Genomic DNA, 71,428 nt, shown 5'->3' with positions numbered 1-71,428 from the left:
CCCTCATCACCGCACTAATTACGGGCACTTTGAACCAATGTCCAGAATTCTTCGTCACTGCAACGCTACTATGGTAGTTTTCGATTTCAACATTTCCAAATCCCATCTGAAAGATGCCCTTTACTTTTTCATTTTTTTAGTCCGAATTCCCCGTCCCTTATAATTTTAAGTCAAATAAAATCAAAATTCTTAGTTCTTGTACATTAAAGAGCTTTTATGTGGGCCTTAGGGAACACATGAATTAAAGTTGAAAACTGATAACAAGAACGGCAAAAAAAAAAAATTTTAAGCTAGTGTTAAGTTAAGTTATGATAGCTTGTATTAAGCTAAATAAATAAATAAATAAAAAGTGGTGTTGTACTATGATAAGTGAACCACTCCATGTTTTGAATTGAAATGTCAATGGTTACTTGCAGAATATATTTTCGGCTTTCAAACACAAAAAAACATATTTTCTAGACACTAACACAATAAATCAAAAGAGAAAATGTTTGCGTCCACTGATTGATTTGTTTCCAGGGACTACAAGATAAAACAATTAATCTCAAGTAAAACGTTTTTGACACTAACTAAAAACTTATCTTAAATAAAGACAAGCATCAAAGTGAAATTATCCTTGAGGACGTCGTCGTAGACTTCCGTATAAAATCGAAATGTTAAATAGATTTTTTGTTCCAATTTACGCATCTCAAGTTTTATAAACATAATAGAAATATGTATATTTTATTTCAATATTTGTTCCTGACCTTGTGTACATTGGAAAATGAAATGGAATTTATTCCAGAGTCTTAAAAAAAATTCTTAAAATAACTCTGCATAAAATGATTAACATTGTATTAAAATTCAAAGCAGGATTATTTTATCATAGGAGCATACTGCCTACTAAGCTTGATAAAAAATAAACATTGATGTATAAGGATTATCCTTGCGGGTTGGGATATACACACACACACACTCATGTAGCGATAAACAAACAAATACTCATACTCATTCATATTGACACCCTACTCGTTACCAAAGATTCTCGTCCTTGTTCTTGTTCTTGTACTCCTCAACTGATTGTGATTGACGTAATATGTAAATTCGTTGAACTTAAAATACCTATGACTAACAGTGTGTAAGAAATCAAAGTAACGCCCTAAGCTAATATTTACCAATCTCAGTTGAAGAGAGACAAGTGATTTGATCTGATATCCGCTTGATGAAAAATTTTGACATAAAGTACCACTTCCTTCATATTCCTGATTTTCAATAGGTATGTACATTTCTTTTTATCCCAGATCCAAGATAGAACAGTATACACTCATAATTCTGAATTGGATTTCATTACGAACCTGCATTACGATATACATTGTAATGAGAGTACGTGATATTTATTTTAAGTTTAGTTCGGTAGACTTATAAATATATTGGCCATGTACAAAAACTTTTTATAATAAAATGTTTATTTTTTTGAAGAAAATGAAAAAAAAAGTTAAACGCAATGTTTATGTTTGATAATAATAAATACCCAAGTCAATAGGGCAGCAGAGAAGAGGTGTATGTGTATAAAATTGTTTCTTTTATTATTTTGGTCTTCCTGCATAATAATGAACCTGGTCCAAAAATGGACGTTCTAAATATAAACATAAAAAAATCGATTGAACGATATGAAATTGATTCCTCGCATTGTTATATTATAAGGTTAAAGCAGTTAAACATAGAGTTTTTAATGTTAGTTACAAATTTAGCCAAATCACCAATGGCTTATTAAAAAAAATTCTTCGAAATTCGGTGTCGATCCCAAAAACAAACTACAATTACTTTTAAAGTAACCTTGTAGAGGTGGTAACTTTGAGGTGTGAGTGTTTAATCATTTAATGGTACATGCTTACAAACTTTTGTAGACCTCGAAAATATTAGTCTTTTTGCAACATTGGCTGAAGTTTTGTTTTCTCTGATATTAGAATTGTTTTAACCTTAAAATGTCCTCTTTAAAATGTACTTCTTACAACAACTCCCAAAATTAAGTATAATATGTATCGCTTAAATAAAATATGTTTTAATTTTTTTGAATGTATCTTGAATTTTGGTATTCTTCTTGTGCTGTTATCACATTTATCAAAATCGGACAGAAATTGTTAAAGTTATAATTTTGTAGGACCTTTCCAAAAGTGCTACATAAAGTCCGTAACATTGGAATAGTCTCACACATTACTTACATTACAGTACTGTGTAAAATAGGGCCTCACCAAACGAGCTTCACCATCTAGATCGGTCCCTAGTATAGATGTCCCCATTTTGACATATGTTAGTAATTGGACAGACTTTTGAAGGATATTGCCTCTAGTGTTGACGTGGGAGCTCTGTACTGTTCTTTCAAGGGCGATGTTAAAGTAATATCATGACAGCGCATAACCTTGTCTAAATCCTTTTTTTGCCATTGAAAGGTTCTGTTAATTTGTTTCCAAAATGTATGAAGCTGCGCGAATTCTCTTTTGGCCATCCTGGACATGGCTCTATACAGTTCGTCTTGTAAATGCTGTCATATGCAGCCTTGAATTCGATGAAAAGATGGTATGTGTCGATTTGATTTGATATTTTATCGAATGTGGATTTTTCTGGTCTAAAACCACACTGATAAGGACCTATTAAGGTGTTGACGATGGGCTTTAGACGTTCACGTATTACAGCAGAGAAGAATTTGTAAGCGATGTTAAGTAGACTGACGGCTCTACAGTGGTGCAGTTTAGAGGGTCTCTTTTTATCAAAAGGCTCACACATACTTCATCTTACAATAACATGTGTTTTCTTGTAATCTAAAACTTAATTTCTGAGACTATGTCACATTAGAATAGCGTCACCGTATTTATATAGCCTAAATAAAATACATTTATAGTTGTTGGTGGAAGTGACCTTTTCCAAAGTGATGAGCATATTGATGGCGGGTTTTAGGTCAATGAAAAAACAATTATGTATATTGTCACGACGTTTCGTTAATGTTTTTTCATTGACCTAAAGCCTGTTATCAATATTTTTAAAATTCAGTTATCTTTTTTAATTTTATTTTGATTTTGTGTTTATTTTGTGGTCTTAATCAAATTATTTTAATACTTTGTAAGACCTCCTTTATTTTGAATTACCTTAAAAACCCTTTAAGGAATCGTTCAACAAATTAATATGTCTAAGGAAATAGAAGCCCAGGCCAATTTTATACCTTTAATTAGCCCCTTTTTACTTCTGTACTGCTTCAACCTTCATAAACCTTGAGTGACAGCCAAGCCCATACATGTTTGATGATACTCGCATGGGGAGATTATAGTGTTCACTTAAACTGCTGGGGCTTGATTATAAGGTTCGCAGCGGATAGTTTTCAATTCGGCCTTTAAATTTCGATTCGCATCGTATTTCCTTATTATCGAATTCGCGGCGAAAAGAAAATAGGTCTTCCTGTTTTTCAGTGATTTGACACCAGTTCACTTGTTTTAGCCCGATATTCAGGACCGACAATGTTCCCGTTGCAATGCCCTTATTTTTCTTCATAAACTACCAGAGCCAAACATTTATGTCGATTTGTTTACTTAGTTTTTATCATTTCTTGAATGAATTTTAAAATTTTATTTTTTATTGTGGATAAATTATAAAAAAATTAAAAGAAAGCTTACTCGCATTTGTATATAATTACAATGAAGAAAGAATCCACGAAATCGAACAGTGAATAATAAAAAAACACTTTTGTCTGTGAATCCGTCCAAAAAAGCTATTCTCCAATTGTTTGATAAGATACTATCCTACCATCAGTATTCAAATATTTAAAAATTTAAATACATATTTCCTCATGTACAGATACAAGAAATATCAAAAATAATTAACTGTAAGAAAGTTTAATTTTGACTATATTCGAATGTAACAGACTGCATGTACATACACTAATTACATTTTTTATTCGAGCAACGAACTTTGTAAAAATCGTATTTTTTATCCTTAACGGTGACAATGTACACCCTGTATATTAAGTTTATATCAAGGAATCAACCTTTCACTTTCATACTTTCCAATTAATTAATTTATGCAAATAAACTTAACCGCAGTTATACCTTCTACCTTCGCGTAGTTTTTACTCGGTGTTCTGATAGAGATTTTCAAACTTTTTCCATAAGTTGCATTTTCAAATTAAAGAATGGCAATGCGATGTATAGAACATCAGAAGTGATGCAAACTCGTTTCGTTATTGCCACTTCTACTTGAATGAACCTTTTCTGGAAATTTTTATTGTAAAAGTTCAAAATGAATGAGAGTATACCAACCAACGCGGGTTTCATGTGACATCATATCCCAATTAAAACATACACACATAAATGTTCGTATGTACTGTACATGCATACTAACATCTACATACTTACGTATCTCGAATATACTACACAAAAAATAAAACAACCTGGAAACCTGGTTCAAACCACTTTCCTTCATCATAAGAAGAAAACTAAAGCAAACCAATTGGTTCCACAACTACCCAGAAAAACGAGTAAGGAAATTGTTCCTTGTAAAAAGTTACTAACCCCCGAACGTGACGTGACTGCATCAAATCATTTTAACATGGAAATGAGCATGGAGCTTATTCATCTTCATTTCCTTTTTTATGCGTAGTGGGTAGTGATGATGCTTAAGGGTGCTTTTAAGTTTGGGAATAAGTAAAATTAGGTACAATGGTGTGGGATCTTCAAATTAATGCTTATAAATTTTCATTATGTACTACTTATTTAGGAAAGTCCTTATACTAGAGACTATAATAATAATAATGTCTGCGAACGAGAATATGTTCCCCCGCCGCCTTCCCTTTATTCTTTCGTAACATAAGATCTTAAAGCTCCCATCAAAACCAATGTCAGTAAAAATAGACTCACACTTTGGTGAAGACTTCGTATAAGCCACTTAAACCAAACTATTAATGACAGAGTTAAAAAAAATAAATGTACACACAGCAAATTTTTAGATTTATGAAATGAAATTATCGGTTATTGCTATCGTTGGTTTTTATCATTGAACATTCTGTTTCGGGATTCAAAAAAGTAATTTAGAAAGTTGAATTTATTATGTTTGGTATTTAAATCAAGCTACAGAATTATTCATTTTTAATCCGAAATTTTTGTCTCAGTTAATTTTTAATTTTCGATACCGAAATTACTTTTAATAAACAGCTGAATGTTTACTCCGTAATTTGGAACAAAATCGTTCCACATAAGGCGTTGATTTGCATTGACAGATATTTAAAAAAAATTAAAATGATTGGTTTCAATGCTTAAATTTTAAGGACCGATTTTGATTTTGAATAAAACACAATTATTTAGGATATTACTGTCATTTGTATTTATTATGAAAATATTGATATGGTTATGGAACAAAATATCGGCCACGACTTCGGCGACACACCTCTATTCGATGGTCCAAACTTTTGATTACGCTGATACATAATTGAGGTTCTAAGCCGTTAATGTGCCGAATTATCTCATCCTCTTGCTCTTTAATTGTTGATAGCTTATTGGCGTACACCCTTTCTTTCAAATAAACCCAAAGAAAGAAGTCCATAGGTGTAAAAGCACATAATATTGGCGGCCAATTGACATCACCGCTACGTGAGATAACAGGGCCATTGAACTTGTCGCGCCTAAGAACCATTATTTCGTTAGCTGTGTGGTAACTGGCACCGTCCTTTTGGAACCACATATCGTCTACATCCATATCTTCCAATTAGGGACATACAAAATTCGTTATCATTTTACAATAGCGAAAACCATTCATAGTAACTCCCTGACCTGCCGCTAGCCGATAAACCGCACAAAACAATCACTCATTGTGGGTGCATTCGATTATCATTCGTCTAAATGCAACAATTCAGCTTATAGACGAATCCACTTGTGTGGAAATGTGCCTCTAAAGATAATTTTCTTCGATCAGCCACTGTTGCCATTTCTTGCCACCATTCTGACCATTGACCATTGTTTACATTCAACATTCAACCCTTTTTTGCTGTTGATGATAAAAGGTTTTCTAAACGTTTCTCGTCGCACGTTATGTACTTACTCATGCACATCGTCTCTAAAACCGATTAATTTATATTCAAGGGCCTTAATACTAGAGAAATACCAATATTATTTAAAATAATTTTCAATAGGAATTTTAAGAAAAAAACATTTCAAAAACAATATTTGACACAAGTCCCTAATTAAAAACTGTTATCCTATAGGCATACAAAAAACAGATGCTATGACTACGAAGGCCAACATCAAGCAAAATGCATTTGGAGAAATAAAAAAGCTTATTCAACTGAATACTGAACTGAACTTCTGTTCCAGTGTCAATTAATTTCACAAAAAAAACACAAAATAGTTTCAAATGTAAATTGCATACACAAAAAGTTCTTAAGGGCACGAAAGTTTATTTTCGCAAACCCATTTCATTTATCTGGATTTTTATTTCGTTATTTTCTTTTTTTCTTTTTTCATTTCCAATATTAGAAAAGTTTTAATTCAAATAAATGGTTTTGTTTAGTTTAAGTTTAGCAAACACTTATAGATCTACTTTTTAACTGAATGAAAGTAGAATGTTATCCATAATATCCTCTTTATGCAGGTACCTAATGCTTATTGAATTGTGAACTTTTCCGGATCTGAAATAAATAATAAAAAAAAATCTTTTTTCCATAAGGAAACAAATTTTATTTTTTAAATTACAGCGTTTTTTGTTTCTTACTTTGAAAGGTATTATCTACATTGTGAGTGTTTAAGAGCTTGTGGTTAAAATTACCCTTAAAATTATGTTAAGCATTTAAAAATTAACTATAACATTTAATAACCTAAAAAATTATACTAGGTGATTCCTAACTTTAATATTAAGTTTCTTTTTTCTTAAAACAATATTTTCTAGTGGACTTCGATATCACAACACCCTTCGTAGAAACTCATTGAGTATCGTTATGCTTATCACCACCAACCAGGATCTCGTAACAGTTTCTTCAGAACTACTAGTTGAAACAAGGTACTCATCTTCGGGTAAGAACTCTCTTACATGACGAGTCTTATTCATCATCCAGTAAAACGCCTGCATGTTACCCTGTCGTTTAAGCTCATCGCCTACAAGCTGTCGAATTTTTCCATTATATTCATTCAACCAACGTTTCTGGACAAAAAAAAAAAAACAAAAAAACATGAATCTTATATTTGAAAGAAAACAAAAATGTAATTCTAAAGTGTATCTACTTCCTGAGCGCTGAGTATAGTTCGGTCAATCAATTTTGGTTCATAAGGCACCAATGTTACTTCGCTGAAAGCCAAAAATTTTGATCCTGATGGGTGTGTTCGTCCGGTATCTAAAACCTCTAATACGTTCTCCAAACGAATACCAAACGAGCCACGCCGATAGTAACCGGGCTCTGAAAAAGACTGATTGCACTCCAACTCCATACATGAAATTAAATGCTACAAGAATGCAATTACCATTCGAAAAATAGTATCCTTCCCTAAAATGAAATGTACTATTGTCCGCATATGAAACAGCTATTGGAGCTGTAGAACACGCCTGTTAAGTCTGTTTTCAAAATACTAAATGAGATTCTACTTACGTTCTTCTACAGATAAATGAGATCCAATTCCATGACCCGTAGCATGTGGATAATCGCTCATTGCATCCCACACAGCACTACGGGAAAGAGCATCAATCTCCGATGGTCGCAAATCTGCTGGGAACTTCAAATGTGATAACCGCAGAATTCCTGATAGCACATTTGTATATGCCTGTCGCTGTTCTTTTGTTGGCTGACCGAAATGGAAAGTTCTCGAGACATCTGTTGTACCATCAAAATATTGTCCACCAGATTCAATTACTAATGTACTCTGATCAGTGACATCGATGTCCGTTACATTGCTGGATATATAAAATGGCAAAGCGGAATGTTTTCCGAAGGCAACAACAGTGCGTAAGGATAGTCCCTTGGAATGTGGCTGTGATAGGCGACTGCGTTCGACTTCAAACTTAATTTTCTCTTCTGTCCATTTTTCGGTATGAAACTAATCATAATAAAAATTGATTAGCCTTCGAGTAAAATTAGGGGTTGCATTCTTGTAATAGATTGAAGAATTGAAATGTAAATATATCCGCATGCATAGATAATTATGTATGATGAGTGCCTAGCCTATATTGTGTTAACGTTTCTATTGAAAACTTTGCTGCTTTCTGCAGGTTACTTACGATATTGATGGTAAAAATAAATAAATTGTCCGATATTCATGACAAAGGACTCATTTTACAGGTTGTTAAGAGGAATAAAAGGATATGAGCATTTATATGAAGCAAATTACTTTGAAACGTTTTAAACTAAAATGTCATTTTGCAGATAATTTTAGTCTACAAGTTTTTTCTAGTATTAAGTAAAGAATTGAAATTCTCCGAATAAATAAGACATCATTAAATAAAAAAGTATTTGAAGAATGTAGATATTTTTGCTGTAAAGCTTGGTTTTATAAAAGAAAATATTTGTCTGAACTTCACCAAAAAATTCAAATGTATGCCTTTTCCTTTGATAATAAGTATTCTACATTCTAAGGCTTTTGTTTTTCTCCAAATCTCATTTTTATTTAGTGTACAGTTACATATATAAGCTTTCATACGTAACCAAAACTGTTTTCACTGCAAATTTAGGGATTTTTACACTGAAACGCAGATCGGGAAAAACTTTATTTTAAACTTTACAAAAACTTCTAGGACGCACGGACAAAATTTTAAGTTGAAGAGATACATAATAATGTACATCTTCTTTTATTCTCGAATGCTTTCAAGGCGAAAACTGTTTCATTTTGTTATTTTTTATCTTTGGCGTATTTGCGTGTATTTTGGCCCAAACCTTAATAGTATTCATTATGCCACCTGTCAAAATTTTAAAAATGAAGTGGAAATTTTGATCTATTTGGTAACTTGACCTTTTAATTCAAATGGCTCAACTGTTGAAGTTATTTACGCACTGAAAAGTTGTGTGTGATTATATAATTAGTAGTTCTCTAAAGTGAAATGACATACTCGTACTCATATGTAAGTACGTCCCTTCGGTTACAAGCCTAAATAATTATTCTTAAAAATAAGAATCCTATTGATTGAACTGTCACACATTTTTTTCAACTTCGGAACTTACCCTTTGCTCTAAATTACTCATAGCTTCACACATCGCAGCCCCATCACGTATATGAGCTGCTCGCATTCCCAATCGTTCTTCAAAGTTTTTTTGAGCACGCATGAATATTATTGGTGAGACACTTTCGTAAATAAGATTTTGAGGAATTGATGTAAACACAGCTTGAGAAGCACCGTGTTCTAGCGGACAAGGAGCAGGAAGAAGAACTTTTTTCCAGATCTGGTTAAATGTCCGAATATCACTCCAAATTGCATTATACTCCTTTATACTATTAACAAAATTTGTAAGGAAAATCAAACGAAAAATGAAGAACTTACTCAACACAAACAGTGCTATAACATAAATCAGCCTTTAAGTGTAACAATAAACCAAGATGGACTTTAACGCGATCAGTGTATAATATTATTTTGTCTTGTGAAACAATCAAATAAGCCTTCAAAAAAGTTAGTAAAATATTAATATTAATAAATAAAACAAAACAAACAATTTAGGTAAATTCGTATACCTTTACTACTGGTGTGTAGGGTATATCCCTTCCTCTTATGTTCAACAGATAAGAGATTTCTGTTAGTGATGTCACAATCATTGCATCACACATCTGATCCTTGAGAATTCTTCTTAATGTTTCTATTTTGCTTTGCCATTTTTCACCAGCAAATCTTAAGTCTTGAATATTTATGCTTATGTTTTGCGAAGGCGGACGATCCCATCCCCAAATAAGATCTACCAAATTATTGTTTACTTTTACTAAAGTGAAAAACTTATCAATCAATTCTCTTTCCCATTTTAACCACAAATTATGTGGCACCAAATGGGGATCAGCTCCAATTCGCATGTCTGGTTCCAAATAAAACTTTTAAGCAAAATGGATTGAATAATCATCAAACTTAGATATTGAATCTTGAATGTTTTGTACGCACCACTAGCCAATCAGCGATTTGAAATGTTTCATTTAATGGATATATTTTCCAATTACAATCTAATTCACCGTCAGCTTGTTGTAAATAACGGTTTTCTGTCCATAAAGCAGCCCCTTTATGTGTTATTACAACAAATGCATTTCGTCCTGTAAAGCCCGTGAGATACTTCAGTCTTTGATCCCGTACAGCGACTTCTTCATTAAGATGTTCGTCATAAGAAGTAAGTATATAGGCATCAATTTCAGGTCCCTGTAATGAGGCTCGTATCAACATTTGCTCGCGTACAGCTTGAAGTCTCTGTCGATATTCAGTAATCGGTTGAATCTATTCAAGAACACAATTTTATAATAACCATTATTTTCTGAGAGGCTAAAGCTTACCAATCCCATTTTGTTACATGATTCACGTTCAAACCCTTCTGGCATATTTCGAAAAGATTGTGCCGAAGAAGAAATTGCTTTAAATAAAAATGATAAAACCAATATAACTTTTGCTAATAAATTTCAAACGGAGATCTTTTTACTAAGTACGTGTAGTACCCATTTCACACCCGAGTTTAAATAATATAATTAAATTAAGTCTTAACAATGTTGCATTATGTGTATCAGGTCATTCCTTAATCGGGAACATTGCCCAAACTACACCACACAACTGCTGCAGCAGATGACACATTAAGTATTAAACATGTCAATGTATCTAATCAAAATAAACAAGTTTAATAAATTGTGAAAACTTAATCGAAGGACAAAATCAAATTATATTCTCATCATAATTTGTAGCAGTAGCAACGTTATTTCATCCCAACTTTAGACCACACACATCAAAATATATTCCATTTTCCAATCCCTTTTGATGAAAGAACATCTAGCTAGATTATTATTGTAGTATACACACGAATTTAGGCAGCAGCAATAATAATTATGATTTATAAATGCGATAAAAGGTGAATTAATATGCATTGATTCCCTACTAACATACTGATCCGATTTCTGACGTTTATATACCGTATGTGGTAAGCCGATGTTTCAAGTAAATCGAGAAATTTAAGAGAGATAGGTGTTCAGTGTTTTGCACTATCAGTAGAGCATACCTTGAATTTATAACTATTGTGTCGGTTATGCACTTTCAATAAAATATTAAACCTTTTAAAAGATACACATGTGTTTATAATTTACAGCTATGGCCAACATAATGTGTATACTCCTTAATTTTAAGCAATATTTCCCTTGTTTTGGGCCAAATATGTAACATTTAAATAATTTGTAATTGATGATTTTTTTAAATTAATTTTGGTTAGCAAGATTTTGAAATCCGTTTGGTACTGCTTCCATAACAGTCTATTCAAAAATATAGCACCACTTGAATTGACTTTTAAAATTCAAAACATTACAAAACAAATGTATATTGTCATCTTATTTGTTAATAAAATATACTCGTAATTAATATTTAGTTTGTTCTTCAAAACATTGTTGGTTCTTTTTTTCGTAAAAGTACCTGGGACTGATATTGGTTAGGCACACAATTTAGTGACAATTCTCTAGAGATTTGTTTTGTTGGAAGGTTTATGTCTTAACACAATAAATCTTGTGTTTATTTGAAAGGTTTTCAATGAGATTTAGGTACAGCTATTGAGAATACCATTTCAATATAACAATTCTGTTATTATTTATTATCGTGCTGGAATCGTCTTCTAAAAGAACATATCTTAATAGTCAATATGATATTAGATATTATTTGCATTGATAATTGATTTGTATATCGATGGATGTGTTTATGAAGTAGCTTTATTCGTATATTTTCATTTGACAAACAAATCGATCTTTTTGATCTTCTTTGGTCAATTTTTATTTCTTAGATCATAGTGATTTACCTATTTAAAACAAAATATCGTTGATGTAGCATTTAAGTACCGTTTTTTTCTTCTTGTGTTTCTTCGTATTTAAAGTTGCTTTTAAACACTAATCTCAGTGTGAATGGAATAAAATTGAATTAAGTTCCTTAATCCGTTTATGTTAAGCTATGTTTGATGAGCGAATAACGAATTAAAAATAAAATATAAGCGGAAAATAAGTAAACCAACAGCAATTTAATAGGGATACTTCTCAATTCCAACCTATTCTCTCTTTAACTGATGTATCTCAACAATTTTTTATTTTCATTTTCAACAAATAATTAATTTGTTTCGAACAAATACTTGAAGTCTTCAAAAAAAGATAAAGATAAGAAAATTCAAACCTTATTTCTCATTCCGGTTTTCAACGTTACTAAGCATTAAATCAATCTTTGAGAGTTCCTTGCGGGTCATTGTAATCTTTTTTATATGTTCCTTGTCAAACTAAGTTAAAACATAGTTTAGCTTTTATAAGCTGACTCGTATAAGTTGTTTAATTATGCGGAAATAGACATAAGCTATAAGATTTGTTTGTTTATTTGCAAAAAGTTGTTGTCCACAAATAAAGCGCCATCTTTTTTACTCGAAGATCTAAACATAGTAAGAAGATAATCTACGAACTAACACTTCTCATTTAGTTCTTATTTCCGTTAGCTTCAATTTACAAAATGGAATATGAAATTAAATATACGTACATTATTCATGATTCAATTTCTTTAAAATTATCCTAAAAAATTCGTACATTATGTTGATTAATGTTGTTTAGCTAAGGCTACACATTATTTGCCCTGTAGAAAAGCAATTTTAGAGGGACATTTTTTTGGAAAAGCCTTTTGTAGTACAGCAGGAATTTATTTGAAGATCAAATACAACATTTAATGCCGATAAAAGTAAAATATGCTACTCATAGAAATTTAACTTTTAATTGATTAATGAAAGCAATTTTCGAAGTTTTAATTCCTAGACGTTGTTACAATTGATACTTGATGGCCGTGATCGTAAAATACTGTCTAACACGCAAAACACTATGACAAAAGCTGATTTAAGCACCTTGGGTTGTTTCAAGAGAAAAGTTCTCCTCGCAATCTACGGTCATATAAACATAGAATGGAGAAGAAAATGGAACGATTAGCTGTACGGGCTGTACAGCGACGTAGACTTAGCTAGAAGTATAAAAGTCCAACAACTGAGTTACTTCATAAAAGTTTTATTGTTTTTGTCACATAGCTGTAAGTTTATAACCTTGCCGATTTAAGTAAAATATTTTATATAAGTCTAAATACACTAAAAGCAAAATGAAATTTAATATTTATTTGTGCAGGTATTTTTATTTTTATTTATAAAATAAAATTTGTTTAATATTTATTTATTTAATAAACTAATAGTATAAAGACATTCAAATGAAAACCGATGAAGACATTATATTCAAATAAGCTAAAATCAATTGTATGGGTTTATTATTTTTCCAGTTGCACTGTGACCCTATGACATGTGAACATTTTTCTTCTTACTTATATAACAGTAGTTAATTTATATTAAAGAAAATAAATTTAAATTTATGCAAAAGCACAATATTGGAAAAAAATATTTTTTTTTCGTTTTGTGGCTTAAATTATATAACCACAACTGTGTGTATGTGATAGTTCTTTCTAATTGTGAAAAACATGTTTTTGAGGAAATATTAATCGTTAAATAATTTAAATTTTCACAAAACATTTCACACATGTCAATACACTAAAATATCCTATATTTTTTTGATTTGCCAATGGCTACACGTATTTCCGGTTTTTGTGCGTCTGTTTTGTGTCAGTTTAAAAAGTGTAAATTTCTTTTCAAGTACAGATGTTAAAATAAATATACCACTAAGTTTTACTAATGATGATACATTATTTATGTACATAGTTCAAAGAATATTCTTAACCCTGCCATTGACCGAACACTCAATGATTCACATTCTATTTAAAAGAAAAAAGAAAAATTGGCAGCAGCGAAGATGACGTGAATGATTTTTTGTGATTTTAATTTGGGTATTTTTCTTTTGTTTTTGGTGATGTTTTTGAAATGTAAGTGTTGAAAAACATAAACCAATTATTTAACGGCGGCTCTTTTAAATTATAAATTCATTAATTTTCCAATAAATATTGTACATATTTCCATTTAAAAATAAAAACATAGACGTACTTCTAAATGTACAATACATGTCGTCCCCCTTGTGTCAGAAAGATGAATGTGAAAATTAATGTTTTTGGAGGTGATTAGTGAGATTGATACATTTCTCATCGTCGTGGTTGTTTCTTGCCATCAACTTATGATAAGGGTGTGGAAATGAAAATCAAAGAAAAGATAATTCTTTAAATAATACATTGGGTCATTACCTGTTTCAGGATTTCATTCTCATCTTCTATAGAACATTCAAAAATGATTTCGAAAAACCTTATTTTCGGACACTCATATTCTTGGCGTAAGGGCTTAGGGATATAAAATAAAAGTACATGTTTTTTTGTGAAACTATAAACAAAAATTGTAAGGGATAAAAAATTACTTATGTGATGAGAATATGATTCGGCACATATTTTCACTGAAAAACGTATATAGAAGTAATACATAATAAAAACATATTCTTATATAGTTAAAAACACCTTGAAAACTGATTAATTATTACTTTCTTTTTTCAAAATAAATGATATTTTCTTCTTGTGACTTCTCTTTTAATATTATTGTTATTTATTAGAAGTGAACATTATTCAATTGCATGTGCTTACCTAAAATACCGAAAATCAGTTGAATCAATTTGTCTGACATTTTTGAAGTTGTTTGAGTCCTCGATAAACCTTTTTCACTTTGGTTTGCGCAAAAGACACTCAAAACTGATTAGCAGCACAAGATTTTTGTTTTTATCGCGACTGTACCCAATATTAAAGATTCAGGCAAATAAATCTGTGAATAAAATGTACAATTAATAAAAAAAAATTCAAAATTATAAAATAGTCTTTAACACAACAGAAACTAACACATTTCGTTCGGACACTAAAAAAGTTACATTAACTCATTAAAGAAGATAATAAAATAACAAAGGTTTTTGTTTATCAAATGTATGTTTGAAAATCTATGTTTCGTAAAAACGTAACCAAGCATTTGTCATTTGCTTAATTTAAGAAATTTGAAGGTCGTTCTCATGAAACGCAAAAGCAAAAGACACAAATAGATATTTCTGTTTATTATCACAACTGAACAAAATCATTCATACTTTTCAAGACACACCAAAGCACATCAAAATATTTTTGATTTTGAAAAACAATGCACTTCATAAAACGCACACAAAATTAAAATTATTTTTCGCCACACAAAAAAAAACCTACTTCGGACGCAACTATGATAAGACTCATCTCAAAAAATTATAAAAATGAAGCATCAGCCGACCGATTACATTCAATTTACCATCACTGCGGGATTGTTTCGTTAAAAGAAAAATCATTCATTACAACCATTTCTGTTCAATAACATTTATTTCCCCAACGACCTTATTTGAATAATGTGAATTTCAAAATGCCAAACAAATTTCCATGTTCCATGTTTAATCATTGGCTTATTTTTGGAAATTTATAAACAAAATTAAATAGAAATAAAGAAAAACACTTCATAATTCTTTTTTTTTTTGGTTTGCGAGTACGCTACGCACCCAATATTTTTCTTAATTTTTAAAAGTATGTCAAAAATTCATTTTTTTCAAATTATAGATAATCTTTAGTCTTTATTCAGTTCTCACTTTAGCTACACCGTCATGTACCATATTCATTTTTTTCCCGCTTTGACAATCTTACTGCAACCGAATCAACTATGAAACTAAAATGTCGCCGATTATAATTTGCAGCAAGAAAAAGATTGTTTGGCTTTTATTTTCCGCTTGTTAGAGAGTTTCCATTTCCACTTTTATTTTGTTTAAATATTTATAATTTTCTTTTCGTTTTCTTTACAAGATAGACTAATGCGAACATCATTACACATCGGTTTCGAAAATTATCTATTGGAACACATCTCAGTCAGTAGTGTGTTCTTATCCCAATCGGATTTATATTGAGTTACATATGTACATGTGTATACATGTACATAATATTAGATAGAGCTAAACTTTTTGAATTCAATGATTGTTATAAAAATGACGCGAAGACCGCGACAGGCGGCACCCGAGTGCAGGGACGGATTATAATCGACCCGGGAGCCTGGCCTGGCTTTTGTGAGTAGATGAACACACTGAAATGACTAGCACACACAAATGCTTTGAGAGTTCAAGACACTAGCCCCTAGTTTTTAACGGACTGTTACGCCATCTTAATTGTTTATGTATTTGTTTACGATGAATACATTGGAATACCTACAAAAACTTAGTCTTAAATCTTTTAGAATAGTGCTGTGAAATAAAGCCAATTAAAATAACACCAACTTTCAAAACTTGGCCTTATTGAACTTTACAAAAGTGAAATAAGGCCAATTCTATAAATTTGACCTTATTTTTATTCTTTTTAACTCAAACGCTGAATTTCAACAAATTGAAGCAGTGATCGTTCCTGCAGACAAGCATACGGAACACAATACATGGATTGATAAATTTTCGAAAAGTTGGAAAATAAGATTCTTTGATCGTTTAAGATAAAAAAAACATCTTTTAATCTATGTAATTTACTTAAATGTTTTCAGCATTTTATTTATCGTTTAAAATGTTGCACCCTTCTCTAATGGCCATAAAAGGAGTTCTCTATTTCCACATAATTTTCTAAATAAAACAGTTTTAGGCCTTTTAACTAAAGATTTAAGCTTTAAATTGTAAATTAATTATATTATTGATTAAAAGAACAATTAATTCCTTCAAACGGATAGATTACAGCTGGAAATAGTACAAATGTAAATAAAAGTACGACCCGATGATGTCGCCAACCCATAAACCACACAAGACAGTCACCTTTGTGGGTGTATTTATTTTTCGACACTCACTCTTTGATTATCATTTACCTAAATGCTACAATTCAGCTAACTGACAAATTTTGATTTGGAAGCCCATTTTCGTAATTCAAATTGAATTAGTTTAAAAATGAGAAATGCCAAATGAAATATAGAAAAAAATTTACCTTTAAATTTAACCATCCTTTATTAAAAAAATTAAATAGATCAATGACTGCATTAGATAGCATTTTTTTATTGTTAACCATTTACATGGACTTTTTGGTTAAAATCCCAGAAGACCCTTTCACTTGCAGTCCGCCCCTTCCCCAAAGTGATGCATGCTAACCGCCAAGTTTTTGCCGGAAAATGAGCTTGTATGAAACATTAGTGGGAGCAATCGATATAGGATGGTGTCATGCCCTTCCATCCAATTTTTGATACAGATTAACTTTTGTCTTAGTATTTTTTTATAATAATGTAGGTTTTTAGAACTACTTATTAACTTATATGTATAAACTTAATTAGTTTCTCGGGGTCAAGTGCAGAATTATTGCCTATACCTTATTTGATTTCTCAAACGTGGGTGGATTAACATTTTCTATTTTGTTTTCTATTTTTATTAACTGCAAGTTTAATTTAATTTAAGGGAAATTGTTTTTATTTTTCTAGCTTCTAAAATCGCTTACGTCACAACCATTTTATTTATTAAAGTTACATATTTTTGCTTATAAATAGAAAAATAAAATACAAATAATTTGTTCAAGATCTAAAACGATTGCCGTTTGTCTGTTGAACGTTTGTGGGATAGGAAGGTTATTTACAATTTATTTTGCAATGCTGGGCGTATGCCTATATTTTGTTGAAAACATTATAATTGCCTACTTGACTTTAAATATGTACTGAACATTCCTTCTATAATGAATGTGTAGGCAGATGATATGTAGTTTAGTATTGAGTTTAAATGGCCTTTTTTTATAGAATAGTAAAAAATTAAACGAACATGTATCTATAGAATACATCGCACATATTTTGCTAATCATGTACCTACATAAGTTCTATAGTTAACTATTTGCTTTCTGCTTATGCACTCTCGCGTTTTCATATTTCAAACTTTTATATCAACATTTTCTTTCAATTCAATACATTCCTTCCATCATATCCACCCTATGTAACTCCGCATTCCTATCTTATCCATGTCCTGATGCATATTCTTAGCTTGGAACTAATATATGAGAGTATCTAGAATTCTGAAGAGCCGTGCAACAATACGATAAGCTAAATTTAATTGATATTTGTTTTGTTAACATTCGCGCAACTATAGCAAAAACCTTTGTGATAATATGTGTATTATAAAATGCACATGGCAGGCTTAGATGCGTATACAAACCAAGCGATTAAGTCATTCATATACTTATTTGCGATATAGGGCGATAGGTATATGTTTGTATGCATCTAAATCAGTACAGATTGCATTTAAAATGTAAACTGTTACGCACAAACTATCTGTTTTTTATTTGCATAAAGAAAAACAATTTTTATCTTTTAACTACCTATGGAAACCCAAATAATCCTAATACGGCGTCGATTTTAAAATGGTTTTTAAACATCTAAATTTGAATAGGCTTAGTAAAATTATGTAATTTTGGTAGTACCTATGTATTTTTACATTTTAAAAATTATGCAACTGAAATTTCGATTAACAGTTGGAAAGCGATAATTGCAGAGGTTTTGGAAAACATAGTTGTATAAACTTATTTATATTCAAAATGTTAAAACAATTGGTTTTTGGGCCAGTTCTGGTTAGACGATTTTCGGCCACCATACTTTTCATTACGTACACTTTTGAACTTAAAAATAAAATCATGGCTTTTCTACCGTCTTCCTGGGGCCTGATTATGGGATTCGCGGCGAATCGTTTTGTTAGTGAGTTTTCAATTTTTCATTTATTGCTTTTGCTTTCGCCTTCTTCATTTTGAATTCGACCAATTAACGAAATCGAAGGCGAATTTGAAATGTCATAATGTTTGTTGACGAGTTGAAATCCGACAGATTTTTTTTTTTGTGGATTCTTTCTTCATTGTAATTATATAAAAATGTGAGTTAGCTTTATTTTAATTTTCTTATAATTTATCCACAATCCAAAATAAAATATAAAATTTTGAATAAATCACCGCAAATTTCACAAGTTGAATCAAAACAAAACAAAAAAAGCAAAAAAAGTCAAACCAAATGTGCTAAATCACTGAAATATAGGAAGAACTATGTTCGCTTAGCAGTGAATTCGATAAGAAGGAAATACTACGAATGTTGAATTTGAAATATCGAATTGAAAACGATACACCGCTAACCTCATAATCAGTACCTGATATGAAATTTCATAATAGTGTTAAATAAAGAATAAAACAAAAAAATTTACAAAATAAAATTAGCTAAACATAAGTAAGTATAAATATTCAATAATAATAATCAATGGGTTTAATAATTTCTTCTAAATAATTAGTAGCGTTACCAAAATTTGTATTACTAAAAGTTATCAATTTTTAAATTATTTGAAACACAAAAAGATACCGATTGTAAGATGATTTCAATAATAAAAAGTTTTATAGTTTTGCATTATTTTAAATTTAAAGGCGTTTGAAGTACAAAAAAGGGTGTTTTAAAATAAGTAAATAAACTCAAGGAATTAAGGCTCAAAAGTGTTGCGAAAAGAAAATTTATGTTTGCAATACTTACGTATACAAAGTAGATCATCCTATTGGTCCGTTTAATATTCCATAATTCGACTTGAAAAAAGGTTACTTGAATCAAAATACAACCGGCGGATTTTCTGCAGTATACGGAACAATTGGCAATAAAATGAATTAAGTCTTCATTTTCCCGCCTATTGCAAAGTTATAGATTTGAGGTAAATCATCTCATTATGGGGCATAAAGTTTAAGTTGAAACCTTCAACACGCGCTCTAAAAATTATGCTTATATAGTAATAACACAGTATTTGGTGCTTAAATAGGTTCCTGAAGTGATTAAGGTTTCTGTATGTATTCCTGGACGATGTTGAATAGATGCTGAGGGCAAAAGACTTACCATGATACCCTTGTAAAGACTTCTTCCACTTTTTTTCATCACCTTTATCAAATAATTATAATCGGCTTTTAGATTTTGTATGTACTGATGTATTATACTAGATTCCACATAGATGGCATAATTTAGCGTTAAATAAGCGTTTGAAGAAATTTCTTTGCAGCGTTTCAAACACCCCAAAAACATATACATATACATTGACCGTTTCAAGAATACACATAATATTTTGACGGAAGATCAATTAAAACACACAGTTCCTCCAATTCTTGTACAACAACAATATTTCCATTATTCAATAAGCAATATTCGCCGAGCTGCCTCCTCTTTGTACGCGCTTTAAAGATCATTACCTTAGTCTTGATTGTAAAAAGACTAACCCCCATTTATTGCAAAAGGACTTTCAATTGTATATTGGGAAAAGGTTCTCTTCTTGAGAGTACATCACAAATTTAATCAATAAATAAATCAAACAAGTAATGGACTTAAAATGCAGCCTTGGGGAACACCTGTTGGTGTTTCAAACAATTCTGACTGTTGAAAATACATTTACTAATGTCTTGTTTTTATAATAAAGTGAATTTTTGGCAATTTTTCCAATCTAGGATTGATTAAGTTAATTATTCCACATAGAAAGTCAGCTTTGAAATGGTTCTTCGTATCCTACTGGAGTTTGGAACTAACGTCCATGAACTTCCAACTAGAATTCCAGTGCAAACAAAATTGAACTCGAGAGAACATTTATTTCTCAAAAATATAAAACATGAACATTTTGGCTTTTAGGCTTTAGATTTTTAGAAAGAGGCGGAATGCACTTCAAGGCGTCGACAAAGCAAACATTTATTTATAAAGATAGGTGCGGCCGGTACGCAATGTGCTAAGTGGAGATGTCACGTTTTTCAACTAATATCGTAAATCTTTTCCATCTTCAAATAAAATGAATCGAGATTTTGTATCAAAATGCATTATTAACTTCGCATATAAGAAGTTGCGGTAATCCGTCTGATTTGTTGAATTGAAAATTTTAACATTTCTCGGCGTTTCAAGGTCCCTAGAATCTAAATCAAAGATTTTTTAGGGCGTACGTACGTACAGACATATGTCTAAAAATCTTTTATTTAGACTTTAGGGATCTTGAAACATCGAGAAATGTCAACATTTTCAATTCGACCAAGCGGACTGATTACCTCGTAACTTCATATAGGAAGTTTAAAATTGGAACAAAGAATAAGGTTTTAAACATCTGGTAAAAATTTTAGAAAAATGAAACTGACGGTTTCCAATTTCAAATAATAAAAACTTAAAAAAATGACTAATAAAAATTCATAAAAATGATATTCAGCTTGAATGCCTCGAGAATGAGAGTATTAACTTCAAATTTTGTTGGTTCTGAAGAAAATATTGATAACATTTATTTAATTTTTGGGAAAAATTTAATTGACATTTTTGTGTTACAAGAAACCAAAACCTACAGAAAAAAAAACATAGAACTGGTAAAAATAGATTTTCGACTAATTGACTAAAAACATTAAAAAGGACTAAAATCTAAATTTGATATCTTGTAAAGATACTGACTTCCTAATTATTTCATGCCATAGAAATACTATTTTGTTTTATTTGAAAACAGTCTTTTCCTTTAAAAATATATATGGATTTAACTTTATCGCTCGAATACATTACTACAAAAACAACTTAAATTTAAATAATTGCAGATTTATACTTTTTCCATTTCTTTTAATAATAAATTTGACTTGTTTCAAAAAATAACTGGTTATCTATTTTGCGGTTTCAAAAGTATAAGGCTGGAACTCGACATCTGTCATATTAAGTTATTAAGTTCAAAGTCTGACATTTACGAAAATGGATCGCACAACTCATACAAATTGTTAAAACCTTCTACAGAAATGGTGATTCTGCCACAGCCACATATGACGCTTTAAGAGGAGATTATGGTTTACGTAATCTTCCAACTACGAAAGCAATTAGCAAAATTGTGAAGAAATGTGAAGAGTGTAGATTGGTAACAGATATTGTAAGGCCTGTGCATCATCGTTTCACTCGAATGACTGACAATTTCCGCTGCTGTAAGTGATAGTGTTGCCGAAGATCCGAATGTGTCGATTCCTCGTCGTCCACAGGAATTAGACTGTCTTTCAGAACACCCTGACGTATTTTGCTTTTGGATCTACACCTACATTCATATAAAGTCCAGCTCACACAACAACTGAAGGCAGCTGACAACGTCGTCGTAGATAAGTCAAATGGGTGCTTGAACAACAGGCGGTGGACGGCTACTTTTCGAACAAAATTTTCTCACTCGGTGGGTATGTTAATAAACAAAATTGTCGTAGTTAAATTCTGAAAACCCTCAAGTAACTGAAGAGAGGCCATCCACAAAAAGTCATTGTTTGTTGCGCTCATTTTCAAAAATGAAAATTATAAAAAATAGGCTTCAAATCACGATGGGACAAAACGGTCTATCAAAGCTTTCTCTCCTGAGCATTGAAAGTGATTTACTGCGAGAACCGGATTTCAACGATATGATCAACAATTTTTCGGCGAAAAAAGCTCGAAAGTTTCCGATCGTTAACCATAAAACTTAATTTCAGATAATTCTTTTTTCCGTTTATGTGTATATGTGTTTGTTCAATACTAAAGGAATCTACTTGGTTTTACAATAAATTATTTATTAAAAAACTCGAGTGAATAAAATTTGAGGCGAGGGGGCCCCTCTCCCCCGAGGCATCTGGACCTATAAATCCCGCCCTGGGTGTGATTGGATTGGTCATATGATAACCGTGTTTTTATTGCCTGCTTTTGAAGAATATGTGATTTCAACTCGAGCGAATATGACTTTATTACAAGAGATATTCCCGGCAGCGTAATTGTTGTCGTGGCGATATCAACTGGCCACCAAGATCATGCGATTTGACATCGCTAGACCTTTTTTACACGAAAAACCGTATTTACGCAGATTAACCTTTAACTCTTGAGCATTTAAGAAACAACATTCGTCAAGTAATGGCTGAGATACAGCGCAATATGTGTCAAAAAGTGGTCGAAGATTACCTCAAAAGAATAGATGCTTGGTGATCATTAAATTGATGTAGTGTTTCACACGTTGAAACCGCAAAATGGATAACCCTGTCCTATTTAAACATTTATAGTGGGTACAAATGAGAAATTATCAGTGTTGGTTGCATCCCAGCCTATTTTTGTTGTTTTTAAAGGTTCAAATGGTACTCTTTGACTGGCTTATAATGAACGGACTAAATTACAATTTAGGAACCATCACTAATATAATTACCATTCAAATATAAAGTAGCATTCATATTATTTTGCCCTTAGGTGTTTGTTTATTTGCAAAGTTCTTAATTTTGTTATGTATGCCAACATTTTTTCGTTTGTTTTTAAGAATAAAGTTCAAACAGTTTCGAATTTCAAATATCATACTCACTTATTGTTATTACACCGGAATATGTCCTATTTTTTGTTTGCTAAACATTTCTAAATAAAAAGTTAACCCTTCAAAATCAAAAGCATAGGTTTTTTGATAAAATAAAGTTGGATTTCTTGTCCCTCAAAAATAACATTCTTTATTTGCAAAAAAACTCAAATGAAACTCAAACATCAATTTTTCTTAATGGCCTTAAAATGTTTGTATATGTAAATTTGAAAACTAAGGCTTATATTCAATACGAAGCTTCGCTGCTGATATATCCTGACGTTTCAAACTATTTGCATGGTTAAATTTCGCCGCCAGATTGTAAGTTGTAAATATTATATACATGCCATTTGCCAGTGTAAGATGGAAAATTTGTTGCTACTTACATGAAAATGGCGCCAAAGGACATGAGCTTAAATAATCTCACAACAAATTTCATTATGGCTATGCCTGTAACATAACAATGACAGTACCATAATTTTCATCAAGCACAACAACAAAAAATATCCATATCTTTAGGGTGAGGAAAGCTCTATCCATAATCGTTATTCACTCATATTATTGAAATAGGTTTTTTTTAAGTACGCACATAAATGTATACCATTTAATTCTGGCTTTTTCTTATATTTTGCGAAGAGAGTTTCCCTTAATTTAAATATTTGATTAAGTAAGAAAATATTTTACGATACGTGTAAATAAACGTTGCAAATATAATACAAAAAAAATGGCTGCGGTTGAATTATTCAGACGATTGGTGTTCCATTTATAAGTTAGGTGATGATTAGGAAAACTTGAAAAAATGAAATTGTACTTTTTTAACAAATTGATGAATTGAAAATATAAAAGCTTCATATTTGGCAAATCAAAATTGTATCAACAAATTAAAATAAAGAACCAAACTTATAAATAACATCGTGTCTTTAAAGAATTGTTGGAAATAAACTAAATTTTGTATGTTAAAAATGTATAGGTAATCAAAAATTCAAAATATCGGTACCAATACTTACTTACTAAAGGTGGCTTTGCAGCCGTGTGTAAACTAGGGTCTCACATAACAAATTTCTCCATCTAGCTCGGTCCCTAGCTAGATGTCTCCAGTTGCGTCCGCCACCTGATTCGTGGTCTTCCTATACTGCGTTGTACTGTGGGTGACATTATTTTCCAAGCGCTCTTCGTGACCCAGCTATCTTATAGTCATTGGACTTTTACCTTTCTGGATAAGTCTACGTTGCTGTATAGCCCGTACAGTTCGTCGTTCCATCTATGCATACGGGACCTTAGATCACACGAAGAACTTTTGTCTCGAAACGACCTAAAGTGCTTTCTTCCTCTTTTGTCAGTACAGGCTTCTGCACTGATGAGGGTCTTATATAGCGACACCTTGGTCGCTCAAGAGTAATTTAACTGACTTTTGAAAGATAGTGCCTCTAGTGTTGAGCTCTGTACTATTCTTTGAAGGACGTTGTTAAAAATATCGCATGACAACGCACCACCTTGACTAAACCTTTATGGATCAGCGTGAATTCTCCATGGTCATCCTGCACAAACGGACGACTTTGGCAGGGATGCGAAAACAAGACATGGCTCTATACAGCTCGTCTTGTAGATGCTGTCATATGCGTGATTTTTTCCGACCATATCTCATAGATAAGTTGGTGCATGTTCCTAACCAAAACATTCAGTTGATTTGAACAGCTCCGCTAAAGCCATCTGCTCCAGCTGCTTTGTTAGACATCAGCTTAGATATAGCCATCTTTACTTCGTCTATGTGGGGTAGACGGGATTGTTGGCTTTCGTCGACTATGTTGAATGAGGATAATCCATGACAGCGAAATTCGGTTCGTCGTCGCCGTTATACAGTCTTCATAAGTGGCCCTTATTTCAATACCATTACAACGTTCTATTATTATTTCACTTAAAAAATTGGACTTTTTCTTAAGTCAGACAGAATACAAAAACAGAACGCTTTGTTCTTTCATCTAGGAAAAAATATGTCTTACAACAAATATAGAAACACTATGTTCACTTTATTTTATATAAACCTTTGGAATGTCATTATTGAGTGCAGAGTCCTGTCTAGGTACTTCTTAAAAAAAATAGCTTTTGTAGCACTACCATAATAACCGTTTTAATGCAAGGTAGGTAATTATTGTCCCTCTTGAAAATTAGTTATATGGGGCAGAGTTCAAAACTTCCCTCTGCTTGGATAAATCTTGTTTTCAAGATGAAAAAAAACACAAAAGCATTTCGTATGGATAACTATACCTTTTGTGTCATGCCGAAAATACTAATTCTATAGTTTTCATGTTACCTACATTCAATCCTGCTTACTCTAACACTTTTCAGGTCTCAAGTTTAAGGTTCTATTCAGTAGTAGGTACTATAAAATAAAACTAACTATTGGTATTGACAATTGGGCCTGTTGTTTAAAGAAAAGTCGAGTTTCAAGTATGCGCATTTAAGGGTTGCCCAAAATCTTTAACGAGCCTTAATCATTATTAAATCTAGGAGATTCTTTTCTTGCTATCTAAACTTCAATTGTAATTTCAACCTTTAAATATTTAAATTGGACCGTACTTCTTCAAAGATGATGCTAATCGTAACGCAACTGTGAATAGTGAGCGCTACCGTGAGATGATATCCAGCTTTTTTTGCCCAAAACGCAAGAGCTTGAGCATTACATGTGGTTTCAACAAGAGGGTCCCACATGCCACACAGCACGCGCAATAATGGACTTATTGAGAGGTGAGTTCGGTGAACATTTTATTTCACGTTCGGAACCCGTCAATTGGCCGTCTAGATCGTGCGATTTAACGCCCTTAGACTATGTTTTGTGGGGCTATGTTAAAGCTAATGTCTATACAAGCCCCATTCAATTGACGGATTGAAAGACATCATTGAAGCATTTATTCGTGTTATTCGTGAGATACCGGCCGAAATGTTGAAAAGAAGATCCCAAAATTGCACTACAGCGGATGGACTATTTGAGGCACAGTCAAGGTCAACATTTGCATGAAATAATCTTCAAATATTAAATTATATGGACCGTACTATCGATCAAATAAAGATTTTATGAATTTTTGTAAATTGTATGTGTTTTTTTTTTAAACATTCGTAAAACTTTTAAAAAATCAACTTTTATATTTCATTTCTAGGTAAAACCCTTTACGAGACTAACTGGCCTACCTATATAAGGTAAAAAAATTTTAAATTGAACAAACTACTTTTCCTATTAAATTTAATTTTGTACATGACTTAAATAAGCATGTCCCACTCATTATGCCATCATTTTCCGCCTACACTTTTACATACCTACATGCATATGTACTGCATAAGTTCTAAGATACTTACATTCATTGAAATGAAAATTTTGTCAAAGTTTTTCTTCCATCTCGAATTCGAAGTCTATATTTTGTCTTCCGTTTGCTGTCTTCTTTAAGCATCATGTCTCCATACATGTCACACAGTGCATTGATGTGAAATGGATCGTAAAACTTGAAATTGCATTTGATTTTAAATGGCCAATGATTGTATATTTGATGTGGTACATTGGAATTAAAAAGTCTCTTGGATAAAAAAGCTTTCATGATAAGTTACAAAGTTAAAATCCAAATGACAGCAAATAACATGTGTATAGATTGCATTGATAATCATCTTAAGAGAAAAATAATCCTTTTTAAAGCATTTCTTTTACACAACAATTCTAGTAAAATTATACTTAAAGAAGAAAGATTTCCAAAGAACTTAATAATATCAAAGAAACTTGAACAACACAGCTTAGACATTATGATTCACTGCTTATTTCTGCTCACGAGTGTTAGATTTGCTCATTTTAAGAACCGAATCATTGCAATATAGAAAGTGTGTCTCAGGTTTTTCAATAGGGGCTTGACAACTTTTTAAACATACAACGATAACCATATTATCGAATAAAATGAAATCAAAAAAAGAGGCTGGGATGCGACCCACACTGATAACTTCCCATCTCGTCTGTCGATTTGTCTTGCTTAAAAGTTTGTCTTTATGTACTCGTATCAATTTTTACCAAATATGCGTACTCTTTTTGTAGATTTTATTTTTTATATGAAAAAACGGACTGTTGGATTTTTATATAAAAATTACTGAATATCGTTTTAAGCCAATATTTTTAAGTTTTGAAAAGCTATTTGAGTCGAAAGTAAATTTTTACGAAGTTTTAGTATTGTTTTTATTTTAGAGTATTAGTTTTTGTAAAAAAAACTGTCAATTCGATTTTTTAAAAATTTTACCAACAGTATTTCTTATGAGATAAAATTACTTCAAAGCCAATACTTAAAATTTTTAAAGAGATATTTGAGTCGAAAATCAATTTTTATCAACTTTTATACATTTTTTTTAGGTTTTTATTTTTTGTAAAAAAAACTGTCAATTCGATTTTTTTCAAACTTTAATTGAATGTTGACAGCAAGATTTTTTGAAAGAAAAAAGTAAATAAAAGCCATTATCTCAAAGTTTTGAAGAGATATTTGAGTCGAAAATCAATTTTTACCAACTTTTATAAATTATATTTTTAGGTTTTTATTTTTTGTAAAAAAACTGTACATTCGATTTTTTTCAAACTTTAACTGAATGTTGACAACAAGATTTTTTGAAAGAAAAAAGTAAATAAAAGCCAATATCTCAAAGTTTTGAAAAGATATTTGAGTCGAAAATCAATTTTTACCAACTTTTATATATTTTTTTTTAGGTTTTTATTTTATGTAAAAAAAACTGTCAATTCGATTTTTCTCAAACTTTAACTGAATGTTGACAACAAGATTTTTTGAAAGGTAAAAGTAAATTAAAGCCAATATCTCAAAGTTTTGAAAACATATTCGAGTCGAAAATCAATTTTTACCAACTTTTATAAATTATATTTTTAGGTTTTTATTTTTTGTAAAAAAAATGTCAATTCGATTTTTTTCAAACTTTAACTGAATGTTGACAGCAAGATTTTTTGAAAGATAAAAGTAAATTAAAGCCAATATCTCAAAGTTTTGAAAAGATATTCGAGTCGAAAATCAATTTTTACCAACTTTTATACATTTTTTTTTTAGGTTTTTATTTTTTGTAAAAAAAACTGTCAATTCGATTTTTCTCAAAATTTTTCAGAATGTTGAAAACAATATTTCTTATAAGATAAAATAAGTTTGAAGCCTTAATTTCAAGTTTTTGAAAAGATATTTGAATCGATATTCAATTTTTACGAACTTTGAGTAATGTTTTTTTTAGATTTTTATTTTTTATAAAAAAAACTGTCAATTAGATTTTTCTCAAAATTTTATCAGATGTCAAAAACATTATTCTTCGTTGCATAAAATTGTTTTAGAGATAAAATCATATATCATTCGTAAAATTTTGGAGGTGACAAAATTTTTTTTTCAGTTTTATTGATTTAAAAAAAAAAACCGTTATATTGATTTTTTTCAAAAAATATACCTGTTTGGTATCACGTTACAATCTATTATATAAAATTTAATTCAAGTCTCTAGCGGTTTTGGTTCGTAAGATATTTAGGGTTAACCAAAATTTTCACCTTTTTTTTCAAACTGCTATGGTAAAAAAACCACCCACGCAATTTTCTTGAGAGCCCTTTCTGCATCTTTCTGCCTTATTATCTGTATAACAAAATTTATTTGAAGTCGATATCTCTTCTGGTTCTTGAGCTATGGACAACGAAAAAAACGTCGCGAACGTACGGACGTACAAACGTACGTACACACGCACGCACAGACATCTTTCTAAAAATCTTTTATTTCGACTCTAGGGACCTTGAAACGTCGAGAAATGTCAACATTTTCAATTTGACAAATCGGACCCATTACAATAACTTCCTATGGGAAGTTAATATTTATGAATAGAACTCGCCTTCGTTCATAGTGCTACCGCAGGCACATTTGCAGCGATAGATTCATTATACTCAATTTTCGATGACTCGGCTACACATACCTTCAGTATAAGCTCTGAGCTCTTCCAACGTGCGTCGCCGGCTTGTTGGCATAAGTCGATTACTTAACTAAGTCCCAAGGGAAATAGAGGTGTTAAATCTCACAACCGAGGCTGCAATTAAACTGGACCTTATCTTGAGATTTAACGCTCATCAAATCTTCAATAAATCGACTCGTGGGACCATTTTGTTGAAACTACCTGTAGTCCATGTGAAATCATGACGCAATAATGCTGGCCATACCAAGTGACATGACGATTATTATCGCCGCCGAAATCATAAAGCCCAATGCAAACCTCAAGCAAATGTGGATTTTCCCCGTCCGATAACTCATATTTTTCTTATTGACGAACCCATCGAGCAATTAAGGGCGAAAGTTACCAGCGAACATTCGAGTTAACTTTGCGGACATCGACTTCGAATTTCGCTAAGAAACTAAAATAATTTGCAGACTTTATTTGTTCATGTTTTTTATCATGTTGAAAATGTTAAGTTCACGGAATTAATTGACAATGACAGTTCGATGTTTAGTAGGGTACGTTCACATACTAAATAAAAAGTTGTCAAGTCTCCATTGGGAAAGCCTTTAATAAGAGATTAAAAAGAAGTTTAGTTGGATTGAGCTTCGAGTTCTTTCCTGGAATTGGAGGAAAAAATAACATTACAGCCCTAACTTTAAAAGAGTTAACAAGTTTAACATTAACTGTTCATAAATATTATTTCTAAAACAATGTTTAATCAATGTTACCCAAACGTGAAGATAGAGAATTGTAATAAAGGGAAGCCTTCAAATTGGGAATTCGCGATACAAAAACTACATTATTAAACATAAACGCGAAATTGACTCTAAAATAAATGAAAAAAATAGGTGGCGCAACATTCAATAGAGAACCAGGGCCTAGTGGCTTACAATTGCAACTCCCAATCCCAACCATTTATGCGTGAGAGTCCGGTAAGGGATTGAGGGGACCTACACTTTAAATGCCGAATCTGAACAGCTTATTTGAAAGGAAATTTCATGACAAGAATTAATCTAGGAGGATTTGTCAATCCTATACTTAGTAGCCGAGCAAAATCTTTTTTTTTTGTTTTAAGTTGGCACAGGCAGGGATCTCTAGCGGAATGTTATCATTCTAAGGGTAAGCAGATTTTAAACAGTTAAAAAAAAAAAACTAAAATTTCTAGTTTCCAAAACCTTACTTCTGCTGACAATGACAAATGGAGTTTACCTCTTAAACAATAAAGTAAAGATTGTTTTTCCAGCCGAACATCAAGAATTCAAAGCTGTACACAACTCTTCTTTTCCATCTTATTTTGATAAACCTTCCCTTCCTATAATAATTTATAAACATGTATCTTTTTAAGTATGCAAAAATGATAAACAATTTTGTATTTCTCGTAACTAATTTCCTTTTAACTCTTATTGTTTAATTTAGAACGTTTTTAATTTAGCGTCACCAGACCGAAAGCTTTTATTTTGTTGTTTCACTGTTTATTTCAATTTTGTAGAATTGACTCTATAGCTAAATTATTATCCTCTCAAGTATCCTTCTAACTGTCTTTGTAACAATAAATGGCGTAAGTACAATTTTCTTTTCAAGCTATACTTTGCCTTTTTTAATATTTGAAACGAATTGGAGTTTCATAATTTCGTCTGACGAAAATAAATGTGTAAAAAGAATAGAAAAACTAAAAAAAAGTATTTAATTCTATGCGTGCATCCATTTATTTTTGCAGAAAAAAGGAATTAAGAATGAGTACGGATTAAGGTAATTTGTACCTAAGCACTAAGCTAAGCACCCTCATTAATTGCAAATATCATAATGTAGATGAAAAGCTTTTATTTTATCACTCTTTTAGTTTCTCTTCCTAGCTCGTTATATGTACACATAGTCCAAAAAGTCTCCGTACAGCAGCTTTCCTTTTGTTGATTCTGAGATAAAATATTTAGTATAAAAATATATTAAAAACGGTTTTTTTTTCACAACTTTTTTTAAATTTGGTAAAAAGATGAAGGCCAAAACTAACTTTTTTTTCAATATTAACACTGGTACATTTATTCCTAGTAATTTTGTTTAAAAAAAAGGAACACAATTAGCAGCTGTACGGAGACTTTTTGGACTATGCGTATATTAAATACAGCTCTTGCCAAAATAATAAACACATACTGGTGTTGTGTTTAAAAAAAAACTCAAGTTTAATAAGTACTCATTATCATATAGCATTTCGTTGTATTTAGAATATCACTCCAAGACACCCATCCTTACATCTTTACCTTGAAGTTTACTTGGGTTCGCCATCCTGCTGGAATCATATTTGTATGTTAATGCATATGTAATGTCTACTTTTTTCCCGTCATTTTATTAATTATAACTTTTTTTTCGAAATGAGTTCGCTTCTCTGTAGGTGTTTTATTTTCCAATGATACTCACCTTGTTTCAAAAGTAAACGTAAATAAAACACATACCTATAAAATATTTTTTCATGATGTTTCTTTTTCATTATAAAGTTTTAACGTTGACATTACATTACATGACCACCAACGCCTGTTGGTCAAGCACCCATTCGACGTATGTATCTACGACGTAGTGATTGGTCAGCTGGCTTCAGTTGTTGTGTGAGCTGAACTTAATATGGATAAAGGTGTTTATCCAAATGCAAAATACGCCATAATATTCCGTAAGCCAGTCCTAATTTCTGAAAACGACGAGGAATTGACACATTTGGATCTTCGGCAACACTTTCATTTCTATTCACTATTGCTTGCGTAGTTGGATGATTATGCAAACCATAACACCCTCTTAAGGAAATACATTTCCTGTAACTGTAACCAGGGGTGTTTTTATTAACGTCAGCCCAACTTAGACCTGCGTTAGTCGTGTTCATAAAGCCAGATTCGTGATCTGAAAAATGCAGATGAAGTGCAAATGACATGTTTATCAATGATCTCTGCATCGGACAAATTGTACAACTATTTTTTTTAAATGCAGAAACCGCAGTAGACAAAAGAAGAGGAAGTAGATAAAAGTAGATTTGAGAAAGAAGAATCTGCAAAATTGAACTTCTACTTGAAAATGGAAAAAAGAAATGAAAACTCAGTATGGAGGACTGTGCTCTTAGATATTAAGAAAGTTGATCTATTCTTCCTTGGCTATTTTGTATACTAAAACGAAACATTTCTTGCGACAGCAATTTCTAAATTTTTGTCCGAAATTTATAAACATTTATTGAATACTTAAAATTGAATTTAAGCAGGCCTGCAAGCATTTTGCAACAAAGCAGAAAGATTAAATATCTTACTAAAAATTTGACTATCAACCAAAACGAGACTGTTTTGTTCAAGTCAACATATTTACCATTATCTTAATATACTTGATAGTTTAAAACAAATAAAATGTTCCTATTTTACTAGCTAAAGCTGTATTAAGTTATAGTTTACTAAACGCCAATGATATAGTTTTTTAGATAAAAAGTTTAAGTGAATTTTATAGAGTTAAATTCGCATATAATGACTTTGGTTATAACGACGAAATTCAGAGCTAAAAAGTTCAGTTTTACCACTTAATAGTCAATACATAATATTTTGGCTTGCGTTCGGATGTAACGATAATGGGCGCGGAAAATGTGTCTCATGGGTACCTACGGGTTAGTGATTATCTACTATCGAAATTTACATACACTAAAGCTACTTTTGAGAGTTAATTTTGCATGTGTATGTACAGTACACATATCAAATAGTTTTGAATTTATGGTTTGTTTCTTATTGCATTTTTAAATAACAAATAAAACCACAAAAACAATTTTTTTAACATTATTTTTATTTTTACAACATTGGACAAGAATGTAATTTAAATATCTTTAATATGCCTGACATTGGAAAAGAATGTAATTTAAATATCTTTAATATGCCAGAGATTTAAGAGCTATAGGAAAAAGGGAAGGAATAAGACAGGAGGTATTGAACATTACAATGACAGTCAAAGATAGAGCGGGGCTTTACTTCACATCAAAATCGAAGTTGGACTGAAGGGTAACATTCCTAGAAGCAAGAGTGTTGTGATTTTCCTCTACTAACGTATCTGTTTATAGTTTTTTTCGCCATTCGTAAAAGTTTTCGATACGAGGCAATTCGTGATAGGGATGATTCTTCTACAATAAGGCGAAGAACCACTCACATTTCTTACATCATTTTTAAAATACTATTAAAACCATTTAAATATTTAAACTTCTATGAAATATGCGAACTCAATCGTTTTCATTCCGCTGTAAAAGGCGTTTCGGAGCAAAGTGCCATATCAAGCTTTATAACTTTCGTTGTTATTTTATTGCTCAAGAAATCCCCTTGATTTCAAATCAGTATAAATTGGTTTCAAAGCTAACATCCTAACATCCGGAATTCCGTCTATAGGCAGGTTGAGTTGCTTATGGCTGCGAGCACTAGCTCTTTAGAACGCTGCCATTCAAAAAACTACACAAAATACGAGCTTACCGCTCTGACAACAGTATGTTTCTGAAAGTATAAACTATTATCGAATAAACCAAACAAAAAAGTTTATTACTTAATTTTCGAAAAGAAAAATACGACATTGAATTTATTGAAAACGATACATTTTCCAGTGCTTAAAGCAGTGCAAAAAAGTGGCTGCCTATTTTTTTCACAAAAATAGATAAATAGAGTAAAGAAAAAGCCCTCAGATTAGGAAATACATTTCGTTTCGAGAAAACAAAAACATTAACAATAAAGAATGGTAAATCTTTGCTCGTAAAAATGCACGACTTTCATATTATTTTCTCAATTTTCAGCTTGCATGCCATTCAAAATGTGAAAGTGCAATCATCTCGATTATATTCAAATGAAATACACATTTTTCTCAAACATTCATTTGAATGGATAAGTTGGTGTTAGATTTGATATTGGACTTTCCATCCAGTGTAGGGAGTTTAGCTGCAGCTCAGCATAAGCAATATTATATCAGTAAGCAGTGCAACGCTACTATGTAGGTACTTCTGTACGTAAACATACGTTAATGTGACTATTCTGTATGAAAGCCAGTCAGCTCTTACACATTTATGCTTTACAATATACAATACACATTACAGAACAATGGACTTGAAATACCTTTTCATTTTCATTCTATACTAAGCTGGCAAAAAGTTTCTAGTTTTTATAGGTTTTACAACCCATTGACATTCGAAATGCTTTTAAAAGTATATAGAAATTTAAATATGGCAGCGAAAGCGAAATGTTGGCTGCCTGAATGATATTGTCCTTATTTTTTTGCCGTACTTCCAAGTTTTAACTTGAAAAGAAAATGATGAATTCAATTCGGTACAATATTAAGATTCTAAACTGCGTTAATTACCCTTTTTATTACGTAATATGTACGTATATAAACATATTAGGTACCTAATTTTGTTGATAAAAAATGTAATATTTTCATTATTGAATTCATACAAAAATATTAAAAGAAATAATAAAGAAAAATCAATAAAACAATGTGTAATGTTCTACTATAAAAGCTGAAAATACATACATATAACATATATTATAAGAGGCAATGCACCGAGGATGCTGCCTGCATTGCATATGAAACTTTAACCGTCAAAATTCATAATGAAAAAAGTTACTTAACATTGCACATTGCAAATATTCTCATAATGAAAGCCTCAAATATAACAGACTAGCCTTATCGCAACTTCTCCTGAAGATCTTTTTCATTTAAACAAGGCAACGCTTTTAGAAACTAATCAAAATTAAAGACGTAGAGCATAATGATAATGAACGTATGTATGTACATACATACATATGTAAATATATTACACAATAAGCTTGAGATTCGTAAAACTTTCTGATTACAATGGAATCGATAGGACTTAACAATACAATTTAATTTGGCGTTACACTACTGCACTTATTTACTGAAACACCACAATGTTCAAACTTTAAACAAAATTTCAAGCATTTAGAAATACAAATGTGGTTTTGTTCAGTTTTTATTTCAATTCAAAAAAAGATTATTATGTCCTCAAAGAAAATAGTTAAAAGCAATCTTGCTCCTCAATTTAATTAACCTTTTTTTCAAAATAATGTCTTAAAAAAATACATACAAATTGCATAAAAGAAAGAGACCATTGCATCCCACTTGAAAAGCGATCCTTATCCTCGGATCTTTAATGCTCGAGAATGCAATAAGAGTGTCAAGTCAAAATAATTCACAATTTGCGTTTGAAGTGGGCCAAGAATTTGAGAACAAAATCGTCTCATGACGTTTAAAACAATTGAGTTACAAGTCGAAAGACTTGTTTCAAAAGTGTTACAAAAGCGCAAGTTGATCGAATACGAAGACAGGTCGAAAAGTTTCTTTGGTGACGTGGTCTTTTCTGATGAAGGAAGATTCAGTTTTTTTTAATGTATAAGCGCACGAACAAGGGAATATTACTATCCTTATTATGTAGAGACACCGTGTGAGCCCTAGGAAGAGGATAGATGCACATTGGTTTTGAATTCCTGAATATTGCAATGACTAGGAAAGATAGAGTGTGGTAAGGCATTCCACATTCCCTTAGTACGGCTAAAGAACGAATCTCTGTATTTGATAGTACGGCTAAAGTTGGATTCAAGGGTATACTGGTGAGCATTACTAAAACCGCGAGTATTACGGTTGATCTGTTTAAGGCGAGGAATGAACTGGTTATTTCTCTGAGCATAAACCGTTAAAATAACGGTAAAAAAGATTTAGACAACAAACCTTGCGACGATAATCGAATGAAGTAAATAAACTTATGATGATATTATCAGCAATTTATATTATATTATAATAAACGGTGATTTTTTAAGAGCTTGAGAACTTTAAAAAAAAAAACGCATAAAATTTGCAAAATCTCATCGATTCTTTATTTGAAACGTTAGATTGGTCCATGACATTTACTTTTTGAAGATAATTTCATTTAAATGTTGACCGCGGCTGCGTCTTAGGTGGTCCATTCGGAAAGTCCAATTTTGGGTAACTTTTCGAGCATTTCGGCCGGAATAGCCCGAATTTCTTCGGAAATGTTGTCTTCCAAAGCTGGAATAGTTGCTGGCTTATTTGTGTACACTTTAGACTTGACGTAGCCCCGCAAAAATAGTCTAAAGGCGTCAAATCGCATGATCTTGGTGGCCAACTTACCGGTCCATTCCTTGAGATGAATTGTTCTCCGAAGTTTTCCCTCAAAATGGCCATAGAATCGCGAGCTGTGTGGCATGTAGCGCCATCTTGTTGAAACCACATGTCAACCAAGTTCAGTTCTTCCATTTTTGGCAACAAAAAGTTTGTTAGGATTGAACGATAGCGATCGCCATTCACCGTAACGTTGCGTCCAACAGCATCTTTGAAAAAATACGGTCCAATGATTCCACCAGCGTACAAACCACACCAAACAGTCCATTTTTCGGGATGCATGGGCAGTTCTTGAACGGCTTCTGGTTGCTCTTCACTCCAAATGCGGCAATTTTGCTTATTTACGTAGCCATTCAACCAGAAATGAGCCTCATCGCTGAACAAAATTTGTCGATAAAAAAGCGGATTTTCTGCCAACTTTTCTAGGGCCCATTCACTGAAAATTCGACGTTGTGGCAGACAGTTCTTGCACGAGCTGTATTTTATACGGTTTTACATCAAGATCTTTGCGTAAAATCTTCCATGTGGTCGAATAACACAAACCCAATTGCTGCGAACGGCGATGAATCGACATTTCACGGTCTTCAGCAACACTCTCAGAAACAGACGCAATATTCTCTTCTGTACGCACTGTACGCATTCGTGTGGTTGGTTTAATGTCCAATAAAGTAAACTGAGTGCGAAACTTGGTCACAATCGCATTAATTGTTTGCTCACTTGGTCGATTATGTAGACCATAAATCGGACGTAAAGCGCGAAACACATTTCGAACCGAACACTGATTTTGGTAATGAAATTCAATGATTTGCAAGCGTTGCTCGTTAGTAAGTCTATTCATGATGAAATGTCAAAGCATACTGAGCATCTTTCTCTTTGACACCATGTCTGAAATCCCGCGTGATCTGTCAAATACTAATGCATGAAAATCCTAACCTCAAAAAAATCACCCTTTATTATCAGCAATCAGCCCTAAGACGGGATTTATACTCAAGCTTTGAATATGCACAATCTTGCTTTAATGACACAAGAAAGCGTTGGGTTTTCGAAGCATTAAAATCTACGCGAATTTTATTCCCCATAGTACAATGCTGTTTAGATGGGAATCTAATCAGATGGAGAAGAGGGATGTGAATCTGAAAACGAATATGAAAAGATAAGAGTATTATCGTTGGATTAGAAGTTGCAGAGAGATCATTAATACAAATGAAAAAGAGTGTTGGAGATAGAACATCCGAAATGTAATTACTAATCCAATGAAGGAGGTGTCCCTAAAAACCTAAAGAACGCATTTTTGATAAGAGAGCCTGATCAAGTGCTATAATAATCTTTCTTTCTCTGTCGGTCATTAAGGAGCTTTCGATCTCCAAGACATTTCTTGAGCTTGTATAGAAGGGATGTAAATACAATCGGTAGGTTATTAGAGGCTGAGGAAGATTCGCCTTTTTTGGGGATGGGCTGGACAAATACAATTTAACATTCGCTCGGAACGAGGCCTGATGAGTAGGACAGATGAAAAAGCTTACGAAGTGGTTTTGCCAGCGTTGAAAAACCTCTTCAAAACAATAGCGGAGATTTATGTGTGGTTAGATGTCTAAGGACTCTTGCAACAGTACGAGTGCGAAAAAAAGATTTACTAATAGTATCACTAACTCGCTAAGGTACATGCGGAATCATAACACCAACTGGCAGCTTAGAATTGGCAGTGAACAACATTGTTGACAAGATAAACTTGTAGGAAAAGTGAAACACAGCTCTACAAAAAAAAACTGACACCTTAAGTGAAACATGGCAAAGTTATGATGGGCTATGACATGACTGTTGCAACAACGTTATTGACAGAAACATTTATATGGGTTTTTTAAAAGAAAACGTATAAAAAGTGTCAAAAAGGAAAATTTTTCACAAAAAAAGAAGCCTACGATGTATGTATGTATGTTCATATATAGTTAGAATAACATTTCAAACAGGCTTCCACGTCAAACACTTTTTCTGGACCTTAAAAAAGAACAGGGAAAAATTAATAGTTTTTTGTTAAATATTTTTGTTTTAACATAAATCAATTCAAACATTTTTTGAATAAATTAACTGCATTTAAAATGCACCCATAACATGTTTGTAAGGGGTTAAGTTTATAAATAGTTATGTTTCGTCGCGCAGCTACCTGTACATATGTAAGTACATACATATGTAAATGAATTATTTTGAGCAAGCTTGAAAACTTAATATATTAAGGAATTGAATGTGTCGTTGAAGATATCAGATTGTTTCAATGACTTTCTCGGAAAAATAGAAACATACTCGTATTAAGTGTTTGAGTAAAAAAAAACTTTACATTTCTCATACAAAATCTCAACTTTGAATTTGAATTCAATTAAAAAGTTTTTGCAGACACATGAAAAGAAAATGGACAAGCTGTTTCCAAGTTTGTTTTAATTGGACATTTAAATAATGTCTTCAGATCATTATTATTACTTTAATTTAAATCAGGATTGACAAGAATCGAAGCATATCAATTCAAATTGTCAATTGAAAAGATTTTTTCTTCATTGGCTATGGGTTCGATTAATTTCAAATTGATAAGACAGGTACCATGGACAAAGTATTTTTTTTATTACAAATGTATCACGGAATAAATATTCCTTAACTAAATTAGAGAAGCGAAGATTTGTTATTCGTTGGGATACCCAATTAAAGATCTTTGAGGGTAGCTTGTGTTGATGACCATTAACTTTCCAAAATTAAACTATCAAGTTTGTTCACAGTGTGTCATATATACATACATAAGTAGTTATTTAAAGTTTTTGGCAATTAAAATATACTTTTTTAAGTTTTTTTTCATATCCTTTGTTTGTGTCCCACTTCAAAATCAATTTATCGCTTTAGTTTTGAGATTTTATCTCAAACTTCAACTTATAAAAAAACGTCATATATTAGGATTTATGAGACTATGGAAATTCATGAAGTAGTTAGTTTTTTTTAAATAAAACTCAGAACACTTTTTTCAATATTTAGTATCTTAATTACTTTTCAAAACAATCAATATTAGTTGTGCGTCCTTGTCTGCCCTACATAAACATTAAAGGAACAGTGAAGTAATTATTCTAAAACTATTCGGAAAAACGGAAATATGTAGGTATAAAAAAAATCAGTTTGTTGCCTATGTGCATGTGGTGAAATTGGGCGCATTCACAAAGCTAGTGACTACGTAGTCAAAATTCACCTAGCTTTGGAAATGCAAAATTGCACTACAAAGCTAGTCAATCCGGAGCTGTCATTTTAATGACAAATACAAATATATAAAATAAGAAACATTTGTGTTTTCAGAATTTTAAATATTTGTTTTCTCTTTAAGTCTAATAAAACCAAATAGAAGATTTAATATGATTGATTTATATTTGTATTTCAATACCGAAAGATTCATTTTATTTTGAATTCTTGTGTTCTTACCGAAAATCATTCTCCACTAACTTTGTAGTCAAATTTTGTACACTACGTCGGAGGTGAAATTTCAACTACTTTTGTAGTTAGATTTAGCCAATCAGAATCCCTTGACTACGTAGCCACTAGCTTTATGAATTCAATCGTAATCGCAAACTTTTCGAATCCTTTTCCGGTGAGATACCTAAAAGTCTCCGATTACGATGGAATTCATGATAGATCCTTTTGTAATAAGAATATCTTTTAAAAACATATTTTAATAAAATAATTCTTATTGAAATGACACTACGATGATCCATCGTACGATTCATCGTACGCTATGTAACACATGAGCTTTAATTAGAGTTAAGTTAAGTTTAATTAGAGTACTAAGTATTGTTAACGTAGAAGCTTACCTGATAATTTATTTATTCTATTCGTTTTAATTTATTAAGAAACTACTTACCTAATACTTCGCAAGAGACTTTGCAAATATTTTTTTTATTTATTTCAAACAAAACATTTCCTAACTTTTCAATCAGACAAATTTATTTGATACTCAAAAAATAAAATAAAATTAATATTTTGCAGAAAAAAAGTTATCATTATTTTTAAATAATTTTTAATTTATGAGTTCCTAATGTGTGTAAAAGTAAAGAACACAGATGTCGTGCTGATCCACATTCATTGCTTAATACAGACGGCAACCGTTGCAAATTATTTCTTAATTTGAATATATAGTTCAATAAAAAAAAACATCAACTATATTATAATACATAAAAGTATGCAATGATCTAACGACGTTTAGTCAATCTCTCTATGTACTTTGTTTTCGTGAGAGCACCGCTTCCACTTGTAGGATCCATCATACGGTTCCAATCTGTTTGACCAACTACAAAACCAATTGCTCGCATTTTATCTTGAGCGCGCTTTTCTTCTATGTCAGCCCATCGTACCTAAAAATTCCAAATAAAGGTCTATTGTTTTAAATGTACACGTAAAACTCTTTTACTTACTCTTTTCTTTCCATTTGTATTAGAAGATGGAGGCTCCCAACCATCTATCTGAAGATATTCTTCAAGAGTAGCAGTTCCACGTTTGGAAATCGGTTTACTAGTACCATCGAGGCGTGCTATAAGTTAAAGTAACTTAGTTAATTGGTTATTCCGTAGCGCTTGGCACAATAAACTTACCTAAATTTTCTGTAGTCGGGTCGGTGTCCCATTTGCTTTTCAGAAATCTGCCATCCTTGTATATTAAAAATAGAAATAATTATTTTGCATTAAATTTTACCCATAAAGTCCATTTAAAAATGTTATGAACAAGTCACAACTTTCATCCGCAATGAGTAATTATTAATTGAAGACTTATTGGCCGTGTTTTTCTAAAATGCTCTCCATTTAATTATTCGTGCACAAAAATATAAACTTACTTTTGAATGCCACTTCTTAATATTATTTGATTTTAAAGACTTATGTAAGAAATCCTTGTATAGAAAACACGGCTATTGGATTTTGTTGGAAGTAAGTCTTATTTCTAGATAGTAACAGAGTTTAAGGACATATTCTAATATTGTTATTTTCGTTGGTAAATTTCCCCACACATTGCTAACATAAAATTGGAATTAATTCAACACTAAAAACATAAATTCTTTCTTATATTCAGAAAGTATTTTAAGCACGCAGGAACGAAATTGTCTTCGGACCATCGATACTTGCAATTGATTACAAAAATTTAGATTAAAACGAAAAAGCTTGTAGTGGGATTACAGTTTACGCTGTTAACCAAGGACCTCTTAAGTAAAATGATCGAACAATATCGTTTCGACAATTGTTATCGCTTCAGCATTTTTGTAGAAAAACAAAAAAGAAACAGCAATCGTCAAATCAACCTCGTTCGGTGCATTTTTAAAAGTTTTTGTTTTGTTTTTGAAAAAGGGCTTTAGATGAATATACCACTTTTAATAAAGCACAAACAATGATTATAAGTTATCGGTATGCTATTTTAATTGCTATAGAAGATTTTAAAGATCGCATTAAGAATGTGAGCTGTTCAAATTAAAAAAAAAGGAATTTATGAATGCAGGGGCAGGCTTTTGTGCTCTTTTTGTAAAATTTAATAAAAATATTACTTGCAATAAGTTTGCTTATAATATCCTCGAACTTACACAAATAAAAAAAGAACTTACATTATTGTCAGTTGTTTCTTCTTCTGCTTCTATTACTTCTTCTTCATCGTCATCATCGTCTAGCTCAATTACCTCAGAATCGGCAACAAAGTGATCCTCCTGCAAAGAATTTAATTTAAAATTTAGTTTTTATACAAATACACATGTAAATAATTCGAAATTTTGCAAGCAATATGTATACTTGAGTTCGTAGAAAATACATGATGAGGCAAACAAAGTGGTTTGATCAATTTTGACCTTGAGGGTATGATCATGAATTGTCATGCATGGGAAATATTTCTCAAATCGTTTATGAGAGGTTTGAAATATTTGTGCTTAAACAAGGTTGAGTATTTAAAAAAGTGTAATTTCATTTTCACCGAAATAACTATTCACTTTTTGTGACACAAGGTATGACATGAAAGATATTCTTCCCACTCTTTAAGTGTAAGCTTAGTTATCTAATTTGCATATATTATAAACACAGTAGGTTTTTTATTTATAAAAATAACAATTTTATCAGCCTCTGTGTTTAGGAAACTAAACTATGGAATTATAATTGTCCGCAATAACACGGGGAGCGATTGCTAACTGAGTCTTCCAGAACATTTGTATTCCATTGTGTATTTTCCCTGAACACGGAGCTAACAAAAACTATAGTTTTTTTATAAATAAGTGGTAAATATTTTGATTTTAGTTCTTAAAAGACTTCCCTTTTGGTACTGCCTCCTTTTGACTTACATATATTATGTCTTTGAAAAAATAGTGATAACCATATTTTAAACTTTTAATTGCCCTATAATTTAATCTCGTTTATTGAGTAAATAAATACATTTCTAAAAAACAATTTATTTCAAACTACCTCTAAAAAACTTTAGAAATATGTTCTAGAGCAAAATTATTGATTATTTGGCAGTTGCAGGTCGATATATTCTTGTTGTTAATAAATCTAAATCTTTTCTTTGAAAATTCTATAAATAAAAATACTTGTTCAGTGCAATCCAAGAAAACGATGACGTTGTACCAAATTTCTAGTCTTTTTCAACACAATAATGATTTAAGTACTTACCATCGTATTCAAGTTTTATTTATTTCCTAAGAGTAAGAAAAACACTTGAATTTTACTTAAACAAATCTATTTTTTGCCTAAAAAAATAATCAAAATTAAACTTAGATAAAAACTAAATTCTTTTTACCTTACAGTTTGAAACAAATTTCTTTAAATGAAGTATTTATTCAATAAAAAACAATATATTATGGGCCTAGTTAAAGATTAATAAGTTAACATTGCAACCAAAAGATCACCACTTGTCTTTCAAAGGTAATTAGAAACAAAAAAAAAACACCACAAGAAAATATTACCTTTAAGAACTTTCAGAATATAAACCATCCTAAAAAGTACATAATAATGACAAATAATAAAGCTCACACATACAAAGTACAGCAATACCCTTTCAAATTAATTTTTCTATTCGCCTTATATCACAAAATAGGAAAAGTTCCTTTGGGAAAAATATTTTTTTTTATATTTGAAGACTCTGTGCTCAAATATCTCATCAGCAATCTTAGACATATGAAACAAACACACAAGGTTAAAACCCTTTTATTGTATTTCAAATTAATTTTGGTCAAAACTTTCTAACAGTTCAAGCTAAGCAATGCCAAATTCTGTTTATCAGACATTATTTATATATATACATAGGTACAGACATTTTGTACTTATTATTTTATGAATGGAAGTTGAACATTGCCAAATTCAGGTGATTAAATATCAGACATTTGTATGTATATACGTACAGAGACGTTTGGTACTTATTATCAATTGAGTACTTAGTACTTAGCCCAAGAACGACAATAGTCGTTTTTAAATGTGTTCAAAGTTTATACCTAAGCGTTTTTATGATTTTGCTTGGCAAAATGACACATTGTGTTTATTTTTGTGGTATAATTGAATAATTTTATATATATTTTTTAATATAGTTATAAATACCAAATTATTTTTAAAACAGACATTTTTTAATCAACACTTACAAAACTAATATAAAAACTCACCAGATCAGATACATCTTCCATTTCAACAACATTTTCCAATAAGTTAGAAACATCGAGCTTTATATAATGTCGTGGACAATCTTGATAATTCTCAATTATTTGCTTGATGTCTTCTTCCTTTCGATTGTGAATATTTTGTTCGAGACAACGCTCCAATTTGCATTTCAGGTCGATGACAAATGGCTGTTAAGCAATGATTTATAGATTCTCAAAATAAGTGAATGATATTATGTAAGTAACAATTTTAATATTAATTAACTTTGTCTAAAACAGTGACCGCGCAGCAACATAAATTAATACTTAAATATGTTGGGTATAAATTCATTGTATGTTTCTGTGCTTCTTAATAATGCACTCACTCAATACTTTCGTATTTCTATACCAAACATTTTGGCATATTTTAAGTGAACAACTAACGGAAGGCGTTATTTAAATATTAACTTACCGAAAAATTACCATCCCTAGCAGCATTATAAAATTCATTGAATGTACGTAACGACTGATTACAACAGTCAACAATAATAAAGTCAAAAAGATGATCAGTAACTGTTTTTTTAAAGGACTTAATTAAATACTGCATATATGTTGGTTCCATTTCTTTTTCGTATTCATAAAGAATTTCCTTCTTTGGTATCTGCAAACCAATTAAAAAATAAAAAAAAAAGAAGTTATATTATAATTTTATTAAGTCTCAAATAAAATAAGGCATTGGTATTCATGCTGGAGTTTTTTAATCTCACCTTTCGACCAGTTTTAGGGCACTTTTCTTCATAATCATTTTCAACCATGAAGTAATCGTCTACACTAAGCAAGCGTGGAGTCTGTCCACCCATTTCAACTTCTTTCTCTTTTATTAATTTAGCTACGTGTGATTTTCCACTTCCCGGTGGGCCACGTATAATTATTACAATATTTTTTGGTCGCGTCAACCGTCCCGGTTTAAATAAAATCTCATCAATGGGAATAGTGTTGTTATTCTCATTCGAGGGAATGACCATTGATGGGGTTTTATTTGAATCCGATACTGACGGGAACAAGGATACTGTTTTCTTTTTTATTGGAGTGTTTTGAGAAGGAAGGTCGGCAGTTTCTGTAATGCTGCTTTTTTGCAGAGTTTAAATATAAAAATAATACCAAATTTAGTATTTTGTAGGTTTTATTTAGAAATAATTATCTTACCATTCATTATCAGATATTTCTTCAAAATTTTCTTCAATTTCATCATTTTCAAATGACTCTGGGTGTGTATTTTCTGTTAAAGGTTCGGTGTCAAATTGAATAGAATTCCTCTTGCCCCTCTTAGTGGGTGGACCCGGTCTTTGACGGCTTTCTGGGTTTTGCAAGATCCATTTATTTCTTGGATATTCTTGCCCTTTTTCAGATTCCAACTCATTTACGTTATCAGTTTCAGTCTGTATTCATACAAAAGTAAAATGCAAAATATGATATTGAAAAACAAACCAATCGTAGGTATAGAAAATTGTTGTTTTTATTTTTCTTAAATCGGTTTGAAATAAATCTTTGAAAAACAAATAACGTACCGGTGTAGATAATTCGTCGCAGTTAGGATTTTCATTTTCTTCTGGATTGTTTGTCTTTACGTTTGAATTGGTTTCATTTGAATTTCCTCTAAAACCTTGATTCTGATTTCGTTGCTGTTGTTGTTGATGGTCTTGACCTTGATTCCATTTATTAGATTTTTGATTACCACTTTTATCTTGGAATGCATTCTGAGCTTTTGCATGACCATAATCAATCGTTTTAACTGGAACGAACTCACTATTATCACGACCAAAAGAAGTTGGTGGCAAAAGTGCAGATGGCTTGTGACCATAATCAACAACTTTTGCTGCGGGCATCAATGATTCTGGACGTGAACGGTTTTGGTAGTCAAATATTTGTTTTGGACGATAGAAGTCATTATCACCAACACCGCGATCACCAAAATTGTTTGCATTATTCCGGTATCCGAGAGAATTATTGAAATTCGTATCGGGTCTATTGAAATTCAGGTATTCATATCAGTTATTAAATCACTTAAAAAACAAGGACAACAAATTTGAAATGTTCAATACTAGCGTTAAATGTATTTTGTTTCCTTTTTTTTTGCAAAAGAATGAAATTTCTTGTTTTGAAAATAAAAAACATTGTACATACGTTATAGAACAAAAGAAAGATGGTATACAAATTTTTAGGTATAATTTTTGAAAACTATGTCTTAAATTTGTTTAAACCAAAGATTCATACAACTTAAAACAACAAAAAGCAAAAGCACATAAATTCAGTGATTAAAAATGTATATTTATTACATAATCATAAATTATATTTGGGAATAATAATAATAATTAAAGAGTAAGTAATTGTTCAACTTGGTTTCATTAACACTTTAAACTTTTGAAAAGTTGGTTTTTACGGTTATAAATGTGTGTGTGGTAGCATTTTTAGGTCATTGAAACTTCCATTGCCATCAGATTTGATTTAGATGTTCTTATTACGTTTTATCGGACACACCTTTGCAAATGTATATAAACAACATTCCGTATTTCGAAATGTTAAACAGGACTTCTTTTAAAATTTTGTTTTCATCAAAAAGGAGTTGAGAGTTTTATACATTTTTTAACATTGAGAATTTTGACTTTGATAACTGTTAAGGGTCACTGTTTTGAAATTTTAAAACAAGATTTTTTTCAGAGTTTTGTTTTAAAGGGAGGGTAAGATGAGAGAGTTGATAATGTGAACTTCATAATTTGGGTTTACATTTTTGAGGCATGTACATCCTTTGACAATTAGATTTTATTGTGAGATTGACATGTTTCAAAATTCAAGATTATGCAGAGAAGAAAGTTGGAGAGTAGGATTTTTTCAAATAGGGAAAAAAAAGTTGAATTATTTTTTCTTAAAATATTATATAGCCAAAATGTTATGCAGCCCAGCTAAGATAATTGTAATGTTGGGTTAAATTCTTTCAAAATCAAAAAAGAAAAAATCATCTAAAATAAGAGATTTTAATTTGTATACAATTTTGTAACTATTATTTAACTTTCACTTTATAAGCCAACAGCAAATTTTTAAATTAATCTATAACCAAAATGTAAGTTAAGGGTTGAATTTTCTCGCTTCTTGCGGTGATGGCAGGTTGAAAGAACTAATTTTCTCTTTGCTATTCCATATTTTACTATAAAATGGGCTATGATGCACTATTATTTTGCTTTTAGAAAATGGTTAAAATGATTGTGCCATTAAAAACAAGCAAAACAAATAATTTTCAACCACTCATCACAACTAAACCTCGGTGTTCACTTGCGCCTTTTTAACGCGTAGTGACCAAGCGGCACCGCCTTTGCATCTTATAAAAGAAAGCAGCGTCACCTCAAGTGTGTGCGCACTGCTCAATTCGTTTGTGGGTATTGTTAGACGCAGAGGAGATTTCGCTGGATCACTACGCTTTAAAAACTCGCAAGAAGAAGAAAAAAATTCTCATATATTTTCATTTTGATTATAAATTCACTAATAAAATTTACTGTGGGTTTTGGGATTTTAATGTTCACTTTTCGGAGTCGTTCATATTAAAGTTAGCCATTAATATTCCCCAAAAATATAAATATATGCTATTATTTAAGTTGATTTGTCATGTAAAACATGTTTTGTTGCCATATTTTAATTCTTATCATTTAAGAGTTCTATTCGAAAACCTTATATTTTTGAGAAATAAGTGTTTTTTGGCTTCGAGACGAAAATTCTTTGCGAGATTTTTGTTCCATTTTGCAAAGATGGAACTTTGCAACTATACCTGCTGTACAATGACGGCTCAGATGGCTGGGTCATGCAGAGCGACATCAACACTCCAGCCTGAAAAGACTGTCAATCCGATCCCGGGGCAGTTTAGGGTGACTGTTGCTCAGGTGACGCACGCAGATGGGAGAGGACTTTAAACAACTTGGCGAGTGAAATTGGAGACAGCTAGATAGAGACTGAGCGCTAGTTGGTGACGCATGTTAGTTGAGAAACATGTCCATGTAGGGCAATAGCGTTAATTAAAATAAGTGTTTTTTTGGAGATTTTTATTGTACATAAGTATAAATTTTGTTTTGATAAAATTTCATGCAAAATTATTTTTTAAAGTTGCTATATTTTGCTTATGAACTTTTCTATGTTCGTAATCGAAACCTTGTGAAATATTTATTATTTTGGAAAGAGCCACAATTTGATCACTCCACATGATATATCAAGGTCAAAAAAAAAAGTAACAGAGAATTGCTCGATCGGCGAATTTTTGTATAAACTTCGATATTTGAAATCAAAGCAAAAAGTTCGGGTATTTAAATTCAATTATATAAACCAAATTACTTTTTTTTCAATTTGCCATTAGTTACTGCACAACACACAAACACACACACACAGATACTGTCCTCCGTTATAAAAGCTACGTAGATAAAACAATGTCAAGCAACTTTATTTTAAAATGTCAGCCAAATGCAAAGTGAAACTAAAGTTTCCACTACACTTTGTGCAAGTTTCATAATATAGTTGCGTAAATATTTATAAGAGATGGGTAATGGAGTTAATGTTTATTTGTCCATATAAATAATAACTTATAATCTAAATATAACTTATATAATTATGATTGATTTAAATATAATTTATATCATTAACAAAATGTGATTTGTGTTCTCTATAGACATCGGTTGGGCTCATCTGAGTTTATTCAAATGTAATTTAAATAAATATTATGTCAAACTAATGTAGCACATTCATGTTATTGCTTAGCAATACAAGAATTAAAGGTAAATATTGAACGAACTAAGGAAGGTAGAGAAGATTTATGTGGAATCATTTAGCTTGCGAAGGCACATTAACATATTTTACAGATCAGAATAGTCTATTTGGTGTGATTTAGTAAGTTTTTTTAATCTTTGTTACATATCAATACTCAGTTTGTGTAGGGTTTCGTAGAAATTAATAGTGTTGTCCCGTTTAGAAGGCAACATCTTTATTTCAGGGACGCTTTTATAAAGGGTTTTTGAGAACAAAAAAAAAGTTATTTAATCATATTATTAACAAATATTGGTCTCTTGTAATTTAATATTCAATAAATTATATATTTTTTTGTGATAGGCTTCATAAACATTTTAGGGGTAAGAGATGAAGTTAAGTTTAAGGCAGATTAGACAAAAAAAACACTAGAAGCGATTGGCTTCCAGTTACACTGGGTTTCAATAGTTTTTTGCAAATAAAATCCGTACTTAAGTAACAGATGTGTAATTCCTGCTAAGCAAAATTTAACATCTATAATAACAAAATAAGCAAAACAAAAATTGAATGTGAATAATTTGTTACTGACTTGTTTTAAAAACTTTGCTTAGCTGGCTTTTCACACCGACCCAAACACCGACTGTCAAAACAAACTCGAAGTGCATTGTATTTAAAAACGTATTTTTTTTTTAAATTATACGATACATTATATAAGGTTTATATTATAAAATATTTAAAATTTGTGTTTAAAGAAAGCGGTTTTAAACAATAATATCGATAATAAATCAGAATGAAGTTTATAAAACTACAAAATTACCCAACAGAGGTAAATAAATAAACATATGTAAATTGATTCTGCAAGCTACTTGAAATGGAAAATATTTGTTCTTTAACATTTAACAGCATTTATTTGTAAAATTTGTAGATCCTCAATTTTAAAAATTGTTCTTTTAAAAAATATAATATAAAATCATTTATAAAAATAAGGGCATAGAACAAATAAATAGTCATGTTCAACACTACGTACATGAATTAAATATAATTCCTTTATATTTTACATACCTGTTATTGAAGTTTCTTCCTCCGGCAAAGTTTTCTCCATCATAGTTGCTGTCACGAGGATTGTTAAAATTGTCTCCTTCTTTGGAATTGTCTCCTCCTTCAAAATTGTTTCTTCCTTCAAAATTGTCTCTTCCTTCAAAATTGTCTCCTCTTCCAAAATTGTGTCCTCCTCCAAAATTGTTTCCTCCTCCAAAACTGTCTCCTCTTTTAAAATTGTCCCCTCTTCCAAAATTGTCTCCTCCACCTGCTACTCCTCCTCTATTAAAGTTCTCGTCGTCGAAGTTTCTTCCACCGAAATTTCTTCCTCCGAAATTTCCTCTTCCACCACTGAAACCTCTTCCAAAGTTATCGTTTGTAAAGTTACCTCTTCCGAAATTATCATTTTCGAAGTTTCCTTCGAAATTTCCTCCTCTTTGCTGCTGGAGATTTGTCAGACCACCAAATGCGTTATTTGTACTACTCTCAAAAGGACCCCGTCCGCTATTTGTAATGTCAAGATTCTTATTTCCTCCATTGTCTGTATCTTCGGGACCATTACCACGTCGGAATGGATTTCGTGGATTTTTTTGTGGCATATCTCTACCGCCGTCGGATAAATTAGAACTGCCCGGTCGTCGGCTCAGGCGATCGTCGTTATTGAATGAATTATCATCAAATTGATTGCGACTGTCAAACCCACTTGAATTGAACCTGTTGTTTGGGTTTACATTGTGGTTCATATTTGTATTCTGTTGTCTGTTGTCGAAATCTTGATTTCGATTTTGACTTTGATTTTGCCACGATTGCGACTGTTGTGGATGTTGGGACATTTCTGACGACGCATTGTTGTCCCATTGTCGATTATTAGAACGTTCTTGTTGCATTTGAATAAGTGGTTGAAGTTGTTGGAGTTGCTGGAGAAGCTGATTTTGTTGTGCATTTGCTGCTGGATTTAAACAACCACTTTTTTGAGCTTGGGCTAAAGCAACGCTTAGTAGTTGCATTACATTTGGATCTTGTAGAGCTTTTGCAAGATCTGCTGCCTGTGGTGGTAAGTTAGACTGCTGCTGATTAGGAACAGATTGCTGAATGTTCTGTTCTGTAGACATTTGTGATTGTGGTCTCTGAAAAGGGGATGCTAATACATCACGATCTCTTGATATACTTCTCGAATGACAACTCGCGGCATCTCGGGGAATATCTGCTTTTGAAGTTCTACTTCCCGCAGGGGAAGCATTTCGTAGTAGTGGCGACACACAAGCTTCTGGAGAGAGAACTGGTTTTTCGACAACTATGTCAAAAAGTGATGGAATTTTTCGTTGTGCTGGTGGTGGTGGTGGTGGTGTTGCTTGATTTATTTGCGCTTGGGAATTCAAAAACGAGAACTGAGGGTTTGAATCTTTTAATGTCATTTGCTGATGTTGCGGAGTTGTAAGAATATTTCCACTATTGAATGAAGTGGCAGGTATTTTGGGAGGCCTAGTTGGTCCATCAGTATCTGAATCCATTACGTTCTTATTTTTTTCATTTTCATTCATTGGATTATCAACCACTTCACCATCTTTAGAGCCAACCAAATCTAATCCAGGAATTCCTCCTCCTGATTTAAACAATTCAGTCATTTCTTGTTTTTTAAATATGGTTGTTTCAGATTTATTTAAATTTTCGGTTTCTTTTTCTTCTACATTTTTATTTTCACTTTCTTTCTCGGCTTCTGGCGTGGTTTTATCTATTTTTTCACAAGACAAAATAACAACGCAGTCTTCGGATTCACTTTGTTCCATGTCGGAATTTTGAGATTTCTGTATTTCAAGCGATTTATTAGGTTTTTCTGCTTCAATTATTTTTTCATTAGAATTATTAGAAATTTCATTTTGAACATCCTGAGGTGCATCTGGATGAAGAATTGGATTTTGAGGTTGCATAGGTTCTAGTTGTTTTGGATCATTTTGTGGTGGAATTGGTTGATGAGATTGTTGGTTGTTGGTTGGAATTGATTGATGAGATTGTTGGTTTTGCAATGGTTCCCGCGTTTCGGAGTTTTGTAAGTTAGATTTCTGCTGCATTTCCATCATTTTCCTGCGTCTCATCTGTTCTCGACGTTCTAACAATCGGACTCTCGTCTTCTCGAACTCTCTTTCATACTTCATATACATATCGCGATCTGGATGATTGGCGTTCTCTTTTTTCCAGTTTTCAAACTGTTCTTCCCACAATCGAAATTGTTCATCAAATACTTTTTCGTCAACGGACCCACCGGTTGATTGATTTTGAGGTTTTTCATTTGGTGTACTTTGATTCTGTGAAATTTGCCTCTGTCTATTGTCGGGAGTTCCAAAATTGCCACTCTGCATATTGCTTTGCCAATTATTAGAATTTTGTTGATTCTGTCCCAAGTTTCTGTCAAAATTATCATAACTGTTGTCAAATCGGTTTGTAAAGTTTCCCCGATTATTTCTTTCGCCTGAATTGTCTTGTTGCCATGACTGATATTGATTGTTGTTTCTTCCATCAGAGTCATCAAACTGGCGTTCATTCTCATAGTTGTTTCCGCTTCGACTACGATTTCGGCCACCGAAATTGTTGTTCTGTCTGTTTCCTTGACGGTTGTTTCTTCCTTGTTCATTTTCTTGTTGATTACGTGGATAATTATTATTTTGATTTTGTCGCATGTTTTGTTGTTTCCCATTATTAAATTGTTGATCATTTTGAAGTGACCTGTCTTGTTGATTAAATTGTTGATTTTGCTGTCTGTTCTGTTGGTTATATTGATTTTGTTGGTTAAATTGATTTTGTTGGTTATATTGGTTTTGTGGATTATATTGGTTTTGTTGATTTTGTTGGTTGTATTGATTTTGTTGATTAATTGATCCATCATTTGGACCATTCCGCCGATTTCCTAAATTTGGCGTAGAGAACGGTGGTGGCTGACTCCATCGATTTTCTTGGTTTGGCAGGGGTTGTGATGATACCAGATTCTGATTCTGTGAATTAAGTACATTTTCCTGTTGCCCAACGGGGTCATTACTGTTCTGCATAGATGTTTCTTGAGGAAGTGGAGGAGGCGGAGGTGGTTGTTCGTAGATCTGAGCCGGAGCCTTTATTCCTTTCGAATTACTATTATCATCTGGGGGAGGTGGAGGTGGTGCAGTAGTTGGAACTGGTGGTATTGGATAAGGATTAGAGACGGCTGGAGGAGGATAATTATAGGTGTTGGCAACTGCAGTTCCACTGTAAGGAACTACAGCTGGTTGAGCTGGTGTGCTTTGAATTGCAGCCATTTCACGTTTGTACTAAAAGTAAATATTTAAAGTCATTTAGATTGAATGCTACTCCCAACCATTTAAATGCAAACAAAAAAATAGTTAAAACAACAACCTGTTCAAAAACTCTGCAACTCAGTTTTTCAGGAATTGTATAAACTAAACTATACACCAATTGGTATAAAAAAAAGCAGTTTTTTACGATATGTAATGGAGTTGCAATAAAACTTGTCTGCTTCTAGTTAAGTCTCAACTTAATGCAAAAAAATCTCGTCTCACAAAATAATTGAAATACGTATATAAGTTTGCTATGGCTAAACAATAAAATAAGTTTTCATTTCTTGTATTAAATCATTTTTTGTATGGACAAAACAAAATCAATTTTTAATAGAAAAATTCCTATTTTAATAATATTTGGTGTTTAATTTTAAATATTGTTTAGAGAAACGTTTGACAAGTATCAACACTTTTCGTATCATAAGCATACGAAACAGAAAATCCAAAATAATGGGATTTGATAAACGAATGCAATTTGAATTGATTGGGGCAAAAATTCTGTCAATTCCTGCAATATTTTTTTTTTTATCAAGAATTTTCTAGGCCCTCAACATGGTTCAGGCTAAGCAAACTAATTAAAAACCCATCAATATTTTTTACTTGGTACCATGTTTTTTAAACATTACTGAAGTCATTTTGTACGAATTGAATCAATATTTCAGTTTTCTTAAGAATCATACCAACACTTGAATCATTACATCTAGTTCTATAAGGACATTCAACAACAATCAGGTACAATTGACAGTGTGAAGTGAACATTTAACTATTATTTTATTTAATATTCAATCTAATTTAAAAACATCGGAGTAATTCAACGTACCCTACAGCCAAAAATCTAAGGTCTGAATTCTCGATACTGAGAGGCAACTTCAGTGGAAAAATAATGGTTGGGAATTGTTTTGTTTCTATTACGCTTATAAGCAAGGCCATCGTGTTTACTTCAAAATTGTATGGTTTATCTCCTCTTAAAAGAATACTTCAGTGAAGTTTGATCATGTAGCACAACTCAGTAATTAATAAAATATAGTTTCAGGTGAAAAATATTAATGCTATAAAACCACCTGCTGTTGGCGATTCTAAAGCCAAGGAAAATATCAGAAAGTTGCAAAAATAGACATGATTTTTGCCTGTCAATGAAAATTGTAATAGAGGTACAGATTCCATTGTATTGGTTGATTTTCTGGACAGATTTTCTTTGCCTATAAGTGTTCATAGAAATAAGAACAAAAATAAACGAAAATACATTCTTGTATTATTGTTGTTGTGAGTGTATTTGCAAAGAGTTGAACACGATAAGTGTTTTTATAAATCAAAACTTTTATCACATAATCTTTAAAATGAAACACCAAATATTATTACAATACTTTTTTCTCTAAAAAGTTGCTTTGGTTTTACCCTGACAAAAAACGCAAGAGTAAAATAAACGCTTCTTTATTTAGTTGTTCAGCTCAAAAAGGTTAATTTTTCAATTGAATAAATAGTAATAAAAATATATTAAAAAACATTTCAACCAATCGAATTATACACCAAATATTAAAAACAATAAATTAAGATGTTTTAGTTGATTGTGGGCAGCTTGATATTCCCAAAGCAACGTTTACTAGACCATTATGAACATTTGAACAAACCTACAGCAAGTATTATAAAACATTTGTTTTTTTTATGTAGTTACTGTTTTATACATATTTAATGTTTCGAAAGCATTGCAAGCATATTACATATCCACCTACATACTTCACTCATTTTTCAATTCACCTACATTCAGAGAACTTGATATAAACTACCCAGATCCTTGTGAAAACTACACAAGCGACAACTACCATGCAAAACATACATACAAATTATTTTTTAGTTATTTTTGTGTTCAAATGAGACCGCTTTCAGAAAGCTATAGCTTAGGAAGGTTTTTTTCTTGACTTAGATAGGTATATCCTGTTTGTTACCTGCTCGCCGTACTGAGCATGCCATTGAGCGTATTGTTGCTCGTAAGCCTGCCATTGCTGCCAGTGCTGTTGAACAGCGTATTGCTGTTCTGGGGTCATTGCAGCATATTGGGCTGGGGTGTAAGTCGGAGCTCCAGTTTGGTATGGAACTGTTTGCATCGGTGGAACCGCTGGCAAGGCAGCTGGCACTGGTGCTGGTGGTGCTTGCGAAGGTGGCGGTGCCTGTGCTGCAGGCAGAACCGGTCCAATTAAGGGCGATTGTGGATTATTGGAAGTTGGGGGTATTGGTGGTGGCCCCGATGCCCATTGATTCCACATTTTGGACAAGCTTTCTTCACTTTACTTTGATTTAACTTATTAAATAAATTACTATTAGTTTTAACTAATAACATATACAAACTATTTTGTACAGCTTAATAAATTATTTTCTATTTCCCTAGAACCGCTTAGAATTTGTTAAGCAATTTTTTCACTTCCATTGACGAATGAAAAAGGAACCATTTTGAAAAATAACATGGTTGCCGTTGCCTTGCCGGAGTACTTGTCAAATAGATGAGAGAGGTTTGTATAACAGTTATAACAGACAGGGAGTGCATTTAAATTAGAAGAATGAACTCAACTTGGGACGTGTTCGAATTGCTTTGAACAGTTGGTTTAAATGTTGTCGTTTGGTCAAATGGTTACATCAAGAGTTTTGAATAAATCGGATTAAACTCTATCCTGCTTCTGTTAAAATTATTTTTATTATTACTATCGCGAGCCGAAAAAAATTTAAGAAAAATGCGACAAATTTACAAAATGGATACAAAGATGCTATCAAAAAGATGAACATGTTCGTCTTTACTATGATCGGGACTTCTCTATTTTTCTCTCCATCGAACAAACACGAGTTCTGTATTTGGCAGCCCTTTTTGCAGAAATCAAAAGCGGATACATGTCAATCCACCATATCATGTTGACATGGCATGACAATGGCTTCGTCTTCGTGCTTCAAGGTTGAATGATCGATATCTCTCTATTAATTGTAAGGGTATTCATAACAAAGACGATTTGGCCGTAGATTCATAAATCATTTTGACAGTTTTCTTTAATTTTTGCTTCTTAGAAATGATATTTTTTGTAAATTCAATTTTACCTTCTATAACTTTTATTGTTAAATGCCGCATTACAGGCAGAAATTATTTTCTGAGTTTATAGGGTTTACAATTCCAGCTTCTACAGATTTTGACAATTCGTTACGTTTTTAATTTGATTTCTCAAATGCTTTCTATCGCACAATTCACAAAAAAGCCAAAGCTTATAATGATTGCTATTAATATCTCATTTCAGTATGTCAATCCGACTGAGGAAATTCTCAGAAGTCTTAGAAATATGAACTGTGCATATGAACTGTATCTTGGTTAATCAAGTTAGATAAATACTCCTTAAATGTTACAGCAAAATGGTCGTGTTTATTTTAATATGAAAGAAGATACATCAAAAATTGTAACATCAAATGACAGGAAATGTTTTTACATCGTTTTTTCCCTATTTCAATAACAGTGAATGTGAGGATTCCAAACTATCTTACGTTTCATCCTTCAAAAACAGTTTGTTCATTTGTAATGTCCATTTAAAGATGTGAGTGCCAAAAATTATATTTGGCGTATTTTTCTTCATACATCAAATCAACTCCTTAGACATGCGCCCCAAAAACGCACTTAAGTCTCTTAAATAGAATTCAAAAGCGACCTCTAAAAATTATCTCGTTTTTATGTGGCTGGTACCTAGTGACTGCGGTGACATAAGCTACTTCAGTTTCTTTTTTACTTTACTTTTAATATAAAACTTCCAACGATACATCGAGGCTACAGCAAACAGCTAAATGATAATACTATAGATCAAAAACACTCTAGTATATATATAGAGTGTTTTTGCTATAGATTTTACAAACAAAGATGTCAATTGTTTGGTATATTTAGGGCTTAAAATATTTAATGTGTCTAGTTGCATCGTGTAGTAGTAGACTCACTTATACAATTTCTTTTTTCACTGAACGCTTTCAATTTATATGATCTGTCAACTTCATAGATTATATCGTAGGGGTGGTCTGTCATCTGCAGCCGTGCAAGCAAAATGTGTTTTTATTTATGAGAAAACTAAATTTAAGGTTCTGTTTAAATCTCCTTATACTTTATATTGAAATAATATAGTACTTTTAAACTAAAACTCAATAAAAATACAAACTCTTTTTTCGAACTATTGTTAAAGTTCAGATTAACTCGGTGTTGTTGAGTAAATAGCACATGTCACCGAATGAACCGAAATGTCATTTGAACAACATTTTCGTATCGTCGTGGAAAAAGTTTTTAATTATTGGCCAGATTTGAAACTAGCTGTGGAACATGGAATGGGTGGCCGGAATGGCCAACAGGTAAATTATTAATGTTGGATGCAGCAAGTTAAAAATATGTAAAAGGTTCATTGCAGACAGCCATAGAAATAATGGACTACACGTACAATTACTGCATTAAAAACGATAAAATAACCGTCGGCGAGCTTCAAGATGTTATAGAAGACCTTATGGATCAAGAATTCGATACTCTGTGTGATGACAATTCTATTCCAGGCAAATATATTCTCGAAATAATGCCTCATAATTTGTTTTCACAAATCTCATTCCATAGAAATTTGTAGAAATCTCCTCAGGTACTTACAAATGTGTAAGGATGAAAAATATCCAGAAATTGAAGCTGAATTTCAACGGCTCCCACCTGGCAAAGAGTGGCTAAGAGGAGAAGTAAAAATCATGCCAGTTTCTGATAATGATAGCTCTACCGATGAAGACACTTCAGACTGTGAAATGGATGTTGACGAGAATGAAGCAAGTTCAAGTAAGTCGGCTCCATCAAGAGAAAAAAGTCCTTTTGTAGAGCCTGAGCCTGGTTGGACAACTGTCAGGACAAAAAAGAAAAATTGAGTTACTATTTATGGATTATTTTTACGAATAAAGCCCTAAAAATACATAAATTGTTTTCTAAATTTGTCTGAAAATGTCATTTTGTTGACAGTTAAAAAAGGTTTTGAAACAAAAATAAAACAACCCTGTGAGATTGTTTTAAGTTATAAAAATTTGTTGCGATAGCAACTACCTACCTAAAACTATCAAACTATCAATACGACTTTAGTTTTGCCAAAGAAAGTATTTTCATCCGATTAGTTAACTCTTTTCTGAGAGCTATAAAAATATGGCTTTTACATTTAAATCAAACTATCCTCAAATTGCGAGAGAATCAGGCTTTAGACTTCGTCAATATAAAGATGGCCCGCTTGATTGGCGATTGGTAGGTAAGGAAATTTTTGTTATTAGTGTTTTATTCATTTGATTGGGTTAAATCAATTCTTTTTGGAATAAAAGGCACGATGGAAGTGGATAGAATTCTTCGTGAGCAACAATTCGAACACATCGATGCCATTCTTCTTCACCTCTCAGAAGCACCATTGGCATCTATGTTAGACAGCAACGTTTTAGATAGCGGTGTTGCAAAATATTTCACACTTTCACAGCTTGGTCTGCAATACATGATTTTCTGTCGAAAATTTCTTGATGAATCTGTGAGAACTCTTCGCCATGATTTAACTAAGCTAGAAACTCAAAATCTTAGTTTGAGAACAATAAATCAAGAGCAAACAAGTAATATTTTACAACTTCACAAAAAACTAAGTCAAGTAGAAGCTATTCATGAAATTGTGTTTCCCTGCCATGTTTGTACAAAAAATTTCGTCAGCAACGAAGCTTTAAACATTCATCTGAGTAAAAAGCATTTAAAAATACCAAGTCCATCAACTGACGTTCAAGGAAAAAATAAAGATCAAACATTAATCGATACGATAAAATTGGAATTGGAAATTAAGCAGTTGAAAGAGCGTCTTAATGTAGCAGAGAAAAATATTCGACAAACAAGTGAAATTAAGAAAAGCTCTCCAGCTGTAGAAACAACCAAATCGAATTCAGGTACTCAGGTAGATATCAAAATTCGAAGTGTTGGAATTCAAGCAAATATTGAAGAAACAAAAAACGTTTACACGTTAGCGTCAGAGTCAAAAGATGCTGGTATTCAATGCAATTTGATTGAAACAAAAGAATCAGACACTAATGAAGACTACCAAATAAGTTCTAAAGATATGTCTGCTTCAAATCATTATGAAAAACACATCGATGATGATAATAGAGTTGATATTCTTTTTGACATTCGTGAAAAAGTATCAAACTTAGAAACCTTCCAACAAACGTACAGCGATGGTAATCAACAATCAATAAATGATATAAAGTTAAAACTAAGTGAGATAACAAAGTTTATTGAAACCCAAATAAAACAAAATGCGGAAAATATGGCAAAAGATTCCAGTATGTCAAATAATACTCCTTCTCAAATATTGCCTACAACGTCTATAGATCAATTACATGAAATGTTATCAAAGATGTTCCTCGAAGTTTCTAAACAAAATTTCGAAAGTACTAACCGAATTATTACAAACATAGAAAAAAACTATGAACAAAAATTATCTACACTCGAAGTAGAGAAGCAAGATCGAAAAGTACATAAGACACTTCCAACACCAGACATTCAATTCCCTAAGAAAATTGATTCCGTTAAAAAATTTAACGATAATGTATTCTCTTCACGGTCTAGTCGAACTTCCAGTAGTATTAAGGCAAAAAGTGAGTCCGAATTTAACAATTTTGTTGTTTATTTTTTAACTTAAATTCATAAATCTTTACATAGAAAAATGCCGTTCAAGTAGTGCTAAAAGTTATAGCTGTAGTTCCACAGATGTCTCTTTAGAAGAATCTAATCATTCCTTTCCATCAAAAAGAAATCCAGCTTTAGATAAGTAATATAGCAATATATTTGTTTACTATCATTTTATTAACCATTTTAAATATACATTTAAACAGTACGAATATTATTCATGAGCTTGAAAGTAAACTGGATATTTATGGCCTCAATATTGAATCCAAAAGCATATCGGCAATAAAAGCAATAGACATTTCAAATAACCTATTGGAACAGAGAAATGCTCTTCAATCGGTAAAGTCTGGTTTATATAATTTTTAAACTAGTATAGATGTTTTTTTTTTTTTTAACGTCTACAGAAATACCCAACTTTTTACAAAACTCGTAAAAGATTAAACAAATTGGTCGAGCTAATAATATCGGAAAAAAATACCTTTCCCGACAGGCCAGAAGAACGTGAACAAAATAACGACGTCGGTAGAGCTAAGCAAACAAAAAAAAGTAAAATAATAATAGACGGCAGCGTTGTATCCGATAGACGTATGGAAAGGATTTTAAAGTCGCCATTAAAGAAGCCAACGAGCTACGTTTCGCCTAATAACAAAGATGTAATGAATCCCGTCCCTTTGCCAAGAAAGCATGTTATGTTTAATACTGAAAAGAAACAAAATTAAATTGTTTAAACAAAATATAAATAAAAAATGCACTTAAATACTTACTTACATCTAAAAGTAAATAAAGAGTATAACTAGTTTTTCAAACTTAAATCAGCTGAGCTTGTTCTTTTGCAATTAAATCAGAAACTAATTGATAGGGAATTATGTGTTGCGAACCGGCTGCCAAATCTACTTCTTCGTCGTCCACACCAACAACAACTGCAGGGACTATAAACGGAAAAAATAGAATAGAAAATAGATTTTTCGGGTCTCTTCAACAATCATACCAGAAACTTTTGCTTTAATGAAAACATGGCTCATTAAATTTGGACGAACAACTCTTTTTTCAGCATCTGAACGTTGAACGCTGGGCATATATTGCAATGCAACAACGTTAAAGTAGTTCTCCATGTTATCAAAAAACTCTTGGGCAAACACGGTTTCTTCGGCAGATAGTCGCTTTTCACTTGCTCCCCGAGCATTCTCTTCTGCAAGAATGTGAGTTGCAAATGTTTCTATCTTTTGGAGTCTACAACGGAGATAGCTGGCAATGATATAACGAATTCGCTCCAATTCCATTTGGTGAGCAATAAACCGGAAGTCGTTTTTATCCAGTTCCTTCATATTTTCCTCCATATGAGCGATTTGTCCAAGCATCAACTCCAACATTTCACCCTGATGAGGGAGTATTTCTGGTGCAAATAGCTCATTTGCCCAAGCAACTTCAAGATTCTCCAAAACCTAAAATGACTAAGAGTGGTTATTTTAATGGCAAAGATTTTAAATACATTTACTTTTTGTGCTGTTATAAGTTCATCTTCAGCATCATCATAGTCATCTAGGTCATCTTCGTTGCTCATTTTTGAACAGCAGTTGTTTTTATTTTTAAGATATGAATCGGATTTTGACCGCCAGAATACAAAGTAACCTAACCTATTCTTATTATTAACAAGTTTGACATTTAAATTTGGTAAACAAAAGTTACAGATATGTTTCGAGGTATTACAAAAAATGCGTTCCTTTTGCAATGTACTTTTTAATACTCTTTAGTATTTAAGAATCTTGCATATGAGCTACGGACTGCGAACTGTGGATGTTCGCGTATTTTGACTTTTCTTTCACATGAGCTTTAATTCTATTCGCAGACAGCGACGAATTGTCAATTTATAATTACCCTTTTCAAAAAACAAAAAGGAGTGGTATAATTTTGAGGTTAAGTTGAGTGCGAACAATTTATTCGTTGCAGTGTGGATGGTATGTGGAACGCGAATAGAGTTTGACAGTTCGTAGCAACCACACGGAAATTCGTTACTACCAAATTGTTTTTTTTACAAAATTGTCTTGTTTTAAAGAATAAAATGCAAATTTTACTATCCTAACTTAATTGTCAATTGGTTTCTTATAATTTAAATGTGTTTTGTTTGAAATTGACTTTTTGAAATGTGTAAAACCACGTTTGTTCGTCCATTCGTTCATTCGTAATTCGCTCTCATGTGCAAGGCCCTTTAGTTTTGCTATTTCTCTCGGAGGCGAGCAGCCCGTTTTCACAAACGCGGTGCAACCATATGACCGTTTTTTCAGAAATTTGTTTTCGCCAGTTTGGGATTTAATTAAATGACTAAACATTTTTAAGGACAAATTGAATCCGCGGTTCATTATTCATCGAAAAATCGAATTCGGAACGATAAAACAAACGTTAGATACAAGACAATAGTCACCAGTCGTCTTTGATCATTACGATTTATACAAAACTCAGAGAAAAATGGGAAAAACGGAGTTCTTATGTATAAAGTCCAGGCATTTGGCTTTAAAACAGTTTCCATTGAACTTGAAGTACTTTGAACCTTGACAAACTAGTTAACTGAGACAATCGGCACATTTAGGCGACATAAGCTTGAATGAAAAGCTAGTTTCCAGTATCTGATAGGCCAGCTGCGAAATAGTTGACATCCATCTAAGGTATCTTTGTTGGAAAGTTGCTATAAAGTTAGTCAAGCAAGATTTCCCTTCTTAACCTAACTGCGATTTCTTCATATTTTGCATTAATTATTTCAAAGTTTTGTATGAAAAGATTTTTTGTCATATTAGACATATGTCGTCCTTGTACTATTTTACTACCATATTTAGATTTATAGCTTGATAGAATTGTTTTTTTTGTAAATAACAATATTTTGGAATTGTATGTGAACTGAAGGCAAAGATTTGTGAATAAAGTTCAAAGTTTGAAATAAATGACATCTGGAACACTCAGCCTTAACACAAGATCCGCAGGATCTCGCTTTATTGAAGTCTTCAAAAGATTAACAAAAAAAAAAAACAACAATAAGTCTATGTCAAAACTTTAAAGCATCAATTTAAATCTTACTTTGCATTTTCAATGTTCGTCTTCATTTTGTATACATATATGAAACCCATATTACTATTATGGAATGGGCGAGACGAAAATATTATTATCATTCTCGTAAGCAGCCAATAGAATAAGGGAGATATTTAATTTACCAAAATGACAGACAAATGTTGGTTTTGGTTTTTAATATCAATCAACTTTCATATGAAAAAACCGGGAAATAAAACAAAAATTGCTTAATATTTTGTGTAGTAAGGGTAAAGAAAGAAACTTTTGCATGCTTACTTCAACTGTTACGGATCTTTTACCAATTTTTGTTTTTATTTAAATTCATAAGTCTGCTTCTACTTGTACGATCTTTTTAAATGATAAATTAAAGGAATATAAGTGATTCTCGTCCCTGTTTTTATGCGTATATTCTATAACACATATTTGAAGGCTATTTTATTCAACCGAAATCGTTAAAGAAATCCATAATTTAGAAGACTAATATAAAGACTAATATACTAATATAAAATATAAATCAATAATTTGAAATAATAATTAAAATACACCTTTGATCTGACACAGTATAAATTGGTCAGAAATAACTCTCAGATTTGTTTTTATACTCCAAAAGTTCAATTACGCTTAATCCTCATGTTCTAAAATAACGGTCTAAAGTGCAATACATCCTTGTATCGTCTCCTTTTTAATTTATTAATATTTTTTTGCGAAAAAACGAAATTGAAACTTACCTTTTTATTTTGATTCGCATGTGCTAACGAAAACTTTCGTTTTTTGCGTTACATGAAGCAAATCTGTTGTGTTTCTAGGGTTCCTAAGGTTTCCCGGGTTCCTAATATTTGTAGGGTTACTACGTTCTCGGGGTAATTAGATTGCCCGGGTTCTTAGAGTTCCTAGGGTTACTAGGTTCCCTTGGTTCGCAGGGCTACCCTGGTTATAAGGTTCCTTGGGTTTCTAAGGATTTTAAGGTTCGCCGAGTTATTGTCTGAACCTGTCCAATAATAAATTGATATTCACGATTGTTATGAATAAAATTACACTTTCTTAGTACTTTTTTTAAATTTTGTAAAAATACAAAATCAAAATACATATGTTTATGTATGTATATAATAATTATTTTAAGTCTTAAAAACACTTTTATATTAATACTTTTGTATAAATCTGTATAAAAAGACAAATTGGTATCCCTGATGTCAAATCCTTCACATCTTCTCAGTATCAGTATTTTTTGGAAAAGGGCGGATGGTGGTATCAACATCCTTAAAAAACGCGATTTAAAAATATGAATAAATACGACACAGTAAAATAATTAACTATGGTGAAACTTCAAATAATATTCCTATTTGCTTTGTCCTCTATGGTAAATGGTTCAGGTAAATAATAGTATATTATTTTAATATAAAATTTGATTTATAGAAGCATCCTTAAAATCAGAATCCCTTAAATTTTAACATCTTTTCTTCATATTTATTTTGCGCATGTCCTTAAAATCTCTTTATTTTTTAACTTCTGCCAACATTTATTTTGTTGTGAACTATTTATATGGATTTAATTAGCAATCATTTTTATATTAATTTGCAACTATTTATAATCAAAACAAATGATAAACAGCAGTGATTTTTGTGTTTTCAGTAGTTGTTTCTTTTGAAGCAAATCCGTTTTCCAAGCGTTTGTACGATGACCTTCTTAGTAACTACAATCGACTAATAAGACCGGTTGTCAATAATACGGAAACACTCACAGTATGGCTTGGACTGAAACTTTCCCAGCTAATAGAAGTCAATTTAAAAAATCAAGTCATGACTACTAATTTGTGGGTTAAGCAGGTGTGTTTACTTACGAGATTGTCTTATCTTATAAATGAAATTTACAATTCTGGCAGTAATGAAATTCCAAAGCCTTTTTGTTGATTGAATATTATACTTTATAAACATTTATATTAATATTTATGTACATAGCAAATTATTGTAGTAGCCACGGTTGTAGAATATAACTTTTTAAAAATCTAAATTATTCATAACAGAAATGGTTTGACTATAAGCTTCGATGGGATCCTGAGGAATATGGTGGTGTCGAAATGCTGTACGTTCCCTCTGAGCACATTTGGGTTCCAGATATTGTTTTGTACAACAATTGGGATGGAAACTATGAGGTAGACCATATTGGCTTCTTTCCTCCAAACTTTAAACGAAATTTATTTTATTGTAAAAAGGTTACTTTAATGACAAAAGCAACACTCAAGTATACAGGTGAAGTTTTTTGGGAGCCACCAGCCATTTATAAGTCGTCGTGTGAGATGAATGTTGAGTACTTTCCATATGATGAGCAAATATGTTTCATGAAATTCGGTTCATGGACTTACAATGGTGCACAAGTTGATTTGAAACATCTTGATCAGGTAAGCATTTTTTTTTTTTAAATAAGTGATCATTTATGAAACAAAACCAATTTTTTCTTGGTGGCAGGTTGATTGAGTCAATAGAAAATAATTTTAAGATAAAGAGTTTTTAAAAATACTAGTTAGATTCTAAACAAATTTTAAAGTTATTTTTTAATTGTAGTCGTATTTTAATTCTTTAATTATGATTTAAGACTTTTAATCTGAAGGGGGCCATCACACCATTAGCATAAAGACAAGGTTTTGGGCACCCATTAGAAATGTTCTTTAATGTTTAGTAATGGAGTGTGAAAAAATTAAAATAACATTATGTATGTCTTAACTTCACGTTTACATATTTCAAGGGCTAAAGTGACAATTTACGTTATTACACTGTTTTGGTCTGACTATTTAATTTGGATTGATTTCAAGATTCTGACAGTTTTCTAAATATGGCCTACTTAAGAGTTTATATACAGGGTTATCCATTTTATGGTTTCAAAATTAAACGAACATAAAACTCATACAAAATATTTTGTTCATGATATATCTTTTTATTATAAAGTTTGAAAGTTGACTTGTGTGAAACACTACACCATTTAAAAGAGGTAATCGTCGACCACTTTTGGATACATATTGAGCGGTATCTCAGCCACAACTTGCAGCATGTTGTTTTTTATGTGCCCGAGAGTTAAAGGTTTATCTACAAAAGCATGGTCTTTTGGTAAGCCCCACTAAAATAGTCCAGTGAAGAATATTTTGTTCGAAAAATCGCAGTTCAAAGCTTGTTTTTTTCTTAACAATTTTTCCAGTTGCTTGCCTAGTTGGACGATTATGTAAACCATAATTTCCTTTTAAAACACGATTTGTGGCTTTGGTAGAATCAAAATGTTTGTAGCAGGTTTTCAAAATGTGAATGCTTTGAGCTATTTCTTTGCTTTGTGTCCATTTTCGTAAATGCCAGACTTTCAACTGAACAAAGAATTGGTTTAACAACTAAGTTTGACATATGTCGAATTCCAGCCCTATACTTCTGAAGTCGCAAAATGGATAACCCGTTATATACTTACATATGTAACTTTCAGGTTCCTGGGAGTAATCTAGTACAAATTGGAATTGATTTGAGTGAATTTTATTTATCGGTTGAATGGGATATCCTTGAAGTTCCTGCAACAAAAAATGAAGAATACTACCCTGATACATCGGAACCATTTTCAGGTCTTGAAAGAAATTATTTTAATATTTTAACTAGATTTTCAGTGTTTTATTTTATTTTTACAGATATAACATTTAAACTAACAATGCGACGGAAAACTTTATTTTACACTGTCAACTTGATTATTCCTTGTGTGGCATTGACCTTTTTAACAGTTTTAGTTTTCTATTTACCGAGTGATTCTGGAGAAAAGGTAAGAAAATCTAATAAAACATTTTTAGTAGCGTAATATAATTTAATTAAAAGGAGGCTAAGAAACAAAACTAATTTAAAAAAAAACACAACGCCTACAAAAATAAAATATGCCTATGTAATGTAAGTACTTTTACATTTACAAGTAAAAAGTGATTTTTTAAAAGCTATAGGAAAGTTTTTCAGAAAAAATGCATGAAATCTTTATTTAAATCGATAGCACGGTCCATATAATTTAAACCTCTTTCCAACTTTTTGGCCGGTATTTCACGAATAAATGCTTCAATGTTGTCTTCTAATGCGTCAATTGCATTAGACTTATCTGTATTAAGCCAAAAATGAGCTTCGTCGCTGAAGACAATTTTTCGGTAAAGAAGCGTGCGATAAACTTTCTAAATAGAGCACGCATTTTGATAAAAAAAATTCAATAATTAGCAAGCGTTGTTCGTTTGTAAGACGATTCATGGTTAAATCATAGACCAAACTGAAGATGTTTGGCAGTAAAACAAAACACGAAAAGTGGGTCAGCTGTTTAAACCAATGTTGATTATTATATTATTTGATTGAAAAGATTAATGAAAACTATCTTGAAATAAATTGTGTGCACATATTTTTGAGATTATTAAATTTAAAATGAAAACAGTTTATATCATATTATATACATATGTATATACAAAAACAGCCTTATTTCAATTTTAAAACATCTTCGAGTTTGTTAATCAAAAACCTTAATGAAATAATTTGTTTGTATATCTCTCAGGTTACCTTATGCATTTCAATCCTTGTGTCCTTGACCGTGTTTTTCCTTCTTTTGGCTGAAATTATTCCTCCTACTTCGTTAGCTGTTCCCTTACTCGGAAAATATCTTCTGTTCACTATGATGTTGGTTTCACTGTCAGTATGGACCACAGTTTGTGTTCTTAATATTCATTTCCGGTATGTTTTGTTGATTGTTAAGAAAAATATATATAAAAGTTATTTCAGATCCCCATCGACCCACAACATGTCACCAGCGGTTAAAAAGTTATTCTTGAAGATTATGCCCAAATTGATGATGATGCGCCGAACTCAGTACACTTTACCAGACTATGATGACTCAACTCCTAGCAATGGGTATACCAATGAAATTGATGTGAGGCATGTACTTGTTTTAATTTGACTTTATAAAAATAAGTGTAATAATTGTTAGTTTAGTTTATGGTGAGTAGAAAATATTGTTGTCTTTAATTTAAAAATTGAACCTTTTGCTTTCTTCTCGATCTAATAACTCTCGCTCTCGGTTTATCTTTTAAGTTTGGTTTTAAAAATGTATACAAATCGAGCATTTCTTCACTTTGTATAATTTCCTTAGAAGTCGTTGTAAATTTATAATTGAGTTTTAAGAACTTAATCTATCCATACACGACGGAGCCAAAAAGTGTGGGGAAACTGAAATGGATCGGTTTGTCTCAATCGATTAAAAGTTAAAAATTAACGAGCTGGAGCCAACAAGTCAAGGCTCCGCTCTGCCGTGTTAGGGGAATCAATGAGCCAATGAAGTTTTTGTTTGTATTTTCAGTATTATTTTGTATTGTTTGCTTTTAAAACTTTTGTCCCAACAGACCAAAAATCTACCTACAATTTTATTCAAAAATTGCTAAAAAGGTTTTTTAATGTCGTTTTATTTCATATGATGATTTTTATGTACCTATTGCATACATGAATAGTATGTATGTAATCATGCGATTTTGTAATCACTTTCTTCTATTGTGGTTTTTTAGGGATAGTATAAGTGACTTCCCTAGCGAATTCAAAGACAGTCAAGACATAAACTATGATACAATGGGTTCAGGACTTCCACATTCAATAGGTACAATTTTGATTTTTGACACTTTTAGAAAATTCTTACCTTCTTTGATATGGTTCTTATTATTTTTAAAAATTAATGGAAAAATAATGAACATATTTTATCTTTTAAAAGATTCGGACAACGTTATTCCAAGAAATTTGACACCGGAAGTTCTACAAGCATTACGTGCTGTACGATTTATTGCCCAACACATCAAAGATGCTGACAAGGATAATGAAGTAAGTAATCAATTTTATTTTAAATACAATTTCAGCATGACCATTTAACTATGGAGGCTTGACCAAGAATGTAAACGGTGAAGTTTAGTATCAAATGAAAGGTGACGTTGAGCTTGTAATTGAATAATTAATTGCATATAAAAATCTAAACGTCACTATTCATATAGGGTCAATTTGGTTCGTGTACACTTTTAGCTGGAAAAAGTCAAAATTCTTAAAATTACCTTCAAGCATATTTTGCTAGAATTTAAAAAAAACACTTTAAACGTTTTGACGCCATTTTTTTATTTATTTTCAGATAGTTGAAGATTGGAAGTTTGTATCAATGGTTCTTGATCGTTTTTTCTTATGGCTTTTCACTTTGTCGTGTATTTTTGGCACATTAGCTATTATATGTCAATCGCCATCCCTATATGACACTCGATTGCCAGTTGATCAAATGTTGAGCGAGATACCACTTCGAAAAAACAACTTTATGTTGCCTCCAGATATTGTTCGCCAAATTGTTAATTAATTGAAGAATATTTTGACATTTTTGAGCAATAATCTAAGGCTTATACCTATAAAAAGGAATCCTATATATTATTTAAACAAAAACAATATAAGTCTCCCCTAACTGCATTTTTAATTGATTTTTAAACAAAACATTTAATGGGCACAACTAATTAAAATAAAATAAAGTATAAAAAGTCAATCTTTGATAATTCCAAATACTAATTGAATTTATCATAAAATAAAGAAATTCAAAATTTAGAAATTTTAGAAGTTGTGACGAAAATTAAACATCTCAAAAAACTAACAAGTGCATAATTAAGTATGATTGTTAGCTGGTTAAAATGCTTCATTGGAAACATTGTTGTTTGAACATTGTGATTTTGTTTTGTAAGAACTATTCGCAATAAAAACAATTTACAACATCAATTTATTTTTACCGCATATACCTAAAATAAAATCATACAACTCTTAACGAATAAAATACGAAAGTAAGCTAAAAAAAGGCAAAGAAAACACGTTGCAAAAGAAAGCTGCAACTTCTACTCTATATTTCCCTTTCGGATCAACCGGATACCAAGCAGCAAATCAAATTACCCCACTGCATTGGCTTCGTTATAACTGTCAGGCAGACGATCCCAATGAAATTTCTGGAAAGGGTAAAATTGAGTTAACGAATAAAACTGCAAGTTCGAGAGACCGGAAATACTTCGTAAGGATAAATTACCAAATAAAATTGAGGAGATGTCCTACACATTTACTTTATACCTGTGGTATCTGGTATATTATCAACACCTTTAAAATCTCAAAAATTATCAGATCTGTTCCGGCTAAGGGTAAGTACGCGCATTTATTTTTACATGTAAGTAACTAAGGGCCATTTGCTGTAACGAAACTTAAGTAGCCTAAGGATTTGCAAATTATCATCAGCAAATAGAAAATGAAATAAGCTTGTCCCTATTCCTGTGACACGAAGTGTACAGTACATAGTATGTTTATACAGTAACAGTTCGAAAATAAATATGAAAATTTGTTTCCATCAATGTTGAATCTTTTAGTTTTGGACTTCTTAAAACCTTTTTACTATCATCAGCACCAAATAAATATATTTTTGACTCGTCAGACCATAAGATGTTCCCCCATTTTCTTTCCTGCGTATAAGTTGCTCAAATAGTTAACAATGGGCAATTCTTCGGCGTTCTAAAGTGTACCAACATCCTTTTCCTAATTGTAAAGTTATTTAAATCCAGATTTGATTCACTACTTTTTTGGGGTGCCTTATAAAAATTTTGGTTTTAACTGCCCTTGTAATTTGTCGATTTGGTAATCTTTCATGACTTTTCACAGGTGTCTGGGTCACTGGTCCATACTATGGCTTTTGTGACCAGTTTTGAGATAAGCAAACCCGTCTCTCCATTGTTTTATAGGTATTTCATTCACCGCGAGGCTTTTAGAAGTCTTTAATTTCATGATTTTTGTCTGTTCATAAGTTTTTAATTTAACACTTATCAATAATCTACTTGAATGAATTGTATAATTACAAAATAACACATTTACATAATGTGTTTTATTGTAAGGAAATTCATTGATATTAAGTGAGAAATTTTTATCCTCGTGCATTTTTGTATTAATTTAAAGGTGCCATGAAATAAGGCTTAGTGAAATAAGACGAACTTTCAGAACTTGGCTTAGTTACACTTTACAAAAGTTTAATAATGCCAATTTTCAGAAGTTGGCTACATTGTACTCTGAGAAAATGAAAAAAGACCAACTTATTTTTAAGGTGAGACAACCCCCTGCTTGTTCCCACTGTAGGGTATGGGGTAGGTGCCATGTTGAGTGTATGCAGAGTTTCTTTGCATTAATGACAAACCATATAGTTGAAAGTATAATAAAACAAATTTGGTTTTCTCTCTTTGTTTAGGTGTAATAAGACCAACTGTAAGAAATTGACTTTTTTATTTATTTTATATACTATTTTACAAAAATGTATCCTTATTTTGCTTGGCTTTATTTTACGGGACTAATTTAAATAAGGTCCAGCGGCA

General features: G+C 31.6%; 6 protein-coding genes across 14 annotated transcripts; 3 read left to right on the top strand and 3 right to left on the bottom strand.

The window, feature by feature from the left end:
• Positions 1-6,671: 6,671 nt before the first annotated feature.
• LOC129954277 (xaa-Pro aminopeptidase 1) lies at positions 6,672-15,941 on the bottom strand. 6 transcript variants are annotated; one of them, XM_056068126.1, is made up of 11 exons: positions 15,219-15,941; positions 14,734-14,908; positions 10,461-10,537; positions 10,081-10,404; positions 9,666-10,013; positions 9,478-9,593; positions 9,161-9,428; positions 7,598-8,042; positions 7,473-7,541; positions 7,236-7,408; positions 6,672-7,155 (listed from the first exon to the last, which is right to left on the bottom strand). In XM_056068126.1, the coding sequence occupies exons 2-11, from the start codon at positions 14,771-14,773 to the stop codon at positions 6,916-6,918; spliced, it is 2,100 nt and encodes a 699-aa protein (XP_055924101.1). In that variant the 5' UTR covers positions 14,774-14,908; positions 15,219-15,941; the 3' UTR covers positions 6,672-6,915. The 6 variants fall into 6 exon arrangements, with proteins under 6 accessions (XP_055924101.1, XP_055924099.1, XP_055924100.1 ...); XM_056068124.1 differs by having other exon boundaries at positions 15,331-15,941; XM_056068125.1 differs by having other exon boundaries at positions 15,651-15,941.
• Positions 15,942-40,496: 24,555 nt separating this feature from the next.
• LOC129941744 (probable cyclin-dependent serine/threonine-protein kinase DDB_G0292550) lies at positions 40,497-55,753 on the bottom strand. 2 transcript variants are annotated; one of them, XM_056050452.1, is made up of 11 exons: positions 55,250-55,753; positions 50,008-53,279; positions 45,735-46,191; positions 45,373-45,605; positions 44,934-45,294; positions 44,639-44,827; positions 44,194-44,376; positions 42,163-42,261; positions 41,168-41,222; positions 40,991-41,106; positions 40,497-40,930 (listed from the first exon to the last, which is right to left on the bottom strand). In XM_056050452.1, exons 1-11 carry the CDS (start codon positions 55,565-55,567, stop codon positions 40,769-40,771), a joined length of 5,445 nt encoding a protein of 1,814 aa, XP_055906427.1. In that variant the 5' UTR covers positions 55,568-55,753; the 3' UTR covers positions 40,497-40,768. The 2 variants fall into 2 exon arrangements, with proteins under 2 accessions (XP_055906427.1, XP_055906428.1); XM_056050453.1 differs by having other exon boundaries at positions 44,934-45,291.
• Positions 55,754-57,316: 1,563 nt separating this feature from the next.
• LOC129941749 (pre-rRNA-processing protein TSR2 homolog) lies at positions 57,317-58,258 on the top strand. The gene is made up of 3 exons (XM_056050460.1): positions 57,317-57,662; positions 57,719-57,857; positions 57,916-58,258. The coding sequence occupies exons 1-3, from the start codon at positions 57,555-57,557 to the stop codon at positions 58,206-58,208; spliced, it is 540 nt and encodes a 179-aa protein (XP_055906435.1). The 5' UTR covers positions 57,317-57,554; the 3' UTR covers positions 58,209-58,258.
• A 79-nt stretch (positions 58,259-58,337) lies between these two features.
• Positions 58,338-60,794, top strand: LOC129941746 (cilium assembly protein DZIP1L). The gene is made up of 5 exons (XM_056050454.1): positions 58,338-58,576; positions 58,647-59,951; positions 60,016-60,124; positions 60,189-60,321; positions 60,387-60,794. Exons 1-5 carry the CDS (start codon positions 58,477-58,479, stop codon positions 60,699-60,701), a joined length of 1,962 nt encoding a protein of 653 aa, XP_055906429.1. The 5' UTR covers positions 58,338-58,476; the 3' UTR covers positions 60,702-60,794.
• On the bottom strand, positions 60,150-61,632 carry LOC129941748 (DNA replication complex GINS protein SLD5). 2 transcript variants are annotated; one of them, XM_056050459.1, is made up of 4 exons: positions 61,478-61,632; positions 60,971-61,424; positions 60,747-60,911; positions 60,150-60,681 (listed from the first exon to the last, which is right to left on the bottom strand). In XM_056050459.1, exons 1-3 carry the CDS (start codon positions 61,541-61,543, stop codon positions 60,790-60,792), a joined length of 642 nt encoding a protein of 213 aa, XP_055906434.1. In that variant the 5' UTR covers positions 61,544-61,632; the 3' UTR covers positions 60,150-60,681; positions 60,747-60,789. The 2 variants fall into 2 exon arrangements, with proteins under 2 accessions (XP_055906434.1, XP_055906433.1); XM_056050458.1 differs by having other exon boundaries at positions 60,751-60,911.
• Positions 61,633-64,273: 2,641 nt separating this feature from the next.
• On the top strand, positions 64,274-69,809 carry LOC129941747 (acetylcholine receptor subunit beta-like 2). 2 transcript variants are annotated; one of them, XM_056050456.1, is made up of 11 exons: positions 64,274-64,409; positions 64,672-64,862; positions 65,060-65,188; positions 65,249-65,434; positions 66,499-66,631; positions 66,695-66,822; positions 67,582-67,757; positions 67,806-67,958; positions 68,582-68,670; positions 68,782-68,888; positions 69,187-69,809. In XM_056050456.1, exons 1-11 carry the CDS (start codon positions 64,352-64,354, stop codon positions 69,400-69,402), a joined length of 1,566 nt encoding a protein of 521 aa, XP_055906431.1. In that variant the 5' UTR covers positions 64,274-64,351; the 3' UTR covers positions 69,403-69,809. The 2 variants fall into 2 exon arrangements, with proteins under 2 accessions (XP_055906431.1, XP_055906430.1); XM_056050455.1 differs by having other exon boundaries at positions 64,669-64,862.
• The last annotated feature ends 1,619 nt before the right edge of the window (positions 69,810-71,428 follow it).

This window comes from Eupeodes corollae, chromosome 1 (genome assembly GCF_945859685.1).
Source record: "Eupeodes corollae chromosome 1, idEupCoro1.1, whole genome shotgun sequence".
Classification (NCBI taxonomy): Eukaryota; Metazoa; Arthropoda; class Insecta; order Diptera; family Syrphidae; genus Eupeodes; species Eupeodes corollae.
Note: the sequence above shows the minus strand (reverse complement) of the source record. Positions and strands in the feature narration are given on the sequence as shown.

Coding starts and splice junctions, on each gene's coding strand:
- LOC129941749 (XM_056050460.1), top strand. CDS start 57,555: ATGTCATTTGAACAACATTTTCGTATCGTCGTGGAAAAAGTTTTTAAT. Junction 57,663..57,718: donor GTGGCCGGAATGGCCAACAG/GTAAATTATTAA, acceptor GGTTCATTGCAG/ACAGCCATAGAAATAATGGA. Junction 57,858..57,915: donor TGATGACAATTCTATTCCAG/GCAAATATATTC, acceptor CTCATTCCATAG/AAATTTGTAGAAATCTCCTC.
- LOC129941744 (XM_056050452.1), bottom strand. CDS start 55,567: ATGTGGAATCAATGGGCATCGGGGCCACCACCAATACCCCCAACTTCC. Junction 42,262..44,193: donor TGGAAGATGTATCTGATCTG/GTGAGTTTTTAT, acceptor AATTCTTTGCAG/GAGGATCACTTTGTTGCCGA. Junction 41,107..41,167: donor CCCGACTACAGAAAATTTAG/GTAAGTTTATTG, acceptor TTTAACTTATAG/CACGCCTCGATGGTACTAGT.
- LOC129941747 (XM_056050455.1), top strand. CDS start 64,352: ATGGTGAAACTTCAAATAATATTCCTATTTGCTTTGTCCTCTATGGTA. Junction 64,410..64,668: donor CTCTATGGTAAATGGTTCAG/GTAAATAATAGT, acceptor TTGTGTTTTCAG/TAGTTGTTTCTTTTGAAGCA. Junction 67,959..68,581: donor ACCAATGAAATTGATGTGAG/GCATGTACTTGT, acceptor GTGGTTTTTTAG/GGATAGTATAAGTGACTTCC.
- LOC129941746 (XM_056050454.1), top strand. CDS start 58,477: ATGGCTTTTACATTTAAATCAAACTATCCTCAAATTGCGAGAGAATCA. Junction 59,952..60,015: donor CAGTAGTATTAAGGCAAAAA/GTGAGTCCGAAT, acceptor ATCTTTACATAG/AAAAATGCCGTTCAAGTAGT. Junction 60,322..60,386: donor AGAGAAATGCTCTTCAATCG/GTAAAGTCTGGT, acceptor TAACGTCTACAG/AAATACCCAACTTTTTACAA.
- LOC129941748 (XM_056050459.1), bottom strand. CDS start 61,543: ATGAGCAACGAAGATGACCTAGATGACTATGATGATGCTGAAGATGAA. Junction 61,425..61,477: donor AACTTATAACAGCACAAAAA/GTAAATGTATTT, acceptor TAGTCATTTTAG/GTTTTGGAGAATCTTGAAGT. Junction 60,912..60,970: donor CATTAAAGCAAAAGTTTCTG/GTATGATTGTTG, acceptor TTCCGTTTATAG/TCCCTGCAGTTGTTGTTGGT.
- LOC129954277 (XM_056068126.1), bottom strand. CDS start 14,773: ATGTCAGACAAATTGATTCAACTGATTTTCGGTATTTTAG. Junction 9,429..9,477: donor TATAGCACTGTTTGTGTTGA/GTAAGTTCTTCA, acceptor TTTTGTTAATAG/TATAAAGGAGTATAATGCAA. Junction 7,542..7,597: donor TCATTTATCTGTAGAAGAAC/GTAAGTAGAATC, acceptor CGTGTTCTACAG/CTCCAATAGCTGTTTCATAT.